Below are 72,089 nucleotides of genomic sequence, written 5' to 3' on the forward strand. Positions count from 1 at the left end.
TTCTATTAATATGAAGTTATATTAATATATTACCATTCTATTAATATGAAGTTATATTACTATATTACCATTCTATTAATATGAAGTACTATATTACTATATTACCATTCTATTAATATGAAGTTATATAACTATATTAACATTCTATTAATATGAAGTTATATTACTATATTACCATTCTATTAATATGAAGTTATATTACTATATTACCATTCTATTAATATGAAGTACTATATTACTATATTACCATTCTATTAATATGAAGTTATATTACTATATTACTATTCTATTAATATGAAGTTATATTACTATTCTATTAATTAGAGGTCGACCGATTATGATTTTTCAACGCCGATACCGATGCCGATTATTGGAGGACCAAAAAAGGCCGATGCCGATTAATCTGCCAAATTTTTTGCATTTATTTGTAATAATGACAATTACAACAATACTGAATGAAGACTTATTTTAACTTAATATAATACATCAATAAAATCAATTCAGCCTCAAATAAATAATGAAACATGTTCAATTTGGTTTAAATAATGCAAAAACAAAGCGTTGGAGAAGAAAGTGAAAGTGCAATATATGCCATGTAAGAAAGCTAACGTTTAAGTTCCTTGCTCAGAACATGAGAACATATAAAAGCTGGTGGTTCCTTTTAACATGAGTCTTCAATATTCCCATGTAAGAAGTTTTAGGTTGTAGTTATTATAGGAATTATAGGACTATTTCTCTCTATACGATTTGTATTTCAAATACTTTTGACTATTGGATGTTCTTATAGGCACTTTAGTATTGCCAGTGTAACAGTATGGCTTCCGTCCCTCTCCTCGCCCCTACCTGGGCTCGAACCAGGAACACATCGACAACAGCCACCCTCGAAGCAGCGTTACCCATGCAGAGCAAGGGGAACAACTACTCCAAGTCTCAGAGCGAGTGACGTTTGAAACGCTATTAGCGCGCACCCCGCTAACTAGCTAGCCATTTCACATCGATTACACCAGCCTAATCTTGGGAGTTGATAGGCTTGAAGTCATAAACAGCGCAATGCTTGAAGCATTCGAAGAGCTGCGGGCAAAACGCACGAAAGTGGTGTTTGAATGAGCCTACTGGTGCCTACCACCGCTCCGTCAGACTGCTCTATCAAATCATAGACTTAATTATAATATAATAAACACACAGAAATACGAGCCTTAGGTCATTAATATGGTCAAATCCGGAAACTATCATCTCGAAAACAAAAAGTTTTTTCTTTCAGTGAAATACGGAACCGTTCCATATTTTATCTAACGGGTGGCATCCCTAAGTCTAAATATTCCTGTTACATTGCACAACCTTCAATGTTATGTCATAATTATGTAAAATTCTGGCAAATTAGTTCGCAACGAGCCAGGCAGCCCAAACTGTTGCATATACTCTGACTCTGCGTGCAATGAACGCAAGAGAAGTGACACAATTTCACCTGGTTAATATTGCCTGCTAACCTGGATATCTTTTAACTAAATATTAAGGTTTAAAAATATATACTTCTGTGTATTGATTTTAAGAAAGGCATTGATGTTTATGGTTAGGTACAGTCGTGCAACGATTGTGCTTTTTTCGCAAATGTGCTTTTGTTAAATCATCCCCCGTTTGGCGAAGTTGGCTGTCTTTGTTAGGAAGAAATAGTCTAAACACAGTTCGCAACGAGCCAGGCGGCCCAAACTGCTGCATATACCCCGACTCTGTTGCAAGGGGTGACACATTTTCCCTAGTTAAAAGAAATTCATGTTAGCAGGCAATATTAACTAAATATGCAGGTTTAAAAATATATACTTGTGTATTGATTTTAAGAAAGACATTGATGTTTATGGTTAGGTACACGTTGGAGCAATGACAGTCCTTTTTCGCGAATGCGCACCACATCGATTATAAACAACGCAGGACAGGCTAGATAAACTAGTAATATCATCAACCATGTGTAGTTAACTAGTGATTATGATTGATTGATTGATTGTTTTTTATAAGATAAGTTAAATGCTAGCTAGCAACTTACCTTGGCTTCTTACTGCATTCGCGTAACAGGCAGGCTCCTCGTGGAGTGCAATGTAAGCAGGTGGTTAGAGCGTTGGACTAGTTAACCATAAGGTTGCAAGATTGAATCCCCGAGCTGACAAGGTAAAAATCTGTCGTTCTGCCCCTGAAGAAGGCAGTTAACCCACCGTTCCTAGGCGTCATTGAAAATAAGAATGTGTTCTTAACTGACTTGCCTAGTTAAATAAAGGTGTAAAAAAACATTTATTGCCAAATCGGTGTCCAAAAATACCGATTACCAATTGTTATGAAAACTTGAAATCGGCCCTAATTAATCGGCCATTCCGATTAATCGGTCGACCTCTACTATTAATATGAAGTTATATTACTATATTACCATTCTATTAATATGAAGATATATTACTATATTACTATTCTATTAATATGAAGTTATGTTACTATATTACCATTCTATTAATATGAAGATATATTACTATATTACTATTCTATTAATATGAAGTTATGTTACTATATTACCATTCTATTAATATGAAGATATATTACTATATTACTATTCTATTAATATGAAGTTATATTACTATATTACCATTCTATTAATATGAAGTTATATAACTATATTACCATTCTATTAATATGAAGTTATATTACTATATTACCATTCTATTAATATGAAGTTATATTACCATTCTATTAATATGAAGTTATATTACTATTCTATTAATATTAAGTTATATTACTATATTACTATTCTATTAATATGAAGTTATATTATGGCTTCAGTCCAACTGTAACAGCCACAAAGATTGCATATGATTATTATGTTTAATAATAATGGAGTTGAGTTAATTGATCTCTATCAGCTGAAGTCTTGTAGTGTGTTGCAGGACCCCTGTTGTTGCTGCTGATAACAATCAACAGTCATTTAGGATTGTATGTGCCAGTGTGTTTATTTATTTACCCTATAGAGTGTAAAAACATATCAAGTTTATCTTTCTCTCCCCTCTCTCTCCCCCTCTCTCACTCTCTCCCCTCTCTCTCTGTCTCCCCGCTCTCTACCTCTCACTCTCTGCTCCTCCTCCTCTCTCTCGCGAGGGAGAGGGAGAGACAGAGGTGTTGAGGTGTTGTAATGATGTTCAAGTAGTTCAAGTACAAAAGGGAAAATAAATAAACATAAATATGGGTTGTATTTAAAATGGTATTTGTTCTTCACTGGTTGTCAGAAATCTTGCTGCTGTGATGGCACACTGTGGTATTTCACCCAATAGATATGGGAGTTTATCAAAAGTTTACCAAATTAATTGTGTGTCTGTGTAATCTGAGGGAAATATGTGTCTCTAATATGGTCATACATTTGCCAGGTTAGGAAGTGCAGCTCAGTTTCCACCTCATAACACTGCACATAGCCTCTCTCTCTCTCTCTCTCTCTCTCTCTCTCTCTCTCTCTCTCTCTCTCTCTCCTCTCTCTCTCCCCTCTCTCTCTCTCTCTCTCCCCTCTCTCTCTCTCTCTCTCTCTCTCTCTCTCTCTCTCTCTCTCTCTCTTCATCTTCTTGGTGTTTTAATCTTGTCAGAGCTGATCATCCTTCTATCTAGGACATCTAATCCTCTGGGTTTGGCTGGGACTTTTGTTTGTTTGTGTGCGTGCTTGCGTTTGTTGGTGTGTTCGTGTGCCTGTGTGTGTGCTTGCGTTTGTTGGTGTGTGTGTGTCAGTATGTTAGGTTTGAATGCCTTCCCTGTCCCCCTAGTGGAGACTGCAGGCCGAGGCCGAGACCGAGGCAGAGGCAGAGGCAGAGGCAGAGGCAGAGACCGAGACCGAGACAGAGACAGAGACAGAGACAGAAACAGAGACAGAGACAGAGACAGAGACAGAAACAGAAACAGAAACAGAGACAGAGACAGAAATAGAGACAGAAACAGAGACAGAGAGAGACAGAGACAGAAACAGAGACAGAAACAGAGAGAGAGAGACAGAGACAGAAACAGAGACAGAGACAGAGACAGAGACAGAGACAGAGACAGAGACGGGATGAAGGGAGTTACAGGAGTTTACAACACTGGCCAACAAGGCTGCACAACAGGTAGACAAACACAACCACAACACAACACTGTTAGTGAATGCAACTCAACTCAACATAACACTGTTAGTGAATACAACTCAACTCAACACAACAGTTGCAATAGTGTGTTGTGTTGTTAATAGTGTTGTTAATAGTGTGTTGTGTTGTTAATAGTGTGTTGTTGATAGTGTGTTGTTAATAGTGTGTTGTTAACCTCTCTGGCGCATGTGGGACGAACTCGTCCCACCTACGTAACAGCCACTGAAATCCAGTGGCGCGATTTTTGAATCGTTAGAAATACTATTACTTCAATTTCTCAAACATATGACTATTTTACAGTTATTTAAAGACAAGAATCTTGTTAATCTAACCACACTGTCCGATTTCAAAAAGGCTTTACAACGAAAGCAAAACATTAGATTATGTCAGCAGAGTGCCCAGCCAGAAATAATCAGACACCCATTTTTCAAGCTAGCATATCATGTCACATAAACCCAAACCACAGCTAAATGCAGCACTAACCTTTTATGATCTTCATCAGATGACACACCTAGGACATTGTGTTATACAATACATGCATGTCTGTTCAATCAAGTTCATATTTATATCAAAAAACAGCTTTTTACATTAGCATGTGACGTTCAGAAAAAGCATAACCCCCGCAAACTTCCGGGGAATTTACTAACAGTTTGCTAAATTACTCACGATAAACGTTCACAAAAAGCATAACAATTATTTTAAGAATTATAGATACATTACTCCTCTATGCACTCGATATGTCCGATTTTAAAATAGCTTTTCGGATGAAGCACATTTTGCAATAATCTAAGTACATAGCCCGGCATCACAGGGCTAGCTATTTAGACACCCACCCAGGTCAGCCTCCACCAAAATCACATTTCCTATAAGAAAAATGTTCTTACCTTGCTTGTTCTTCGTCAGAATACACTGCCAGGACTTCTACTTCAATAACAAATGTTGGTTTGGTCCCAAATAATCCATCGTTATATCCAAACAGCGACGTTTTGTTCGTGAGTTCTAGACACTATCAGAATGCTACATCACGGTCTTGCGCATGGCGCATTGGCGTGACAAAAATGTCTAAATATTCCATTACCGTACTTCGAAGCATGTCAACCGCTGTTTAAAACCAATTTTTATGCCATTTATCTCGTAGAAAAGCGATAATATTCCGACCGGGAATATGCATTGAGCCTAAACAGCCTAATTAAATTTCTCCTCAGGAGCGAATCGTGCACGCGCCTCATTCAAAGGTCCTCTGATCCGCCACTTACCAAAGGCGATAATGTGTTTCAGCCTGAGGCTGCCTCGTCAACCTTCAGGTATTTCCCGGGTTCTGAAAGCCTATCGGAGCCCTGGGAATTGTCACGTTACAGCTAAGATCCTTACTTTTCAATAAACAGATGCAAGACGCACGACTCCTTGTCAGACAGGGTACTTCCTGCATGAAACCTTGTCAGGTTTTTGCCTGCCATAGGAGTTCTGTTATACTCACAGACACCATTCAAACAGTTTTAGAAAATTCAGAGTGTTTTCTATCCAAACCTGAACAATAATATGCATATTCTAGCTTCTGAGTTGGTGTAGGAGGCAGTTAAGAATGGGCACATATTTTTTCCAAAATTCTCAATACTGCCCCCTAGCCCAAAAAGGTTTGTGTTGTTAATAGTGTGTTGTTGATAGTGTGTTGTTAATAGTGTGTTAATAGCGTGTTGTGTTGTTAATAGTGTGTTGTGTTGTTAAATGTGTGTTGTTAATAGCGTGTTGTTAATAGTGTGTTAATAGCGTGTTGTTAATAGCGTGTTGTTAATAGTGTGTTGTGTTGTTAATAGTGTGTTGTGTTGTTAATAGCGTGTTGTGTTGTTAATAGCATGTTGTTAATAGTGTGTTGTGTTGTTAAAAGTGTGTTGTGCTGTTAATAGTGTGTTGTTAACAGTGTGTTGTTAATAGTGTGTTGTTAATAGCGTGTTGTTAATAGTTTGTTGTTAATTGTGTGTTGTTAATAGTGTGTTGTGTTGTTAATAGCGTGTTGTGTTGTTAATAGCGTGTTGTTAATAGTGTGTTGTTAATAGTGTGTTGTTAATAGTGTGTTGTGTTGTTAATAGCGTGTTGTTAATAGTGTGTTGTTAATAGCTTGTGTTTATAGTTCTGGTAACAATTCTGGTTACTTTCCCCCAATTCTCAGGTTTTCCGGAAATCCCGGTTAGATACTCTTGGAATCGAGGGGCATTAAGAAGAAAATCCAGAATCCTCCAACCAGGATTTCTGGAAAATCTGAGAATTTTGAAGCCCTACTCCTAGCCTATATATAATTTACATAAATTGAAACACTGTATGCAGCTTTGTGTAACACTGTGCATTTTCTCTGTCATTATGGATTTGATTATTCACATTCTAATTATGAGATGTTGTGTTGACCTATACTAACATGATGTAAAACTGAAGGTAAATAAAAAGGTAATTTATGTTACTGCTTTGTTTTTTCATGCTTCTACAGGGTTTAGGCATCATTCAGGACACCTGTTTGTATAATTTATCACCACCTAACCTACTTGAAGAGTAGTGATATATGTAATGGCTGTAGTAGCTCCGTTCAACCACAAGATGGAACTATCGACTCGTATTAAAAACAGCTTGTAATGAAGTTGCTTTGCGATCTGCCAATACAGTTTGTCAATACAGTTTGGCGATCTGCCAATACTGCTAAAAATAGTATTCAAGACAGTTCACGGATTATCTGAGCAGAAAGATAACAATAGCGAGGCTATATACAGGGAGTACCGGTACAGAGTCAATGTGCGGGGACACCAGTGTCCAGGTAATTATGTACATGTAGGTAGAGTTATTAGAGTGGCTATGCATAGATAATAAGAGAGCAGCAGTGGGGGGGATGCCTATAGTCTGGGTAACCATTTGATCAGGTTCTACTCTCTGCTGTCAGACGCTCAGCTGGATGAGAGGATCAAAGAGCTGATAGGGCAGGATGAAGAACTTGGTGCAGAGTCTGAGAGCTCGCTTAAGAGAAGGTGTTGGAGAGTGTCAGACAGTCTGCTCCGTGTCGACCCCCAACACACAATACCCCATAATGTCAAAGTGGAGCTATGTTTTTAGATTTTATTTTACAAATCTCATTTAAAAATGAAACTTAAATGTTTTGAGTCAATAAGTATTCAACCCCTTTGTTATGGCAAGCCTAAATAAGTTCAGGAGTAAACATGTGTCACGATAAGTGCCATGGACTCACTCTGTGTGCAGTAAGTGTTTAAAATGATTTTTAAATGACTACCTCATCTCAAGGCGCTGTAATAATGTATCAATAATAAAAACACAATGGGGTCACTATAAGAGAAAACAACGTTTTTGTAAAACAAATATCTTGTTTTTTTTTAGGTGGAGGATTAATACGGTGATGTGAATGGTTACAGCAGACTGTTGTGTTTCTGAAGGACTCTGACAACAGGACTGCCACAGTCATGGAGTCATTCAAAGCAGCAATCACCAGCTACGGAGTACCATCCCGGGTGAGATGTGACCTGGGTGGTGAAAACAACCGTATCTGTGGCTTCATGGAGCAGGTGAGGGGTGGTGACAGGGGGAAGTACCCTCAGGGGAAGGAGCTCTCACAACCAAAGAGGATAGAGCGGCTGTCAGGGGGGACGTCTGGCATGGAGTCTCCAACGTTTACCATGACTTGTTCACCTTCTTGGAGACCAACAGAGATCGTTTCCAGTGGGTGATTGTGTTGTAAATCCAGTTCACCATCAGCAACACACAGATGGAACTGTTGCGGACAATAAATCCATTGGAAGGCCCCAGAGGCAGCCTGGGAGTTGACATTCTACAATTGCCCTAAATGCTCCACACTCACCCCGTGACGGGGCTGAGGGATTGGACTCTTATCTTCAGCGCCACTCAAAATCAAATCACATTTTATTGGTCACATACACATGTTCAGCAGATGTCATTGCGGGTGTAGCAAAATGCTTGTGTTTCTAGATCCAACAGTGCAGTAATATCTAACAATACACACAATCTAAAGTAAAGGAATGGAATTAAGAATATATAAATATTTGGACGAACAATCGTTCCTTTGAATCAGTTCATTTTTATAACAGCAATAATAACACCACCAATTAGGACACCACCATCAGTGAACTCTTCTTCTACCAATAATAACACCACCAATTAGGCCACCACCATCAGTGAACTCTTCTTCTACCAATAATAACACCACCAATTAGGCCACCACCATCAGTGAACTCTTCTTCTACCAATAGTAACACCACCAATTAGGACACCACCATCAGTGAACTCTTCTTCTACCAATAATAACATCACCAATTAGGACACCACCATCAGTGAACTCTTCTTCTACCAGAGCTTTGGAAGCCCCCTCCTCCTTGCACAGAAACTGTTCCTGTGGTAACTATTCCCGTGGTAACCCTCCACCTCTTTCACCCACTGTATGATTTGGGCTCTAGAAAAGGTCCTACAGACATGTTCAACCCTTAACAAAGAGTTTCAAGGTGTATGGCCCCTCGGTAGGTTCAGAGATATATCTACCTGGGGAGGCAGGTAGCCTAGTGGTTAGAGCGTTGGGCCAGTAACTGAAAGGTTGCTAGATCGAATCCTTGAGCTGACAAGGTAAAAATCTGTTGTTCTGCTCCTGAACAAGGCAGTTAACCCACTGTTCCTAGGCTGTCATTGTAAATAAGAATTTGTTCTTAACTGACTTGCCTGGATAAATAAATAAAAATGTGTTAGAGTGTCTCAGAGAGATATTAAGGTGTCTCAGAGAGATATCTACAATTGAAGTTTACATACACCTTAGCCAAATACACTTAAACTCAGTTTTTCACAATTCCTGACATTTAATCCTAGGAAAAATTTCCTGTCTTAGCTCAGTTAGGATCACCACTTTATTTTAAGAATGTGAAATGTCAGAATAATAGTAGAGAGAATGATTTATTTCAGCTTTTATTTCTTTCATCACATTCCCAGTGGGTCAGAAGTTTACATACACTCAATTAGTATTTGGTAGCATTGCCTTTAAATTGTTTAACTTGGGTTAAACGTTTCAGGTAGCCTTCCACAAGCTTGGGTGAATTTTGGCCCATTCCTCTTGACAGAGCTGGTGTAACTGAGCCAGGTTTGTAGGCCTCCTTGCTCGCACAGGCTTTTTGAGTTCTGCCCACAAATTTTCTATAGGATTGAGGTCAGGGCTTTGTGATGGCCACTCCAATACCTTTACTTTGTTGTCCTTAAGCCATTTTGCCACAACTTTGGAAGTATGCTTGGGGTCATTGTCCATTTGGAAGACCCATTTGCGACCAAGCTTTACCTTCCTGACTGATGTCTTCAGATGTTTCTTCAATATATCCACATCATTTTCCTTCCTCATGATGTCATCTATTTTGTGAAGTGCACCAGTCCCTCCTGCAGCAAAGCACCCCCACAACATGATGCTGCCACCCCCGTGCTTCATGGTTGGGATGATGTTCTTTGGCTTGCAAGCCTCCCCCTTTTCCTCCAAACATAACGATGATCATTATGGCCATACAGTTCTATTTTTGTTTCATCATTAGAGGACATTTCTCCAAAAAGTACTATCTTTGTCCCCATGTGCAGTTGCAAACCGTAGTCTGGCTTTTTTATGGTGGTTTTGGAGCAGTGGCTTCTTCCTTGCCGAGCGGCTTTTCAGGTTATGCCGATATAGGACTTGTTTTACTGTGGATATAGATACTTTTGTACCTGTTTGCTCCAGCATCTTCACAAGGTCCTTTGCTGTTGTTCTGGGATTGATTTGTACTTTTCGCACCAAAGTACATTCATCTCTAGGAGACGGAACATGTCTCTTTCCTGAGCGGTATGACGGCGTACTATTGTTTGTACAGATGAACGTGGTACTTTCAGGCATTTGGAAATTGCTCCCAAGGATGAACCAGACTTGTGGAGGTCTACAATTTTTTTTTGAGGTCTTGGCTGATTTTTGATTTTCCCATGATGTCAAGCAAAGAGGCACTGAGTTTGAAGGTAGGCCTTGAAATACATCCACAGGTACACCTCCAATTGACTCAAATTATGTCAATTAGCCTATCAGAAGCTTCTAAAGCCATGTCATCATTTTCTGGAATTTTCCAAGCTGTTTAAAGGCACAGTCAACTTAGTGTATGTAAACTTCTGACCCACTGGAATTGTGATACAGAGAATTATAAGTGAAATAATCTTTCTGTAAATAATTGTTGGAAAATTGATTTGTGTCATACATAAAGTAGATGTCCTGACCGACTTGCCAAAACTATAATTTGTTAAAACAAGAAATTTGTGGAGTGGTTGAAAAATGAGTTTTAATGACTCCAACCTAAGTGTATGTAAACTTCCGACTTCAACTGTACATAGTTCACTGCAGTTAGATGTGCTGGTGCCACTGAGGCAGTTTAAATTATTGATTGAGGACCTCTGTGTAGTTGTGATTGCTTTTATGAAATGTTTATGTTTAGTTTATTGTGCTGAATTATTGTTTTATACAGATGTGTGTGTATGTTTTATTTTGTTTTTATTGTAATGTGTACAGGGCTCTCTTGTAAAAGAAATTTTAATCTCAATGTGACTCCCTGTTTAAAGGTTAAATAATAAATATGGTCTGTATATTGAATTTAATTTAAGATGACTGGTCATTACGTGAACATTAACAGCCAATACGGATATACAGTACATTTGGGAAAGTATTCAGACCCCTTGACTTTTTCCACATTTTGTAACGTTACAACCTTATTCTAAAATGGAGTAAATAAATACAAATCCTCATCAATCTACACACAATACCCCATAATGACATCACAAAACCCCATGATGACAAAGCAAAAAACAGGTTTAGACATTTTTGAAAATGTATTAAAAATAAAAAACAGATACCTTATTTACATAAGTATTCAGACCCTTTGCTATGAGACTCGAAATTGAGCTCAGGTGCATCCTGTGTCCATTGATCATCCTTGAGATGTTTCTACAACTTGATTGGAGTCCACCTGTGGTAAATGCAATTGATTGGACATGATTTTGAAAGGCACACACCTGTCTATATAAGGTCCCACAGTTGACAGTGCATGTCAGAGCAAAAACCAAGACATGAGGTCGAAGGAATTGTCAGTGGAGCTCCGAGACAGGATTGTTTCGAGGCACAGATCTGGGGAAGGGTACCAAAGAATTGCTGCAGCATTGAAGGTCCCCAAGACCACAGTGGCCTCCATCATTCTTAAATGGAAGAAGATTGGAACCACGAAGACTCTTCCTCGAGCTGGCCGCCCGGCCAAACAGCCAGTGAACGCGGTAAGCTATACCAATCGCCCCCGGCAGGAACACAGAACCTCACAGGCAGTGGTGGAAAAAGTACCCAATTGTACAAATACTAGAGTTAAAGTATAGATACCTTTTTAATAGAAAGTTATTCAAATGAAAGTCACCTAGTAAAAAGCAAAGCATTTGGTCCTAAATATACTTAAGTAGTAAAAGTATAAATCATTTCAAATTCCTTATATTAAGCAAAACAGCTGGCACCATTTTCTTGTTTTTAAAATGTATCGATAGCCAGGGGTACACTCCAACACTCAGACATCATTTACAAAATGTGCATTTGTGTTTGGTGAGTCTGCCAGATCAGAGGCAGTAGGGATGACCAGGGATGTTCTCTGTTTAGTGAGTCTGCCAGATCAGAGGCAGTAGGGATGACCAGGGATGTTCTCTGTTTAGTGAGTCTGCCAGATCAGAGGCAGTAGGGATGACCAGGGATGTTCTCTGTTTAGTGAGTCTGCCAGATCAGAGGCAGTAGGGATGACCAGGGATGTTCTCTTGATAAGTGCATACATTGGACCATTTTCCTGACCTGCTAAGCATTCATAATGTAACAAGTACTCTTTAGGTGTCAGGGAAAATGTATGGAGTAAAAAGTACATCATTTTCTTTAGGAATGTAGCGAAGTAAATGTTTTCAAAAATGTAAAGTACAGAACCCAAAAAAACGACTTAAGTAGTAACTCTAAAGTATTTTTCCTTAAGTACTTTACACCGCTGCTAACAGGCGGAGGCTGGGGTGGTGGTGGGAGCTACAAGCCAGAGCACAGCAGCAGGATCTCTACTGGTAAATGTGTGCTTTCATATTGTTTTCTTTGGCAACTGTGGTATCAGCAGGATAAACTCCTCTGTTCTGTACTTTACCTTGGAAAAATGAACTCCGCAAAGGGACTCCTCACCGTCTCGTCCCGCTGCGTCATCCATTATTTCCAAGGTAATGTACAGGACGTCTGCGTTTAGCCCTTACATAATACACAGATGATATGAACTTGGTGAAATCCCTGACCTTCCTCCGCCTGCTCTCTATCTCCTCAAAACCACAACGTTTCATCTCCCGTGGCTAAAATAAGAATGAATCTGTTCTGTATATGAAAAACATAAGTGTTTCCTGTTGGAATGCCGATGTGTGATCTGAACAGATTTACTCAGCCATATTATATACTTTCTCCTGGTCTGCAGCCAGAGAGAGAGACGGTAGGCCTCGTCTTGGAGACGCCGGATCTCCCACATTTCCTCTAGAGACTGAAAATCAATACAGGGACGGTAACAAAAACAAAGCCATTCGGATTGTTAAGTTACAAGAAGAATCCTATAACTTATATTATACTTAATAAATTGATGATCAAAGTGGACGAGGTCATTTTAACGTTCCAAACCTCTAGTGTCACTGAAGCTTGCGTTGGCGCAACAGGCAGGTCCATCGCCATAGGCAGAGTCTCTGGCTCCTTTAACATAAAAATACAACAAATCACCAGTGTCTCATACTTTATTACTTTTGTATACAGTTTAAAAATTCAGTTTATTTAAAAAAATCTAATTAATTACCTCTGGTATTTATCAGGTGACCTCCCCCTTCCAAACACACCAGCTATCAAATACCTTCAATCATAAGTACAGGGCAGACCTCCCTAGCCCAGCTGATTTGATTGCAGCTGGACACATGCTGTCCAGCTGCAGGGGAACCAGCCTCCTCCTCCTGTCTGTCTTAATGGCTGCTACATTTGGATTCATCTGGGGGAATGTTTCCCCCAAAAAACCTGGAAGAAGCTGCTCTCCTCCTGACCACAGGGCACCTTGCTCTGCCTCATAGGATAGTCTAAAGATCATGGACTGTTTCCCTGTGTATATTGGGATACTTTTAATTAGATGAAATAATGGCTTCCATATCTCGGTACCTTTTTAATCAGTAAAATAGCCGTCAATAAGTCTGTTTTTAATCACAAGATAGATTCACACCTAGCTTACTTACAAAGCAAGCACTATGTCCACTGCACTGTATGTGCGTCCTCGTGTACTGTAAGGATGTAGGGCCAACGTACCGGTCCTGTTCAGCAGCTGGATAGTATGGTTAGCGATCAGTCAAAACCTCATATTTATCAGCCTGCTTCTCCCTGTTTGCTGCCTTTGGACTCCAGCATTAGTGCGTCTTCTGAATGATTTGAAATCTGACCGGTGTAAAAACGTTATAAAAGTTACAATAATGACACTCCGCATAATCAACGGCGCCCATCCTCGCGCAGCCCACGGTAACTGCTGCTGTCGTTAGCTAGCTAGTTAGTCCAGTCACGCTTCATGTTTAAGCGATATTTGAAGAAAAAGTCAACTAAATCATTCACAACATGTAGCTATAAACACAACATAACAGCAATAGGGGGTGTCCATGGGGCTGGGGATGAGAAATGTCCGGTGAGAGAGAGGCAGGTTGAGGTTACCAGGGTTAGAGTAGTGCAGAAGTTGTCATATGCTGAGGCAGTGAAGGAAGTAGAGGAAGATGGGTCAAGGGGGAGGGATCCTGAGAGGGGTGTGAGTAATAGATCTGTACCAGTCCAGAGGGATAGGCCGAGGAGTGATATATGTTTCAGTAAGATTGGATTTTTAGCATTTATAGCAATGGTTATAAACTGTACTGCAGGGATGGAACGTAAGTCACAGAAAATAGAGGTTGTGGTGGCAGCTGCAGAGGTATTTGGGTGTGTGAGACTTGACATCAGAAGTTACAGGGTGTGTTAAGTGGTGGTGTCCCATCCTTTCAGGTTGTTGACCTGAGGTAGGACCCCTTACGGAAACAAATGCAGTATAACTGCAGTATTCTGCAAATACTGCGTCCAAAATATATATATATTTTTTTTACTGCAGTAACTTTGAATTGCAACTGCTGTTATAGTGGCGTATAACTGCAGTTCAACTTGAGTGTAGGGTACTTTGGCGATTATTATAATTTAAGCGAAGTATAAGGGAGTTTTACTCCAGTCGAGTAGGTGGCAGTAATGCAACATTTATTGGATACCGAACGCCGTTAAACCTCATCGAAGAAGAGTGGCTAGCAAGTATCGGTAGCAACTTCTCAAAGTCAAATTCCAAGGTAAGATTAAGCTTTATTTGGAAGTTAAATCAGGGGTGAAAGTAAGGCGGAACGGTCCCGTACGGCGTCCCGGTAAAATATATAGTAGGGGTACGAGGCGCGCGTGGACAACAGTAGATGCAGCAATTCAGGCTACATGTGTAGGCCTTGTGACAATCGCAGAATTGCAATACACCACACGTAGTTTTGAATCTCTTTCCAGTCATTAAATTGGGGTTTGGATGCTGAAATTATTGTGACTGAACGAATGTCCGCGGGTAGCCTATAGGAGCGCCTTTGTTAAGTGATTTGTTTGACAATCAGATAACCTCATAACTGCTTGTGTTTATGCCACATTAAAAAGGCATAGGCGGCGTGTCAATAAGGCTAGGGGAAGCTAAGCTTCCCTAAAGGAAATGGGAAATTATATCCTAACTAGCTTACTGTCTATACAGAAGTAATTCAAAATAGGCTACTACACTAGAAAGCATAATATGGCCACAGAGGATAATTAGCTTCGTAATTGTTATTTTTTTTAAACCTGTGGATTGTTTTAAATCGGTCTACAGTCGGAAGGGCACGCGATTTGGGCAGCGCACAGCTTCAAATACCAACATAGATCATTGTTAACTTGTTATGGATAGGGGGCAGTATTTTCACGTTCGGATAAAAAACGTACCCGATTTAATCTGATTATTACTCCTGCCCAGAAACTAGAATATGCATATAATTATTAGCTTTGGATAGAAAACACTCCAAAGTTTCTAAAACTGTTTGAATGGTGTCTGTGCGTATAACAGAACTCATTTGGCAGGCCAAAACCTGAGAAGATTCTAAACAGGAAGTGCCCTCTCTGACCATTTCTTGGCCTTCTACACTCTCTTTATTGAAAACTGAGGATCTCTGCTGTAACGTGACACTTCCTACGGCTCCCATAGGCTCTCAGAAGGCGGCAGAATGTTGAATGATGACTTTGCAGGCCATGGCTGAAAAACAGTAGCGCATTTGGATAGTGGTTGATCAGAGAACAATGAGACTGGGGGCGTGTGCACGAGAAGACTCCATGTTTTTATTTTCAGTCTTTGAACGAAAACCAGGACTCCCGGTCGGAATATTATCGCTTTTTTACGAGAAAAATCGCATAGAAATTGATTTAAAACAGCGTTTGACATGCTTCGAAGTACGGTAATGGAATATTTTGAAATTTTTTGTCACCCTTCGTCACCCTTCGCATAGTGTCTTGAACGCACAACAAAACGGCGCTATTTGGATATAACTATGGATTATTTGGAACCAAACCAACATTTGTTATTGAAGTAGAAGTCCTGGGAGTGCATTCTGACGAAGAACAGCAAAGGTAATCCAATTTTTCTTATAGTAAATCTGAGTTTGGTGAGGGCCAAACTTGGTGGGTGTCAAAATAGCTAGCCTGTGATGGCGAGCTATCTACTCAGAATATTGCAAAATGTGCTTTCACCGAAAAGCTATTTTAAAATCGGACATAGCGATTGCATAAAGGAGTTCTGTATCTATAATTCTTAAAATAATTGTTATGTTTTTTGTGAACGTTTATCGTGAGTAATTTAGTAAATTCACCGGAAGTGTTCGGTGGGTATGCTAGTTCTGAACGTCACATGCTAAATGTAAAAAGCTGTTTTTTGATATAAATATGAACTTGATTGAACAAAACATGCATGTATTGTATAACATAATGTCCTAGGAGTGTCATCTGATGAAGATCAAAGGTTAGTGCTGCATTTAGCTGTGGTTTTGTTTTTTGTGACATTATATGCTAGCTTGAAAAATGGGTGTCTGATTATTTCTGGCTGGGTACTCTGCTGACATAATCTAATGTTTTGCTTTCTCTGTAAAGCCTTTTTGAAATCGGACGGTGTGGTTAGATAAAGGAGTCTTGTCTTTAAAATGGTGTAAAATAGTCATATGTTTGAAAAATAGAAGTTTTCGGATTTTCGAGGACTTCGTATTTCGCGCCACGCCCATCATTGGATATTGGAGCAGGTGTTCCGCTAGCGGAACGTCTAGATGTAAGATTAAGTTGAGACTGCTTTTCACTGACAGAGACCCAGCCGAGCATATCGCAATATTTAAAAATACAATCGCGGAGAAACAGTTTGAAAAGCAAATGGCTATTGCTGTAAAGGGAAGACAATGAAAAGACTCCAATCCGTCTTTTAGATATCAAAATTCTTATCTTAATTGAGCGAACAGTATCTTATTGGCACCAGCGGAGAACATCGGTCATATGACAAAAATGTACCATGGTACTTTGACTTATACCATGGTATATTCTGAATCATGGAAATGCACCATGGTTTTAGCCTTGAAGTATGATGGTACTGCCATACACCTAAATAATGCCAATGCATCATTTATACCATGTGGATCATGGAAATACCATGGTTTTAAACTACACTATACGTTAAACCATGGTATTGCACAATTATGATAAATGGTACCATTTGATCAGTTTTGGTACCATCTTTATTAATTGCGTGTTACCATAGTACAAAGACAGTATAATACATGAAATAAACCCCCTAAGGTCAAGAAGTTGGCTGGTATTATATTGATGAATTTATATACCTGCATGGGTAACTGTCTGATAGCCAGCGGCAGGCTACCATTGTTGGACCTACTTTGATGTTACAGACAAATAAAAAGGGACATAGTTGCCGTGAAAAAAAAGAGGTACTACTTAATGTATTAATAGAACCGTTGTTTTGCTGCTGTTTGGGTGTCCTGTGTTGCCAACCTGACATGTTTACAGTATTTATAGTCACGGGCCTGTTTTGGCTCACAGAGGGAGCCGCTCTCTCTCTCTACAGTGGCTCTCTCGCTAGCCTGTCCGAGTCCGTTGCCAAGCCAACTGTAAACCGAGGAGAAGCGCCAGATAAACGACATATTTTAAAAGTTATCATAACAGTGCGCACCAATACCACGGTATTTTCCTGTTATGGTACTGCACAAAAAAAAATACATGGTACCATGGTATTATTTTCATTGTACTACCATGTTACATTTGTGTAAGGGGAGTGTGCCACTTTTGTTTTTTGTTTTTTTACAAAAATGTCCTCCTCCAGGTTAGATGGATGTCATATTGTATTTGTCTCATTTCGTAGGCCGATTATATGGATCAGACAACATAGTTTTTATTGATCAGTTTGTCAATATCGGCAGACTAGTCTACCCTGTAATTGTTGTAGTATTTAATTTAAAAAAAATGTATGTACCCGCACTTGGGTGTCTTCTACCCGTAAGAATTCAATCTCCTTTCACCCATTAACAGCATTAAATCATTGACGATGATTTGAGTGTGTAGAATAGATTTGTAGTTGTAAACACATTCTCAGACATGTAACTGAGTTGTGAATAAAAAACACTTGTCGTTGTAATCGCGTTCGAAAACTTGTAAGTAATAATTGCATCTGTATGAAATGGACCTGCGCATGTCAATTTCGCTCGCTCAGACTTTTGGCAGTGCTTTAGCGCCATCCCGTGACAACAATGTTTGTAGATATGCAAACTGTGATTTGCAAGGACAGAGATGACAGGATCTCTGGTGGTTGGGACCTGTTGCTTCTAACCAATCAGATGAGGTTTTCATCTAAATCAAATTGTATTTGTCACATGCGCCGAATACAACAGGAACCTTTTGGACCCAGATGTGGGCTCTGGTAACGCTTGCCACGTGGTAGCAGAGGGCACAGTCTATGACTTGGGTGACAGGAGTCTGACAATTTTTGGGGCCTTCCTCTGACACCACCTAGTGTGTATATAGGTCCTGGATGGCAGGAAGCTTGGCCCCAGTGATGTATTTGGCCATACGCACTACCCTCTGTAGTGCCTTACGGTCAGATGCCGAGCAGTTGCCATACCAGGCGGTGATGCAACCCGTCAGGATGCTCTGGATGGTGCAGCTGTAGAACTTTGAGGATCTGGGGACCCATGCCAAATCTTTTCAGTCTCCTAACAGGAAAAGGTGTTGTCATGCCCTCTTCACGACTGTCTTGGTGTGTTTGGACCATGATAGTTTGTTGGTGATGTGGACACCAAAGACCTCGATGCTCTCGACCCGCTCCACTACAGCCCCGTCGATGTTAATGGGGGCCTGTTCGGCTCTCCTTTTCCTGTAGTCCCCGATCAGCTCCGTTGTCTTGCTCACATTGAGGGAGAGGTTGCTGTCCTGGCACCACACTGCCAGGTCTCTGACCTCGTCCCTATAGGCTGTCTCATTGGTGTCGGTGATCAGGCCTACCACTTGTGTTGTCAGCAAACTTAATGATGGTGTTGGAGTCGTGCTTGGCCACGCAGTCGTGGGTGAACGGAGTACAGGAGGGGACTAAGCACACACCCCTGAGGGGCACCGGTGTTGAGGATCAGCGTGGCAGACGTGTTGTTGCTTACCCTTACCACCTGGGGGCGGCCCGTCAGGCAGTCCAGGATCCAGTTGCAGAGGGAGGTGTTTAGTCCCAGGGTCCTTAGCTTCATGGGCACTATGGTGTTGAACGCTGAGCTGTAGTCAATGAACAGCATTCTCACATAGGTGTTCCTTTTGTCCAGGTAGGAAAGGGCAGCGTGGAGTGCAATTGAGATTGCGTCGTCTGTGGATCTGTTGGGGCGGTATGCGAATTGGAGTGTGTCTAGGGTTTCCGGGATGATGGTGTTGATGTAAGCCATGACCAGAATTTCAAAGCACATCATAGCTACCGACATGAGTGCTACGGGGTGGTAATCATTTAGCCAGGTTACCTTTGCATTCTTGGGCACAGGGACTATGGTGGTCTGCTTGAAACATGTTGGTATTACAGACTAGGACAGGGAGAGGTTGAAAATGTCAGTGAAGACACTTGCTAGTTGGTCCGCGCATGCTTTTAGTACACGCCCTGGTAATCCATCTGGCCCCCCGGCCTTGTGAATGTTAACCTGTTTAAAGGTCTTGCTCACATCGGCTATGGAGAGCGTGATCACACAGTCGTCCGGAACAGCTGGTGCTCTCATGCATGCGTCAGTGTTGCTTGCCTCGAAGTGAGCATAAAAGGCATTAAGCTTGTCTGGTAGGCTCGCGTCACTGGGCAGCTCGTGGCTGAGTTTCCCTTTGTAGTCAGTAATAGTTTGCAAGCCCTGCCACATCCCATGAGCATCGGAGCCAGTGTAGTACGATTCGATCTTAGTCCTGTATCGACGCTTTGCCTGTTTGATGGGTTGTCTGAGGGCATAGCGGGATTTCTTATAAGCACCCGGAATAGTGTCCGCTCCTTGAAAGCGGTAGCCCTAGCCTTTAGCTTGGTGCGGCTGTCGCCTGTAATCCATGGCTTCTGGTTGGGATATGTACATACGGTCACTGTGGGGACGACATCGTCAATGCAGTTAGTCACTGGCTTCATCAATGAGGTGGTATAATGCCATTGGATGAATTGCGGAACATATTCCAGTCTGTGCTAGCAAAACAGTCCTGTCGCGTTGCATCTGCCTCATCAGACCACATTGGTTATTGAGCAAGTCACTGGTACTTCCTGCTTTCAGTTTTTGCTTGTAAGCAGGAATCAGGAGGATGGAATTATGGTCAGATTTGCCAAATGGAGGGCGAGGGAGAGCTTTGTATGCATCTCTGTGTGGAGTAAATGTGGTCCAGAGTTGTTATTATTTAATTTTTTACCCCCTCTGGTTGCACATGTGACATCCTGGTAGAAATGAGGTACAATGGATTTTAGTTTGTCTGCATTAAAGTCCCCGACCACTAGGAGCACCACTTCTGGATGAGCATTTTCTTGTTTGAATATGTCCTTATACAGCTCGTTGAGTGAGGTTTTAGTGCCAGCATCGGTCTGTGGTAGTAAATAGACGGCTACGAATAATATAGATGAGAACTCTTTTGGTAGATAGTGTGGTCTACAACTTATCATGAGGTATTCTACCATAGGCGAGCAATACCTTGGACTTCTTTAACATTAAACATATAGCACCAGCAGTTATTGACAAATAGACACACACCCCCACCCCTCGTCTTACCAGACGTAGCTGCTCTGTCCTGCCGAAACACAAAGAAGCCAGCCAGCTCTATTTTATCCATGTCGACATTCAGCCACGACTCAGTAAAACACAAGATATTACAGTTAATGTCCCGTTGGTAGGATAGTCTCGATCGTAGATCATCGAGTTTGTTTTCCAGTGATTGCACTATTGGCCACGTTAGGCGCACCAATTGGTTTCACCTCGTTAGTCAGTATGTGTTACACCTGTGCTAGCTTGTCATCTCATTAGTCAGAAGGTGTTTCACCTGTGCTGGCCCAGGTGATATTTAAGAGTGGCTGGCCAAGTACTCCAGTTGCCTTGAGCGATGTGGAGGGTTAACACCTTTTAGTTTACTTGATTAAAATATATATATATTTTATTTTCCCTGTTTTCATTTTGCTCCACATCTTTCAGTTCTTTCAGGGTTTTACTTTGTTTACCTCTTCTTGGGCAGATTTAGTGGGTGTCTTTTTGGTCCCAGTTGTTGTTGCTAGTCAACTTTCAGTGGACACCCCCATGAGTGTCTTTCAGAAACCCTCCTGTTTCATTTTGGTTGTTGTCAGTGACTCTTTGTTAGTTTCCCCTCCTGTTTGAGTGTTAATTTTTGGTTTCTTGCTGGGAAACGTAACACTATCCATAAAAGAAAGACCTATATACTTACCCGCCATCACAGCTAACAGGTGGACATTGTGCAATCAGTCTTAGTGATAACCTGGTAACGCAAGTCGTGATTGACAGGTGGTTGCGCCAGACAACATGGCCCATGTGAGCTGTCACCAACCATTGTAGAGTATGCTGGTCTATGAAACTTCATCTGATTGGTTAAAAGAAACCTGTCCCACCTCCCAGAATTCCTTCTCTTGCTCTCCTTGCTTGCAAATCGCTGTTTGCACATCTACAAATCTTTTTGTCACGTTTGGGCGCTAAAGTATTGCCAAAAGTCTGAGCATGCGAAATTAACATGCGCAGGTTTACAGATGCAAACATTAAGTTACAAGTTTGCAAATGCAATTACAGATTATTCTTTCATGTTCACAACTCATCAGTTACACTTACAAATTGTGTTTACAACTACACATCTATTCTACACACTCAAATCATTATGTAGATTATTTAACTTCATAATTTAAATCATTCTATGTACTTATAACATTTTTTAGTAGTCTGATTATTTGTTGACGTACATCCAATCAACATGTCTCGACAAAAAGCTAGGCCACAGGTCTAACCAAGTTAGCTAGCTAGGTGCTAACTAGGTTACTACTAGGTTGTCATCTTCAACCTCTATGCTAACGCTAATTGTGAATGATCACATTATTTGTTATCAAGTCAACAATGTCAAATATGTGATGTGTGAATTGTTCATCTCTATCAGGAAACACTGCTCACTAGCTAACCTTAGTAAGTTAGCATGGCTAGCTAGCTAGGCCGCGTGTTAGCTAGCTAGCCAACCTTAGTTACCTAACTTCAATTTTAGTAATCATTTACTTAGCCATTTGTCCAGTGTGATTACAAAACAAATTCAATTTTGGTTCAGCTTTAAACTAACTTTGTGCTTGTAATCTAGCTAGATCACATCCCACCCTAGTGAGAAAAGTGATAGTAAAATTAATCAGTAAGCTGCAGTTAACCCAATAAAGCTAAAAAATTGTTAACATTAGCTAGCTATCGTTGCCATCGCCACATCAATGTTAGCTAGCTACATTTCTTAGCAGAATCCTAGAAGATGAAATATTTTGCATGCATGGTCTATCTATCCTTTTTATTAGCAAAGCTGTTCTAGTGAAACTCACCCTGTTTGTGAAACTCACCTTTCACTTCTTCTTTTTGTGCCTCTTTTGAATCCATCTGTAGCCTTCCATGTCTGAACCCAAGTCCACAGAGTCCCCAGGTTCTGGGTGTGGTGTTCCAGCCCAGAGAACCTCAAAGCAGAGTCCGGATATGGTCTCAGTGAAGCTGGAGGACTGCAGTCAACCACTGGAAGTCAATGTGATTGTTAAAGAGGAGGCGGAGGAGAGAGCAGTCAAAGAGGAAGAAGAGGAGGAGAAAGCCATCACAGAGGCGATGGAGGAAAGACCACTCAAAGAGGAGCTGAAGGAGAGCGGAGTCAAAGAGAAGGAGAGTCCAATCAAAGAAGAGAACAGATGTGTCTGCTCCAGATCTAGAGGAAGTAGATGGTATCACTGATCCAGGTAAGCAGGGGATTCCAAAACTATTATTGACAGCTCACTTCCCACAACTATTATTGGAAAAGTGAGCTCAGCTTCTAGACAGGGATTGTGGTAGCAGTATACCACTAACCCACTGTGCAACTTATTTACCGACCTGTGTCTGTATCTTTAAATATTGTGGTGTCAGGATCCTGTTATGGGTATGCTTGTCACTGGCAGAGACAGGATAGTTTGTCAGGATCAAAATAAATATTAAAGGAGCGAAGCTCAGGCAAAAGTTAGAGGAAAACCGTCAATGGATACATGTTGCCCTAAGAGATGTGCAAAGTTAGTCTTAGTTTTAAGGCAGCAAAATGTGTAGACTATGCAAGAGGTATGTAGACTTTAACTAGCTACTGTATGTTCATATTCCCACAGGAGAAATCTCCAACCCAGGTTCAGACAGTGAGCCCAGTTCCACAGCATCAGGAAACCATAAACAACACACACAGAGGAACTCAAGACAGAAACATCACCGCTGCATGGACTGCTTCACTAGTTTCTATGAGCCAGAGGAGTTGAGAAGACACACTTGTAGACCCCACCCCTGTTCAGATTGCAGAGGCAGTTTTATTTGCCCAACTCACCTCAAATCACACCAACAGACTCACAGAATAAAGAAGACTTACGCGTGTGATCAATGTGGGAAGAGCTTTCCGACACCAAGCAAACTAATGACGCACCAGAAAACTCACACAGGAGAGAAGCCTTACCACTGCTCTCAATGTGGGACGAGCGTCAGTAATTTAGCACATCTAAAGCGACACCAGAGGATAATACACCTGGGAGAGAAGCCTTACCACTGCTCTCAGTGTGATACACGCTTCAGTCAGGCAGGACACCTGAAGACACACCAGCGAACTCACACAGGAGAGAAGCCTTACCACTGCTTTCAGTGTGATACACGCTTCAGTCAGGCAGGACACTTGAAGACACACCAGCGAACTCACACAGGAGAGAAGCCTTACCACTGCTCTCAGTGTGGGAAGAGCTTTGGTCGGGCAGGATCTCTGAAGACACACCAGATTACTCACACAGAAGAGAAGCCTTATCACTGCTCTCAATGTGGGGATAACTTCACCAGTTTATATTTCCTAAAGAAACACCAGATAACTCACACAGGAGAGCAGCCTTACCACTGTTCTCAGTGTGGGAAGAGCTTCAGTCAGGCAGGAGACCTGAAGCAACACCAGCGAACTCACTCAGGAGAGAAGCCATACCACTGCTCTCAGTGTGGGAAGCGGTTTGGATGGGAACGAGCTCTAAAGACACACCAGCTAACTCACACAGAGGAGAAGCCTTACCACTGCTCTCAGTGTGGGAGGAGCTTCAGTCAGACAGCACACCTGAAGAAACACCAGCTAACTCACACAGAAGAGACCCTTTACAACTGCTCTCAATGTGGGAAGGGTTTCAGTCGACAAGCACACCTAACGAGACACCAGCGAACTCACACCGGAGAGAAGCCTTACCACTGCTCTGTGTGATACACGCTTCAGTCAGGCAGGACACCTGAAGACACACCAGCGAACTCACACAGGAGAGAAGCCTTACCACTGCTCTCAGTGTGGGAAGAGCTTTGGTCGGGCAGGATCTCTGAAGACACACCAGATTACTCACACAGAAGAGAAGCCTTATCACTGCTCTCAATGTGGGGATAACTTCACCAGTTTATATTTCCTAAAGAAACACCAGATAACTCACACAGGAGAGAAGCTTTACAACTGCTCTCAATGTGGGAAGGGTTTCAGTCGACCAGCAGACCTAAAGAGACACCAGCTAACACACAGCAGAGAGAAGCCTTACCACTGCTCTGTGTGGGAAGAGTTTCAGGCATTTAACAACTCTGAAGATGCACCAGATGTGAAGCTTTTTTTAAATGCCTAAAAGAACATCAGAAGATGTTGCCCCAAAACTGACCTTTTATAATGGTGTTGCCAAGTTCGGCATCTAACAATATTGATTGAGTTTATTTATTAATTTTTTTATATATATTTTTTTCCAACCTGATGTACATTGTCATATAAAAAATGTACCAACGCGTATGAAATATGACATGAGGGTCACATTTAAATTAAAGTGTCTATTTCTCCAGAAATGTATTCAGTTTCTATCTCCATAAATCAATTCTTTCTTCACCACACTTCTATTATCGAAAGTCAACCTCTCTCCTCTTGGGAACGTTTTATTTGCTTATTGATGTTATTTCACCAGTGTTGGGGAAACACATTAGTAGCACAGGGGGTTACAGTAATACTATTACATTACTCAGTAACAAGGTAACAACAAAGTTGAAATCTATATTTAAATAATAACTAGTTAGCAAAGTGTTACTTCGTAATATACACTGCTCAAAAAAATAAAGGGAACACTAAAATAACACATCCTAGATCTGAATGAATGAAATAATCTCATTAAATACTTTTTTCTTGACGTAGTTGAATGTGCTGACAACAAAATCACACAAAAATAATCAATGGAAATACAATTTATCAACCCATGGAGGTCTGGATTTGGAGTCACACTCAAAATTAAAGTGGAAAACCACACTACAGGCTGATCCAACTTTGCTGTAATGTCCTTAAAACAAGTCAAAATGAGGCTCAGTAGTGTGTGTGTGGCCTCCACGTGCCTGTATGACCTCCCTACAACGCCTGGGCATGCTCCTGATGAGGTGGCGGATGGTCTCCTGAGGGATCTCCTCCCAGACCTGGACTAAAGCATCCGCCAACTCCTGGACAGTCTGTGGTGCAACGTGGCATTGGTGGATGGAGCGAGACATGATGTCCCAGATGTGCTCAATTGGATTCAGGTCTGGGGAACGGGCGGCCAGTCCATAGCATCAATGCCTTCCTCTTGCAGGAACTGCTGACACACTCCAGCCACATGACGTCTAGCATTGTCTTGCATCAGGAGGAACCCAGGGCCAACCGCACCAGCATATGGTCTCACAAGGGGTCTGAGGATCTCATCTCGGTACCTAATGGCAGTCAGGCTACCTCTGGCAAGCACATGGAGGGCTGTGCGGCCCCCCAAAGAAATGCCACCCCACACCATGACTGACCCACCGCCAAACCGGTCATGCTGGAGGATGTTGCAGGCAGCAGAACGTTCTCCACGGCGTCTCCAGACTCTGTCACGTCTGTCACGTCTGTCAGTGTGAACCTGCTTTCATCTGTGAAGAGCACAGGGCGCCAGTGGCGAATTTGCCAATCTTGGTGTTCTCTGGCAAATGCCAAACGTCCTGCACGGTGTTGGGCTGTAAGCACAACCCCCACCTGTGGACGTCGGGCCCTCATACCACCCTCATGGAGTCTGTTTCTGACCGTTTGAGCAGACACATGCACATTTGTGGCCTGCTGGAGGTCATTTTGCAGGGCTCTGGCAGTGCTTCTCCTGCTCCTCCTTGCACAAAGGCGGAGGTAGCGGTCCTGCTGCTGGGTTGTTGCCCTCCTACGGCCTCCTCCACGTCTCCTGATGTACTGGCCTGTCTCCTGGTAGCGCCTCCATGCTCTGGACACTACGCTGACAGACACAGCAAACCTTGCCACAGCTCGCATTGATGTGCCATCCTGGATGAGCTGCACTACCTGAGCCACTTGTGTGGAGTGTAGACTCCATCTCATGCTACCACTAGAGTGAAAGCACCGCCAGCATTCAAAAGTGACCAAAACATCAGCCAGGAAGCATAGGAACTGAGAAGTGGTCTGTGGTCACCACCTGCAGAACCACTCCTTTATTGGGGGTGTCTTGCTAATTGCCTATAATTTCCACCTGTTGTCTATTCCATTTGCACAACAGCATGTGAAATTTATTGTCAATCAGTGTTGCTTCCTAAGTGGACAGTTTGATTTCACAGAAGTGTGATTGACTTGGAGTTACATTGTGTTTAAGTGTTCCCTTTTATTTTTTTGAGCAGTGTAGTTGCAGTGTCATGCTGTGTGGTGTGTCCATGATCTGAAGGGATTTCACCTGTCAGGAGAGGCAGAACCTGGTTTACAGTTAAATACATGAGAAGCCTTACTCACCTGACCGCTCACATTATATAAAAACATCAAGAAAGTTCAGGACAAACACACATTAACAACACCTGCTCTTTCCATGACAGACTGACCTGGTGAATCCAGGTGAAAGATATGATCCCTTATCGATGTCACTTGTTAAATCCACTTCAATCACTGTAGATGAAGGGAAGGTCAAAGATGGATTTTGAAGCCTTGAAACGTGTGTGTGTGTGTGCCATTCAGAGGGTGAATGGCCAAGACAAAAGATTTAAGACACCGGGTTGTGTCAAGAACTGCAACGCTGCTAGGTTTTTCACGCTCAACAGTTTCCTGTGTATCAAGAATGGTCCACCACCCAAAGGGCATTCAGCCAACTTGACATAACTGTGGGAAGCATTGGAGTCAACATGGGCCAGCAGTACTGTGGAACGCTTTCGACACCTTGTAGAATCCATGCCCCGACGAACTGAGGCTGTTCTGAGTCAATAACTCCATATTAGGAAGGTGTTCCTAATGTTTGGTATACTCAGTGTATACCTTCTATAAATGACAGCCTGCCCTGAAATTATATACATTAACTTTACTATGTACACACACAGGTTCACTCCAGCCCCAGATCCTTCTACCCCCCCAGGCTACCCTTCTCTCCCAGACCCCCCTCCACCGCCAGTCCTCCACCCCCAGCCATGGAGCTCCAAGGACCTCTGGGGTCTTCTTCCCATGGTGGTCACATCAATCTCTCCTTTATCAAATCCAGTGTCCCAAGGTCTCATAAATATGGAAAGGGTCAACACACATCAGCAGACTATCACAGACTCCCAGCTAGTGTTGTACAATTCAACTAACTTTCCCCAGGTTTGCTGGAAATCCTGGTTAGAAAATCCTGGAATCGTGGGGCAATAAGAAGAACATCCGGAATCCTCCAACCAGGATTTCTGGAAAACCTGGGACTTTTTTTTTTATTTAAAATTATTTTTAAACCCTACTCCAAGTGTGTGTGTGTGTGTGTGTGTGTGTATGTGTATATAATTTACATAAGTTGAAACACTGTATGCAGCTTTGTGTACACTGCATTTTCTGTCATTATGGATTTGATTATTCACTGTCATTAAGTTGTGTTGACCTATACTAACAGGATGTAAAACTGAAGGTAAATAAAAAAGTAATTTACATTACTGCTTTGTTTTTTTTATGTTTCTTAGTACAGGGTTCAGGCATCATTCAGGATACTGGTTTGTATAAAATTTCACCACCTAACCTACTTGAAGAGATCTCAGTGAAGTTGAATGCAGTGGGTGTAGTAGCTTCATTGAACCAGAAGGTGGTGACCTGTAATTTAAACAGTTTGAGTAAAGAAGTTGCTTTCCTGCCATGACTGGCCTCACACTCCAGTACTGTAGGTGGCACTGCATGCACCTTTCCGCCAATACATATTAAAAAAGAAGTTGCTTTCTTCCAATAGCGGAACCTTGATCAAGGTGCTTCACGTATTATCTGAGCTGACCGTTGTTTCCAAACAAAAATGTATGAAGATATAAGATCATATTCTTAAAATGGCAATCAGCAGTAGAAAACATAACAAAGCGTTTCTGTAAATTGCTGCGTGTAACCCCTCTCAAATTCCTAGACAGCTATGGATGCAGGACTGAACATGCATCCATGATAGTTTTGAAGCTATGTAGTGTTGTTTTACATTTACTTTATTTATCAACACTGGAGTAAAACAAGCTTTGTTTAATATTTTGGGTTCTGATGGGGTAAGAGTTTATCTAAGCTTGTGAGGAATTTACAAGTTATATTCTTCAAGAATCAATGGGTACATGAATGTAGGCAGCAAAATAATGATTTAGTGCAGTTGCGCAATGTATGCATCTATCGCAGCCTTGACTGTCTTGAGTACGTAGATGGGTATTCTCACGATGACAGTGAAGTGAAGGCGTAAGAATGGCAAAAAGATCAGACCTTTGTCTCCCATTTACCACCTTTGTCTCAAGTACATACTTACATCTCCTGAATACAAACCAAGTAAACGTATGTGTAGCTCTTCATGCTCTCTTGAGAACTTTGAGGATCTTGAAATGGCGTTAGTTGGCTATGCTGATTGTTCTGATGTTGAGCCAGACCAGGACGAAGTGTGCCAACCAGCAGCGACAGGAGTAGTGGAGATTTTTGGAAAGAGTGGATTTCTGCTTTTTGGCCGACCCCCTTAATGTGTAGGGCTGGGTAAAGGACAAACTGGGAATGGTTACATCTGTGAACGTTTCGAGAATTGTTGAGATTTTTTTGCGTGCATCCTCCGCTCAGAGGAAGCGGACGCTTCATTTCACGTGTCGTGATTTGCTCTACGGAGTAGGGCGCCACACAGAGGTGATCAGTGGGGTAGTGTAGAGGTGGATCAAATTAAACATATTCCTGGTGTTTGTTAAACCCGCCGTTTGGTAAGACACAGACCCGGTGGCAATGGCGAGACTGAGAATACCCTGTATGTCTTGCTGAGCTTTGACACAGAGTTTCTACCTGATAAGGTCAGGTTAGGTTATATTTTCTATTCTGTGAGGGCCTTTGTTCCGAACCCGCTACGGTGTTTGAGGTGTCAAGGATTTGGACGTGTTGCAACCAGTGTGTAGAAGGGAGATCCCACGCTGTGAGAAATGTGCAGGGGGGCATAGTCAGAGGGAGTGTATAGTTGGGATAGAGAAAGCACTGTGTCAACTGTGGGGGTGGCCATGCAGCTGGGGATCCGAAGTGCCGTATGAGAGAGAGATACCGGTTGAGATTGACAGAGTTTGAGTGGGGCAAAAACAGTTTTGTATGCTGAGGCAGTGAGGAAAGTAGAGGATGATGGGCAAAGAGTGAAGGATCATGACAAAATACTAGTAGTAGGCCACTACTGAGTGACCCAAACAGTTTGTGTTTAGTACGGTTGGTTTGTTGATGTTCATTGCTATGGTAATTAACTGTACTGCACGGATGGAAAGGAAGTCACAGAAGATAAAAGTAGTAGCAGCAGAAAAGTTATTTGGAGTGAAAGATTTTTTCGGCCAAAGAGTTTTACCCGACACGTTGCAGGGGGTGTTGAAAGAAAGAGTACCGTCCTCCCAGGAGTAGTAAGATAAGGTGTTTCATGACTTTTGGTTTTAGTGTTTAGGGTTAGTCGGTGATGCAAATAGTATTTCCCGTTTCCCTTTTTGTTTTGATAAATGCAAAACTAAGCCAAAAAAGCGACTAGTCTGCCGGAAATTCTAGTCTGCCGGAATAACATCACAGACCTCGTTCTGGTTGAGTGGAGAAGAGGTTGGGGACTGTTGAGTCATTGAAAGTAACTCGAAGTGGACTGTTGGTGATTTCTTGCATTTCTTCCATCCAGAGGGATCAGGCACTCCAAACCACGTTTCTAGGGACAAGAGCTGTGAATTTCTTTGCTCTCCGGAGCAGGGCGCCATTGAAAAGAGTGATATCTGGGGTGGCATTAAGTGTTGAGGAGGAGCAATTGAAATAGAAGATTCCCAGTGTATGCCATGCCTGCCCTTTGGTGCGACGCAGACCCGGTGGACAGAATGGTGAAACAGAAGATACTGTCTGTCCTGTTGAGTTTTGATGCCGTTTTTACCCGACAAAGTCAAGTTAGGAGGTGTCAGTTATCCCGTGAGAGCTTTTGTCCCGAATCCATTACGGTGTTTTAGGTGTCAAGCTTATGGTCATGTAGCTGAAGTGTGTAGAAGGGAGATTCCTAGATGTGAGAAGTGTGCTGGAGAGCATGAGACAAAGGAGCGTGTAGTATCGGTGGGAAAAAGTTGTATGCGCGTTAACTGCAAGGGGTACCCATGGTGGTGGAGTTCAGAGGTGTACGGTGAGAAAAAGACAGTTTGAGGTTGCCAGGAAAATAGATGTTTTGGTGCCAGCTGCAGACAAGTACTTGGGTGTATGAGATTTTACTGCAGGAAAGTTACAAGGTGTTTTGAATGATAGTGTCCCGTCCTCCCAGGCTGCTGTCCTGGTGTAGGATCAGATATGGTCAAAGTAGTAGGATAGTGGTGAAGTTTTAATGGGTGTAGGGTTAGTTGGTAGGGCAAATTACTTATAAAATGTGTTATTAATTCATAATAGAGAACAGTAGGTTGATACACAGCCAACTCAGTAGGTGGCGGCATGCACCTATAACGTATGTTTGCGGACCGCCGTAATACCATAGAAGAAGATTTCGTCAAAGATTTTGTTATAACTAACTCAAGATTGACCACAGCCTGTCCTTTAAAGTGGGAACAAATTCGTGTTTTTTTTTTACTTTGGCAAAGGGTAAAATCTACAAAAATGTGTCTTAACAGATGCTAGTTTTGGGAACAAAAAACTGTATTGAGATCAAATGTTGCAATGATGTGAAAGTTTGCATGATGTAGTACAAAATCTATCTTCTCCCACTGCCGGCCACTGGGCATCCTCTCATCACCATATTTGGTAGTGAGAAGAAACGCCAACCGGAGGCTTCACACTTCTATATCCGGTGAAATATCGTCGTTCTGGGAAAGGAGGTAGTTCGGAGTTACGCTAGCTAGCTAGTTAGTTGTTGTTAGTATCGTCGGTAGTCAACATTTCAAAGTCCCGTTCCAAAGTAAGATCAAACTTTAAAACATTCTTTAACGATTCTATGTACATAACAGCTAGTCTTCAGGACATTAGAGACGGTCTAGCCATGTTATCTAGCTAACGTTAGCTATGGTAGGTTGAAGTTGCCTAGGGTAGCTAGCTAGCTATCATTGTTAGCAAGCACGTTTGTTTAGCTAGCTATCTTCAAGACGCTGTGTTGTGACTGATCACATTATTCGTCATCAAGACAATGTCAAATATGTGATTTGTGAATCGTTCATTTCAACCAGGCAGCCTGCTCACTAGATAGTAAGTGGGCAGGGCCGGCGCCAGAACGGATCAGTTGGACAGGCATTTGATTGACTATTGTAGCTGTCGGTGAGGGACAGATGAGGGAGGACCATTGGCGATTTTAGCATGTACATCTTGGTGAAAAAAAACTACAACACATGTGGCATGCGAGCAAAGCCACTCCTCTACACAACACTAAACAATACATCCATTGCATTATAACGGTGACAAACGGTGCCCACAAACTGTTAGGACCTACATAAAGCTGTCCCAACATCTTACCACTGCTACTCTTGGCTATCAGCGGAACCTTGTCTGGCAGCGAAACAGTTCATTCAGCCTCATTTACTGCCTTTAAAAAAAACAACATAGCTGATATGGCTGACTTGCTTAAACAGATGACGTTTCTACTGACTATTGAGATGTACAAACTATGGCATAAGGGGACGACATGCAGATAAGAGGCAGTCCGTAGTTTAAATTAAGACAATGACTGAGCTAGGACGGAAGCAACATTAGTCAATAACTATTTGTTTAGCACTATTGAAATGTACAGCGACAGAATTCAGAACATGGGCTGTTCTTACAGTGTACTCCCTGTACACCAAGTTAGAACCGTAGGATAAATAAAGGGGGCTAATAAGCAGACAATGAAAGGTCTTACAATATTCGATGATTACATTTCTCTAAAACAGGTTATAGGCTACAGTCAGAACAGTAGGCAAAATTAAGAGGTATAAATAGACCAAATTATTAGGGTGAGGCACATGTGCTACTAACAGCTTACTACACAACATACACTTAGTATTACTTTCTTAGCTACAGTATACATATCTCCCTGGCATATTACATCATTTATGCAGCAGTGTGTGTTGGTAATGTCATGACTGTAAACATGATCTTTAACAATGTAACATTTGATAAACCACACCAGCCACTGCAGTCTTGATAAGGCGCCAAAATGAAATCAACCATTTGGTATCATTTTGATTATGGAAGATTGAAAAAGTGTGGTTCAAGTTGTTTTCTTGGAAACGATTTGAAGCCGTCGTCTCTATCTGAGCATGACAGCATCCAACTCAGTTTCCCTCCCAGAAAACACACGAAACCGTATAGTGTTGTGTATTTGCAAATTCATGAGGAAACTGAAGAGAGGATGGCTTTACCGAGTTTTGGATCACTTGACCGCAGTGTTTATTAGCTAGCTAGCTAACCGTAGCTGCCTTACTTCAGTTTTAGTAATCATTTACTTAATCATTCAGCCAGCGTGATATCAAATGTCATTTTGGTTCGCCTTTGCTTTAAACTAGCAAACTTCTTGCTTGTAATTGTATCTAGCTAGATATCATCCCACCCTATTGAGAAAGGTGACGGTAAAATGTATCTATCACTTTATTAGCAGAATCCTAGCAGATGGAATATGTTTTATACATGGTGTATCACTTTATTAGCAAAGCTGTTCTAGTGAAACTCACCTTTCATTTTTTTGTGCCTCTTTTGAATCCATCTGTAGCCTTCCATGTCTGAACCCAAGTCTCAGGGGTCTGGCTGTGGTGTTCCAGTCCAGAGAACCTCAAAGCAGGGTCCAGAGATGGTCTCAGTGAAGCTGGAGGATTGCAGTCAAACACTGGAACTCAATGTGATAGTCAAAGAGGAGCCAGAAGTTCTAGAGGAAGAGATGACAGTCAAAGAGGAGGAGGACAGAGCAGTCAAAGAGGAGGACGACAGAGCAGTCAAAGAGGAGGAGGAGAGCGCAGTCAAAGAGGAGGAGGAGAGCGCAGTCAAAGAGGAGGTGGAGGCGGAGGAGAGAGCAGTCAAAGAGGAGGTGGAGGAGGAGGAGAGAGCAGTCAAAGAGGAGGTGGAGGAGGAGAGAGCAGTCAAAGAGGAGGCGGAGGAGAGAGCAATCAAAGAAGAAGAGGAGGTGGAGGAGGAGAGAGCAGTCAAAGAGGAGGAGGAGGCGGAGGAGGAGAGAGCAGTCAAAGAGGAGGAGGAGGCGGAGGAGGAGAGAGCAGTCAAAGAGGAGGAGGCAGAGAACAGAGATGTGTCTGCTCCAGATCTAGAGGAAGAGGAGGAAGAAGTAGATAGTATCACTGACCCAGGTAAGTTCAGGTGTGGAGTACGGAGAGAGGTTGGTGCCTCGGCGGCCTCAGGGGATTCTAAAATTATTATTGCTATTATTTACAGCTCACTTCCCACAGATATTGTTAAAGTTATCCCAGCTTTTAGACAGAGATGATATACTATTGTTAAAGTTAGCCCAGCTTTTAGACATAGATGATATACTATTGTTAACCTCTCTTGGGGAGGTGGGACGCTAGCGTTCGGTTCACACTATTCAACAGCCAGTGAAAAATCAGAGCGCCAAATTCATAACCACAAAATGTCATAATTCAAAGTTCTCAAACATAAGACTATTTTACACCATTTTAAAGATGCACGTCTCCTTAATGTAACCACATTGTCCGATTTCAAAAAGGCTTTACGGCGAAAGCATAAAGTTGGATTATGTTAAGACAGTTCCAACACAAGAAAAACCACACAGCCATTTTCCTAGCAAAGACAGGCGTCACAAAAACCAGAAAAACAGCTAAAATTATGCACTAACCTTTGACGATCTTCATCAGATGACACTCTTAGGACATCATGTTACACAATACATGAATTTTTTGTTCGATCAAGTTCATATTTATATTCAAAAACAGCATTTTACATTGCCGCGTGATGTTCAGAAAATATTTTGCCTCCAATACTGCCGGTGAATCAGCACAACAATTTACAAAAATACTCATCATAAATGTTGATAAAATATTAAACTGTTCTTCAAAGAATTATAGATAAACATCTCCTTTATGCAACCGCTGTGACAGATTTCAAAAAAGCTTCACGGGGAAAGCACACTTTGCAATAATCTGAGTACTGCGCTCAGAAAAAGACATCAAGCAATACAGATACCCGCCATTTTGGAGTCATCTAAAATCATAAATAGCATTAGAAATATTCACTTACCTTTGATGATCTTCATCAGAAGGCACTTCCAGGAATTCCAGGTCCACAATAAATGTTGTTTTGTTTGATAAAGTCCATAATTTATGTCCAAATATCTCCTTGTTGTTTGCGCGTTCAGTAAGCTACTCCAAATGTAGGAAGCGCGGCCAAAATGTCACGACGAAAAGTTTAAAAAGTTATATTTACGTTCGTTGAAACATGTCAAACGTTGTATAGCATCAATCTTTAGGGCCTTTTTAACATAACACTTCAATAATATTCCAACCGGACGATTCCAATGTCTTGAAAAACGTTTTGGAACACAGCTACCTCCTCACGTGCCAATGAACTCATGTCCTTCCCTGAGTCACCAACACCCGGCCTTCTTGTTCGCTCTCTGTTCACTGCAAAAGCCTGAAACAAGGTTCTAAAGACTGTTGACATCTAGTGGAAGCCTTAGGAAGTGCAAAATGAACCCAAAGTCACTGTGTGTTAGATAGGCAAAGACTTGAATAGACTACCAGCATCAGATTTCCCACTTCCCGGTAGGATTTTTCTCAGGTTTTTGCCTGCCATATGAGTTCTGTTATACTCACAGACATCATTCAAACAGTTTTAGAAACTTCAGTGTTTTCTATCCAAATCTACTAATAATATGCATATGCTAGTTCCTGGGCCTGAGTAGTAGGCTGTTTAATTTGGGTACGTTTTTCATCCGGCCGTGAAAATACTGCCCCCTACCCAAGAGAGGTTATTAAAGTTAGTCCAGCTTTTAGACAGAGATGACATACTATTGTTAAAGTTAGCCCAGCTTTTAGACAGAGATGACATACTATTGTTAAAGTTAGCCCAGCTTTTAGACAGAGATGACATACTATTGTTAAAGTTAGCCCAGCTTTTAGACAGAGATGACATACTATTGTTAAAGTTAGCCCAGCTTTCAGACAGAGATGACATACTATTGTTAAAGTTAGCCCAGCTTTCAGACAGAGATGATATACTCTGTTTAGCAGTATACCACTAACCCACAGTTTATCAACCTGTGTCTCTGACTGTTTGGCAACTCTTTCCTCAAGTCGGAGTGTATATCTGTGGATGGTAGATGGTTCTAATTAGAAAGTCGTTGTTTTCATTGCTCGTGCGGTGCCCAGTAAATTATGAAATCTGCTCTTAATCAACTGTTAATTAATGAAACAATGAATAAAGAGCTGTAAGCTTGGGCTAGTGCCATCACCTGCTGTTGTGCCCTTGACTAAGACTCTTAACCCCCACAGCAACTGGTCCACGTGCCCCCATAGTACGCCAGCCCTCTGCTCCAACCTGTATGCTTATGTTGGTTTTAAACAGGAAGTCACAATTCCATTTGACCTTGTTTTCTAATTGGACAAATAAAGTGATCTTAATAGTTTTTAAACAAGTCTAAAGCCAATGCTTCTGTTCCTGATTCTAACCCCATATCTGTTCTTATTCCCACAGGAGAGAGCTCCAACCCAGGTTCAGACAGTGAGCCCAGTTCCACAGCATCAGGAAACCATAAACAACACAGACAGAGGAACATAAGACAGAAACATCATCACTGCATGGACTGCTTCACTAGTTTCTATGAGCCAGAGGAGTTGAGAAGGCACACTTGTAGGCCCCACCCCTGCTCAGATTGCAGAGGCAGTTTTGTGTGTCCAACTCACCTCATACCACACAAAAAGACCCTCAAAAGGAAGAAAACGTACCCGTGTGGTCAATGTGGGAAGAGATTTCAGACACCAAGCAGCTTGAAGACGCACCAGCTTACTCACACAGGAAAGAAGTTGTACCACTGCTCCCAATGTAGGAAGACTTTCAGCTGTTCGTTCAATTTGAAGAGGCATCAGAGAATACATACAGGAGAGAAGCCTTTCCACTGCTTCCAATGTGGGAAGAGCTTCCGTATGGAAGGACAGCTAAACGAACACAAGAGAATACACACAGGAGAGAAGCCGTACCACTGCTTTCAGTGTGGGAAGAGCTTTGGTCGGGCAGGAGCTCTAAAGGCACACCAGCTAATTCACACAGGAGAGAAGCCGTACCACTGCTCTCAGTGTGGTAAGCGCTTCAGTCAGGCAGGACACCTGAAGACACACCATCGAACTCACTCGGGAGAGAAGCCGTACCACTGCTCTGTTTGTGGGATGAGTTTTCCTCTTTTACAGACCTTAAATAGACACCAGCTTACTCACACAAGAAAGATGCCTTATCACTGCTCCCAGTGTGAGAAGAGCTTCAGTCAAACAGGAAGCCTGAGGGCACACCAGTTAACTCACACAGTAGAAAAGCCTTACCACTGCCTTCAATGTGGAAAGAGTTTCAGTCATTCATCAAATGTGACAGCCCACCAGTTAACTCACACAGGAGAGAAAAATTACCACTGCACTCAGTGTGGGAAGAGCTTCAGTCTGGCAAGATACCTGAAGAAACATTGTCAAACTCACACAGGAGAGAAGCCTTACCACTGCCCTCAATGTGGGAAGAGTTTCCGTCAGTCATCACATCTGAGGGCACACAAGTTAACTCACACAGGAGCGAAGCCCTGTACCACTTCTCTCAGTGTGGGAAGACCTTCAGGCAGACAGCAGACTTAAAGAGACACCAGCGTTTATAGCCCGATCTACAGGCTCCCGATCAGACTCTACAGGCTGTGGGGGCTGCCGCGGTAGGTTTCTCCACTCTACAGGCTGTGTGGCTGCCGCGGTAGCTTTCTCCACTCTACAGGCTGTGGGGGCTGCCGTGGTAGCTTTTTCCACTCTACAGGCTGTGGGGGCTGCCGTGGTAGCTTTTTCCACTCTACAGGCTGTGGGGGCTGCCGTGGTAGCTTTTTCCACTCTACAGGCTGTGGGGGCTGCCGTGGTAGCTTTCTCCACTCTACAGGCTGTGGGGGCTGCCGCGGTAGCTTTCTCCACTCTACAGGCTGTGGGGGCTGCCACGGTAGCTTTCTCCACTCTACAGGCTGTGGGGGCTGCCGCGGTAGCTTTCTCCACTCTACAGGCTGTGGGGACTGCCGCGGCAGCTTTCTCCACTCTACAGGCTCTTACAACATCACAATAATTTAATATGTTGAATGTATTGGGCCTCAAGTCAGCCGTCATCGCTGAGTGTGAGCAGTGCTCAGAGCACTTATGAGGCACGTCCCACCGTCAGCCAATCAGCTCTCAGAACTATAAAGGTTCTCTACCACACAAGTTCATAACAATGGCACCAAAAAAAGGAAACAAGGCAGGATGTCCTCTGTTCCTATGGTAACTCGGTAGCTAGCTCATGCTCTTCAAGGACTTTGTGACTGTGTTATCTAATGGGAAGCCGTTATGTTGTGTTCTAACTGGACTCCGGTAGTTGGGCTCTAGCATACTGACCATAACTGTGCTTGTTGGCTAGGCTAATAGCTAATGTTATTTGGCTAATAGCTAATGTTATTTGGCTAATAGCTAAAGTTATTTGGCTAAATAGCTAACGTTAGCTGGCTGACTCGCTTACTGGCTAGGATAACTGCATATAGCTAACATTTTCTGATAATTGGTTAGATGGAAGGGCTGTGCGGTATACCGTATTTTACTATATACTGATATTGATGCACGGACCTGTTTGGGTTTTTACTTTACCTTCTATGTCGGCCGTCATTGTAAATAAGAATTTGTTTTTAATGGACTTGCCTAGTTAAAAAATAAAATAAAAATTAACAAATGTTAAAATATAACGGTATTTTAACGTTTGGTTTGTTAAATGTGATATGCCGTGTGCAACATCCATTTTGATCATTTACTCTGCTACTTGAGTCATCTCTCTCTCTCTGCTCTCCCTCTCTCTCTGCTCTCCCTCTCTCTCTCTGCTCTCCCTCTCTCTCTCTCTGCTCTCCCTCTCTCTCTCTCTGCTCTCCCTCTCTCTCTCTCTGCTCTCCCTCTCTCTCTCTCTGCTCTCCCTCTCTCTCTCTCTGCTCTCCCTCTCTCTCTCTGCTCTCCCTCTCTCTCTCTGCTCTCCCTCTCTCTCTCTGCTCTCCCTCTCTCTCTGCTCTCCCTCTCTCTCTATGCCGCTTTCCACACAGACCTTGCCCCGCCCCCTGTCACTCAAGGAGCCCATATGTTGTTTCTGGACCTCCAGACACGTGTGTTCAGTCTGCATGGTCAATGCAGCACATGCAACAATATCAATACACTAGCCTTCTAGAATTTACCCTTCTGTTTCTTACATCTTCAAACAGCTAGTTTGTCTTTTCTTAGCGAGTTGTTCTGTATCGTGTTAGCCGCTAGCTAGATAATAGATGTACTGAGTCAGAGCAAACGTAGCTAGTTAATACAGCCTGATACCAGTGATGGTGGAGGCCTAAATCAGCATGTTGTTTGTGAAACAGTATCTTCTAAACCAATAAGATCAGGAGAAGCATGAATATGTTAGCTACATGAGGTAGCTCCTCCCTGGCATTTTCATTTGTTGTCATGCCAACCAACACTGTGTTCAAAATCCCACTTATTTATATTCTGACTATAGAATTCAAATAATTATTCTATTTCCATAATTTCAACGGTAGCTAGTTGATACAGTGTTTTGATCTAAATTAGAAGTCAAAAAGAAGGTCTTGATTTTTTTGGGTGGCCAATATCGTGCAGCCCTGCGTGGCAGTGTGAAAATGATCGCAAATGAGTGCAGGAAATGAAGAAATTGATGGAAATGTAGGAAATTGTATTTGGTTAAAGTTGAATTGTACAAAATAAAACAATAAGAATGGAGAAAGAATTTTGTATTATTCATCAACCTAAACTCCCGTCAAATACCGTCCTACCGGGATATTATATGTTTGGGCCATATCGCCCAGCCCTATTAGATGGTGTTATGTATTAGCAAAACGTTGGTTTACTTTAATGTAGCTGTAAGCTGGGTCTTGATAGCAACTGGCTGACTTATTAGTGCTAACGTAACAGCAGAGGGGTCCTTCTCCTCTTTTGCTCATCTCACACCTCTAGTCTACATCAAAGCTCCTCCCATCACAAAGCCCCTCCCATCACAAAGCTCCTCCCATCAGCTCAAAGGCGGGAAGTTTAACCCAGTGGTCCACAGACGGCCTGCTGGAGACATGGACACAGCAGAGTTCTGACGAAGAGTGACGATGACTACAACACAGCCACGCAAAAGTGCCTCAAACGCTCATATTTCCTCAAGCAAATCTCGTAAACAGACTGAAAATGACCTGGTTAAAAGTGTTTGTGTGTAATAAGATAACATTTTAGAATGTGTGTGATTTCTGCTTTTCTGACAGTGAACAGGTATTACCCTCAGGTGTCCATGGGAAAGTGTACTGTTTGGTATCTGTGAGATCTTAGTCTTCACACCGGCGGTGACAGTGAACAGGTATTACCCTCAGGTGTCCATGGGAAAGTGTACTGTTTGGTATCTGTGAGATCTTAGTCTTCACACCGGCGGTGACGGTGAACAGGTATTACCCTCAGGTGTCCATGGGAAAGCGTACTGTTTGGTATCTGTGAGATCTTAGTCTTCACACCGGCGGTGACGGTGAACAGGTATTACCCTCAGGTGTCCATGGGAAAGTGTACTGTTTGGTATCTGTGAGATCTTAGTCTTCACACCGGCGGTTACAGTGAACAGGTATTACCCTCAGGTGTCCATGGGAAAGTGTACTGTTTGGTATCTGTGAGATCTTAGTCTTCACACCGGCGGTGGCAGACGTTATGAGAGTACAAAGTACCCTCCATTAATGTGGACAGTTGATTAACTCGTGCCTTGCCATGAGTCAAAGGTCAATGCAGGTGATGAATGCTATTCCCTCACCTGAGCCAATCACAGCTCTCCTGACGGAAGGCTTCACCTCATCCTGTCCAGAACTATAAACTGAATGTGTGAATACCACTCATTGTGTTCCCACGGTGACCAGGACTATAAACTGATTGTGTGAATACCACTCATTGTGTTCCCACGGTGACCAGGACTATAAACTGAATGTGTGAATAACACTCATTGTGTTCCCACGGTGACCAGGACTATAAACTGATTGTGTGAATACCACTCATTGTGTTCCCACGGTGACCAGGACTATAAACTGAATGTGTGAATACCACTCATTGTGTTCCCACGGTGACCAGGACTGTGAGCGTTTTATTGTGAGCGTGTAACCTGTAGGCTATGATACTTATCTTATTACTATCTATATTTCTATATCTATATTATAATCCCTGCCTTGTTTCATTCTGAAGTATCAACAGTAACTGGTTGAAGTGGATTGTGTGTGTGTGCTGCACAGTCCCTAAGTTCTAGACCTCTAGATCTGGTAATGAATGGTGTGGCTGTTGAACAAGTTGAGGAGACTAAATTACTTGGTGATGCCTCAGATTGTAAACTGTCATGGTCAAAACATATAGATTCAATGGTTGTAAAGATGGGGAGAGGTCTGTCTGTAATAAAGAGATGTTTTGACTCCACAAGGCAAGTCCTGCAGGCTCTAGTTTTATCTTGATTATTGTCCAGTCATATGTTTAAATCCTACAAAGAAAGACCTAGTTAAGCTGCAGCTGGCCCAGAACAGAGTGGCACATCTTGTTCTTCATTGTAATCAGAGGGCACACAGTCTCTCTTGGCTGAGAGTTGAGGAAGGACTGACTGCGTCACTTCCTGTTTTTATAAGAATGTGTTGTAAATTCCAAATAGTTTCCATAGTCACCGTATACACAGCTCTGACACACACTCTTACCCCACCAGACATGCCACCAGGGGTCTTTTCACAGTCCCCAGGTCCAGAACATATTCAAGGAAACATACAGTATTATACAGAGCCATGAGTGCATGCTACTCCCATCTATCTTATACAGCGCTAGTGAACCTCAGACCTGGTTTGGAAACAACCAATAAGGCAATAGCTCACGACACAACGCCTCTTCCCCATGTGACCTACTTGTTGTGTGTATGTACTGACATGTGTAACTGCTAGATACACACACACTACATATTCATGTTTTTAAATGTATGTAAACTGTGAAGTATTTAGTCTGTAATGTATTTTTCGTTATGTGTTGGATCCCAGTAAGACTAGCTGTCTCCGTTGCCGTCGGCTACTGGGTATCCTAATAAGTCACATGTTAGGACCTCTAATCCCCGTTCCCTGTGTGTGACTGGGATTCTGTGGCCATTCACATCAGTACAGCATTTTACCATCACAATCTCCATTCATTCAGCATGTACATTCATTGCTTTAGCCTGGTTATTTCTAAGCATTTCCTATGTGTTTTTGTATTTTATTTAACCTTTATTTAACTAGGCAAGTCAGCTAAGAACAAATTCTTATTTACAATGATGGCCTACCCCGGCCAAACCCGAACCCGGATGACACTGGGCCAATTGTGGGCCGCCCTATGGGACTCCCAATCACGGCTGGTTGTGATACAGCCTGGACTCGAACCTATAGACATATAGGTCCTGGTTGTCAGGAAGCTTGGCCCCCGTGATGTACTAGGCTGAACGCACTACCCTCTGTAGCGCCTTGCGGTCGGATGCCCAGCAGTTTCCATAACAAGCGGTGATGCAGCCAGTCAAGATGCTCTCAGTGGTGCAGCTGTAGAACTTTTGGAGGATCTGAGGACCATGCCAAATCTTTTCAGTCTCCTGGGGGGGAAAAAGTGTTGTCGTGCCCTCTTCAGGACTGTGTTAGTGTGTGTGGACCATGATGGATCCTTGGTGATGTGAACACCACTCCACTACAGCCCCGTTGAAGTGATGGCGGTGTGCTTGGCCCTCTGTTTCCTGTGTTGTCCATGATCAACTCTTTTTGTCTTGCTGATGTTGAGGGAGAGGTTGTTGTCCTGGCACCGTACTGCCAGGTCTCTGACCTCCTACCTATTAGTTGTCTCATCGTCGTCTGTGATCAGGCCTTCCACCGCCGTGTCATCACGAAACAAGATGGTGTTGGAGTCGTGTGAGGCCACGCAGTTGTGGGTGAAGGTACTATAGGAGGGACTAAGCTTGCACCAGTGATGGGCCCCCGTGTTGAGGGTCAGTATGTGTTGTTCCCTACCCTCAGCACCTGGGGGCGGCTCGTCAGGAAGTCCAGGATCCAGTTGTAGAGGGAGGTGTTGTTCCCTACCCTCACCACCTGGGGGTGGCCCGTCAGGAAGTCCAGGATCCAGTTGCAGAGGGAGGTGTTCAGTCCCAGGATCCTTAGCTAAGTGATGAACTTGGAGGGCACTATGGTGTTGAACGCTGAGCTTTAGTCAATGAACAGCATTCTCACATAGGTGTTCCTTTTGTCCAGGTGGGAGAGGGCAGTGTGGAGTGCAATAGATATTGCGTCATCTATGGATCTGTTGGGGTGCTATGCAAAATGGAGTGGTTCCAGAGTGTCTGGGATGATGGTGTTGATGTGAGCCATGACCAGCCTCTCAAACCAGTGTCTACATACAGTTCAGTCAACAGTTTGGACACAGCTACACAATAAAGAAAAGGACACAGGGTTTTTCTTTATTTTTACTATTTTCTACATTGTAGAATAATAGTGAAGACATCAATACTATGAAATAACACATGTAGTAACCAAAAAAGTGTTAAACAAATCAAAATATATTTTATATTTGAGATTCTTCAAAGTAGCCACCCTTTGCCTTGATGACAGCTTTACACACTCTTGGCATTCTCTCAACCAGCTTCATGAGGTGGAATGCATTTCACCTGGAATGCATTTCAATTAACAGGTGTGCCTTGTTAAAAGTTAATTTGTGGAATTTCTTTCCTTAATACGTTTGAGACAATCAGTTGTGTTGTGACCAGGTAGGGGTGGTATACAGAAGATAGAACTATTTGGTAAAAGACCAAGTCCATATTACGGCAAGAACAGCTCAAATAAGCAAAGAGAAACAACAGCCCATCATTACTTTAAGACATGAAGGTTATTTAATACGGAAAATTTCAAATGCAGTCACTAAAACCATCAAGTGCTACGATGAAACTGGCTCTCATGAGGACCGCCACAGGAAAGGAAGACCCAGAGATACATCTACTGCAGAGGATAAGTTCATTAGAGTTACCAGCCTCAGAAACTGCAGCCCAAATAAATGCTTCACAGAGTTCAGGTAACATTGTTAGGGCTCCCGAGTGGTGCAGCGGTCTGATGCACTGCATCTTAGTGCAAGAGGCATCATTACAGTCCCTGGTTTGAATCCAGGCTGTATCACATCCGGCCGTGATTGGGAGTCCCATAGGGCGGTGCTCAGTTGGCCCAGCGTTGGCCGGTGTAGGCCGTCATTGTAAATAAGAATTTGTTGTTAACTGACTTGCCTAGTTAAATAAAGGTTCAATAAAAACATTGTAATAAAAGCAGACACATCTCAACATCAACTGTTCAGAGGAGACTGTGTGAATCAGACCGTCATGGTCGAATTGCTGCAAAGAAACCACTACTAAAGGACACCAATAAAAAGAAGAGACTTGATTGGGCCAAGAAACATGAGCAATGTTGAAAATAGTAAAAATAAAGAAAAACCCTTGAATGAGTAGGTGTCCAAACTTTTGACTGATACTGTGTGTGAAAATGCCACGTTTCTATGATTTGTCCTAGAAAATGCTTCTCTGTGACATCACAGGGTAGGATTAAAAGTAAGAAAAACAGTGATTTTCAAAACCTGCAACATGTTTCTAGTTGGGGAGGAAGGATATTTTCTTGCTCTCCAGATCACTGTGAATCTCACAGTGTTTGAAAAATAACTTTTTAACTTTTGACGTCATAGGGTAGAACTTTTTTTAAACATAATTTGTTTCTAGATAAATGTAGAAAATACGCCGTTTTCACCTATGTAGACAATGGTTTGGTGCTGGAGATAATGGTTTGGTGCTGGAGATAATGGTTTGGTGCTGGAGATAATGAGGTTGAAAAATGCCCTTTTATTAATAAAAACAGCTTGATTAAAGAAGTTGATTTGTTGTCACTTGGAGGACGTTTGTGAGAGATGGCGGACGTGGACGCTGAGGTCAAATCAAGCAGCGCGTCGAGTTGGTGAAGATTAATGTCCTGAATGGACAATAGCAGTGTTGGAAAATGCAACAACAAAAACATGTATTGTCTTGAATTGGAGTCGAGGATACGTGTATGAACGATAATGAATTGTTTCTTGTCAGGATGTAGGAGACCCGTTTGAGGTGTTGAAAATAGTGAATTATGCACTGGGAAAAGTGGAGTCTGTCAGAGCGACCAGGAGTGATCTTATTTTGATTCGTTATATTTCTGAAGAACAGAGGAAGTTTGCAGTGGGCTTCAAGAGAATCCAGAACAACAGAAGTATCGTGCTTTGAATTTAGGAGTAGAACACCTGTCAGAGGAGTCATCTGGGGTGAAGACGGATGTTCAAGTTGAATACATGAAGAGAATTCCTGGTATGGTTGGTGAATGGAGAAACAGAAGAAAGTCTGTCGGTCCTGTTGTTTTATGATGAAGAGCATCTACCTATACATGTGAAGCTTGGTTATGTCAGATACACTGTAAGAGCTTTCATTCCCAAACCACTGCAGAGGAAGCACTGTAAAGGATTTGTCCATGTTTCAAGTGTGTGCAGACTGGCGGAGTATAATGAAGAACGGTGTGTAGAAGGACGAAGGTGTTGCACTTGTGGTGGGATCACGATCCTGAGTTCCTGGAGTGTCCTGTAAGGATGAAGGAGATTGAGGTGGAAAAAATGTAGAGCGATCAATCGAATCTCTTATGCGGAGGCGATTAAAATAATTAACAAAACAATAAGCGATGCTAGTAAAGATATGGTAGGGGATGGACCCACAGCCTGTAGTAAATGTTTGCTATGAGTCAAAAGATACCCGGTGTTTTAAAAAGGTGGATTTTGTGGTGTTCATTTCCAAAGTAATAAACTGTACGGCTCAAATCTCAAAGAAACTGGATATTATTGTGGCTGCGGCAGAAAAGTTTTGGGGACTTTACATCTGAAGGACTTGTAAGGGGTGCTAGGGCCAGAAGAAGGCCCTCCCAGGCTCCTCTTGAGACTTGTGTGTAGGGATCAGATCGTTTTTATTTTCTAACATGAAAGTTGTTTGATTTAGTTTTGTAAAAAAAAGTATACATTTTTGTTGTTGTTTTTTGGTATCAGAAGAGCCGAATCTATTTATAAAATATAAAAAAATTAAGATATGAATAATCAAAAGATTTAAATGAATAGAATTAACTAATTCAAAGAACGAAAAAAGAAATAAAATAATATAGGCCTAAATGCTCAAGCGCACACATTCGTTCTGACTGTCTGCTCAGACTAACAGCCTCACCTGTTGTTCCTGTCAATCAGACACGCAGTGTCAACCAATGAACCAAAGGTGCGTGAGGGAGGGCCGAGCCAACTCACAGTCACACACTTAGCAGCCGAGGAGAGAGAGGAAGGAAAGCTGTGAAAACAACAGCTGGAAAATGAGTCAGAAGCACAGTAGCATTTGGATGCATTTTAATAATGTAGACAATGTTAGAGCACAGTGTAGAATTTGCCTAAACAAAATCTCATATAAAGCCGGTTCTCCGCACAACCTACACCGGCATATGCGAACTGTGCACCCAACTGTGAAGCTAGCTGTAGCGGATCTTCGAGAAACTAGCGGGCCGGCTAGTGATAATGGTGGAGCCAGTGATGTATCCGCTCAGTCAAGTAGGCCTACTCCGCGACCCACAGCGACAAAGTCTTCTTTGGACCAGTTTATGCCAAAGTCTATGTCTGTAGAAAAACAAGGCCAAATTGATATTGCATTGGCTAAAATGATTGCCACCGATTTCCAACCATTTTCGATTGTGGAGGACAGAGGTTTTAGAAACTATATCAATAGTCTAAATCCAATGTACACAATTCCAAGCAGGAAAACCCTTTCAAAATCACTTATTCCACAACTGTACGAGAGCACACAGGCTTCAGTGCGGGAAAGAGTCCAAAAAGCTACTGCAGTTTGCCTTACCACTGACTGCTGGACATCAAGGGTAACCACTTCTTACATGTCGGTTACATGTCACTTCATTGAAGATTTTTCAATGTCTAGCTGTCTTCTGGACTGCTTTGAGTTCAGCGACAGACACACCTCAGAGAACTTGGCAGAGGAACTGTTGAGAGTGGCCAGAGAATGGCAAGTAGATGGAAAAAGTGGTCTGTTGTGTTAGCGACAACGCAGCTAACATAACCAAAGCCATGAAACATTTTAAAATGGACCCACCATGTCTTGCCCACACAATCAACCTGATTGTAAGAGATGCTCTGAAGGTGATGAAGCCCACTGTGGACAAAGTGAAAGCAGCTGTGGAATACCTCCACAGGAGCACAGTAGGTGCTGAGAAACATAAGTCTACACAACGCCAGATGGGGATGCCTGAGTTGAGGCCTGAACAAGACTGCACTACAAGGTGGAATTCAACATTTTATATGTTGAGGCGGTTTCTTGAGTCAAAGGATGCCATCATCTCTACCCTGGCCATTGTCAATGCACCTGTTGATGCTCTGACCCAAGAGGAATGGGAGGTGGTGGAGGAGGTGTGCAGAGTCCTGGAACCCTTTGAGCAGGTCACTGTGGAGATCAGTGGAGAGAGGTACAGTAAGCAGTTATTACTACATCATTATTTAATCCAGTATTATATATGTATATGAGCAGTAGATGAGAATTTAGTATCAGTAGACAAAATATGAACCTGAACTAATAAGTTACTGTTCTCTCTTTTCAGCTATGTGACAGCCTCAAAAATGATACTCCTGTGTAAGGGTCTGCAGAGAGAAGCAAATGTAACCACAGGACATGTGACAGAGTTGATGGACACCCTATGTTCATCAACGGACAGAAAGTTCCACAGAATGGAATATCATTTATATACACTTTGTTTATATACATTAAAAAGTTATACTTTAAATGCAAATGTTTAATAGCATTCTTTTTCATAACAAACCAATGCATTTTTAAATACATTGTGGTTAAGGTAGAGTATGATTTCATTTAATAATTTAATTAGAATTGTTTTAACACCAATCATAGTCAAACTATCGCAAACTGTTTGACTTGAAAACATACAAAATATATATTTTTTAAAGAGAGCTGAGCCGAACGAGCCGGATCACTGAAAAGAGCCGGAATGCCCATCAGTACATAGAAGATCCGCCAACTCAATTCCAAAGAAGAAGACAAGAATACCATAGAATACGTTTCTTTCTTCAAACAGTGGAACCCTGCTAAACTGCAAAAAAAAGGTATTAAAGTCGCTTCACGGATTAGTTTACATAAACATCACCATTACTTCCAAAACAAATGGTATAAAGATATAAGATGATCTTACGCGGAAGTATTTAGTGAATTGCTCAATATGCGCAGCCTTGACTATCTTTACAACGCAGCAGGTATTCTCGCGATAACAACACAGATCTTGTTCTAGGAAAGGAGGGAGTTCAAAGTTATGCTAGCTAACGTTAGCTGTTGTTAGTATCTATAACTACCTAACTAGTCAGCTTTTTAAAAGTCAAGTTCTAAGGTAAGATCTGATCAAGCTGTATAATACATTCTATAAAGTGTCCATATTATTTAAAAGTCGGATTATTTGCCGACGTCTATCCGATCAACGTGTCGACAATTTGTCGTTTGAGCTTGCTAGCTAACGTTAGCTAACTAGGGGATTCGAAACGTCTAAATAACCAACGTTAACTATCTTAGAGAAGTTGTTGTGATCACATTATTTATGTTCATCAACACTATTGTCAACTACGACGTGTGAATCGTCCATTTTTAAAATGACCGAGTAATCCATAGTTATTAGGCAACCCTGGTTGCAGGTTAGCATGGCTAGTTGGTTACTAGTTCACGTTAGTAGCTCTGGTCCATGGTGTCACATGCGGCTTGACCCTCAATCTTTCCAATTGTGCAATGTTAGTGACTTTGCTAAAGTATTGACCAGCTTTTCTTTGTATGCTCATTTCAAACATCATGTCGCGACTTTCGGACACTTTTCATTTAACCCCAAACTAGCTTTGCTCCAGGCGCATGCGTCGGATCAGCAGTACGAGCTGTGCATGCGAATGGACTAGTTTATAGGTAGATTTTTATTTCTTTAACCTTTATTTAACTTAACCCTAACCCGGACGACGCTGGGCCAATTGTGCGCTGCCCTATGGGACTCCCAGTCACGGCCGGGTTGTGATACAGCCTGGAATTGAACCAGGGTCTGTAGTGACGCCTGTAGCACTGAGATGCATTGCCTTGGACTGCTGTGCTACTCTGGAGCTAGCTAACATGCATCTTCTTGCCCACCAGGGAGAGAGGCCCCAGAATGCTCGTTGACCATGGACATAGCCTCCTATGTCACATAGGAATATGAAGCTACTGAAATGTTGCCAGCTAGTTACCCTCTATGTTCTAGTGCAGCAAGCTTGTAAATAAACACTTGACCATGGACATCATAGCTCCTGTAAATGTTGTTCTCTCTCATAGAAGCTACAGCAACCTTGTAAACAGTTGACCACCATGGACATTGAGGATGACACGACGGTGTTCGCCACTCTTAAGTCGTTTAAGAGTTTCATCTCTCTCCCGGACACGTCTCGGAACCAGGGAGAACCAGCCCCGGTGCAGAGCGACGTCCTGCAGAAACAGTACCTGCAGAGATTACAGGTGGGTGGAGTAGGACAGAGCCACGTCCTACACCAACAGTACCTGCAGAGATTACAGGTGGGTGGAGTAGGACAGAGCCACGTCCTACACCAACAGTACCTACAGAGATTACAGGTGGGTGGAGTAGGACAGAGCCACGTCCTACACCAACAGTACCTACAGAGATTACAGGTGGGTGGAGTAGGACAGAGCCACGTCCTGCACCAACAGTACCTGCAGAGATTACAGGTGGGTGACCATGGACATCATAGCTCCTGTAAATGTTGTTCTCTCTCATAGAAGCTACAGCAACCTTGTAAACAGTTGACCACCAGTTGACCACCACCAACAGTACCTGCAGAGATTACAGGTGGGTGGAGTAGGACAGAGCCACGTCCTACACCAACAGTACCTGCAGAGATTACAGGTGGGTGGAGTAGGACAGAGCCACGTCCTACACCAACAGTACCTGCAGAGATTACAGGTGGGTGGAGTAGGACAGAGCCACGTCCTACACCAACAGTACCTGCAGAGATTACAGGTGGGTGGAGTAGGACAGAGCCACGTCCTACACCAACAGTACCTGCAGAGATTACAGGTGGGTGGAGTAGGACAGAGCCACGTCCTACACCAACAGTACCTGCAGAGATTACAGGTGGGTGGAGTAGGACAGAGCCACGTCCTACACCAACAGTACCTGCAGAGATTACAGGTGGGTGGAGTAGGACAGAGCCACGTCCTGCACCAACAGTACCTGCAGAGATTACAGGTGGGTGGAGTAGGACAGAGCCACGTCCTACACCAACAGTACCTGCAGAGATTACAGGTGGGTGGAGTAGGACAGAGCCACGTCCTACACCAACAGTACCTGCAGAGATTACAGGTGGGTGGAGTAGGACAGACATGTAAGGAGAGACACACACCTGCCCTGGTGCAGCACCACGTCCTACACCAACAGTATTTAGAGGGCAGAGGTGGTGGGACTGAGACAGACACATTGTATTGTTGTGAAGGTACAGTCTGAAACCTGTGTATGTAAGCCACAGAAAGTGACTGTGTCTCTGTAGTTGCTGGAGGCAGCAGAGAAGGTACAGTCTGAAACCTGTGTATGTAAGCCACAGAAAGTGACTGTGTCTCTGTAGTTGCTGGAGGCAGCAGAGAAGGTACAGTCTGAAACCTGTGTATGTAAGCCACAGAAAGTGACTGTGTCTCTGTGTGTAGTTGCTGGAGGCAGCAGAGAAGGTTCAGTCTAAGACCCAGCTGATCCAGATGGACCAGGAGAAGAGACAGATGGAGATCAGTCACAAGAGAGCACGCATCGAACTGGAGAAGAACGCTACGCTGAGCGCTAGGGACTTTGAGGTACGTAACACACACACCTGGAGGTAACACACACACACACACACCTGGAGGTAACACACACACACCTGGATGTAGTGGTTCTGTAGATGGTAGAGGACCACGGGGATGTGGAAGGTGGAGGACCACGGGGATGTGGAAGGTGGAGGACCACGGGGATGTGGAAGGTGGAGGACCACGGGGATGTGGAAGGTGGAGGACCACGGGGATGTAGAAGGTGGAGGACCACGGGGATGTAGAAGGTGGAGGACCACGGGGATGTGGAAGGTGGAGGACCACGGGGATGTAGAAGGTGGAGGACCACGGGGATGTAGAAGGTGGAGGACCACGGGGATGTAGAAGGTGGAGGACCACGGGGATGTAGAAGGTGGAGGACCACGGGGATGTAGAAGGTGGAGGACCACGGGGATGTAGAAGGTGGAGGACCACGGGGATGTAGAAGGTGGAGGACCACGGGGATGTAGAGGACCACGGGGATGTAGTGGTTCTGTAGAAGACAGATGAAAGGTCATGAATATACTAAACATGGGATATCAGGAGAGCTGTGATAAAGGACCATCTCTGAACGTGGGATATCAGGAGAGCTGTGATGAAGGACCATCTCTGAACGTGGGATATCAGGAGAGCTGTGATAAAGGACCATCTCTGAACATGGGATATCAGGAGAGCTGTGATTAAAGGACTGTATAAAGGACCATCTCTGAACGTGGGATATCAGGAGAGCTGTAATAAAGGACCATCTCTGAACATGGGATATCAGGAGAGCTGTGATAAAGGACTCTATAAAGGACCATCTCTGAACATGGGATATCAGGAGAGCTGTGATTAAAGGACTGTATAAAGGACCATCTCTGAACATGGGATATCAGGAGAGCTGTGATAAAGGACCATCTCTGAACCTGTTTAACGGTTACAAGCTACACTGAGGCAGCATAGATAATGCAACAATAACAACGAATGACTAAGAACACAGCTCACGTTGTGCCTGCACACCATCCCACCAGTCCAGAGATATGAGGGAGTCCTGGTGGTGTTGTGAAGGATGGAGAGGAGCTTGCTGCGTTCTCTGTGACTGAGGGCGAGGCAGGAGTTGGGGATCTGGGACCTAGTATGACTGCTTGTGATTGGCTGACCTCGCACAGGCCCCTGGCAACCATGACCCCGTGGCAACCAATGGGTTTGGCTAGGGCCAGTCGATGACTCCAGTGGGTGAGCCTGCTGCAGGTGTTAGACAGTAACGGAGTATCTGAGAAAGGGCTGTGAGGAGGAGATGGTGTGCTGAGAGGCAGGGAATTCATACACCAGTTTGTTTGATGTTCTTTGTTTCCTGGCCCACGTTCTAATTGTTCCAGCGTGAGGTGGACCGTAACCAGGACCTGCTGGGACGAATCAGACGCCTGGAAGAGAGGGAGGCGGAGTCTAGCCAGAGCCTATCGGAAAAGGCAGAGGCAAACCGTGCTCTCCGTCGGACCGTGGAGTCTCTCAACAGAAGGGTGGAGGAGAGGGACGGATGGCTCAACACCTCTAACCAGGTACACCTGTAACAGAGCTCAGATTATACCGTAAAATCACTCCTCTAACCAGGTACACCTGTAACAGAGCTCAGATTATACCGTAAAATCACTCCTCTAACCAGGTACACCTGTAACAGAGCTCAGATTATACCGTAAAATCACTCCTCTAACCAGGTACACCTGTAACAGAGTTCAGATTATACCGTAAAATCACTCCTCTAACCAGGTACACCTGTAACAGAGCTCAGATTATACCATAAAATCACTCCTCTAACCAGGTACACCTGTAACAGAGTTCAGATTATACCGTAAAATCACTCCTCTAACCAGGTACACCTGTAACAGAGTTCAGATTATACCGTAAAATCACTCCTCTAACCAGGTACACCTGTAACAGAGCTCAGATTATACCATGAGATCACTCCACTAACCAGGTACACCTGTAACAGAGCTCAGATTATACCATGAGATCACTCCACTACTTGATATGTCTCCACTATAGGTTCACCGATTTCTGATTTTTCAACGCTGATACCGATTATTGGAAGACCAAAAAAAGCCGATACCAATTAATCGGCCTATTTATTTTTTGAATAATATTTTTTTGAATAATATTTTTTTTGTGTGTGTGTGTGTGTGTGTGTGTGTGTGTGTGTGTGTGTGTGTGTGTGTGTGTGTAATATGACAATTACAACAATACTGAATGAACAATGAATACTTTTTTATTTTAACTTAATATAATACATAAATAAAATCTATTTAGTCTCAAATAAATAATGAAACATGATCAATTTGTTTTAAATAATGCAAAAACACAGTGTTGGAGAAGAAAGTAAAAGTGCAATATGTTGCATGTAAAAAAACATTGGAACATATGAAAACTGGTGGTTCCTTTTAACATGAGTCTTCAATATTCCCAGGTAAGAAGTTTTAGGTTGTAGTTATTATAGGAATTATGACGCATCGACTATTTCTCTCTATACCATTTGTATTTCATATACCTTTGACTATTGGATGTTCTTATAGGCACTTTAGTATTGCCAGCCTAATCTCGGGAGTTGATAGGTTTGAAGTCATAAACAGCGCTGTGCTTCAAGCATTGCTAAGAGCTGCTGGCAAACACAGTAAAGTTTGAATGAATGCTTACGAGCCTGCTGCTTCCTACCGCCGCTCTGTCAGACTGCTCTATCAAATCATAGACTTAATTATAATATAATAAACACAGAAATACGAGCCTTAGGTCATTAATATGGTCAAATCCGGAAACTATCATTTGATAACAAAACGTTTATTCTTTCAGTGAAATACGGAATCGTTCCGTATTTTATCGAAAGGGTGGCATCCATAAGTCTAAATATTGCTGTTACATTGCACAACCTTCAATGTTATGTCATAATTATGTAAAATTCTGGCAAATTAGTTCGCAACGAGCCAGGCTGCCCAAACTGTTGCATATACCCTGACTCTGCGTGCAATGAACGCAAGAGAAGTGACACAATTTCCCTAGTTTAATATTGCCTGCTAACATGAATTTCTTTTAACTAAATATGCAGGTTTAAAAAAAATATACTTCTGTGTATTGATTTTAATAAAGGCATTGATGTTTATGGTTAGGTACATTGGTGCAATGATTGTGCTTTTGTTAAATCATCACCCGTTTGGCGTAGTAGGCTGTGATTCGATGAGAAATTAACAGGCACCACATTGACTATATGCAACGCAGGACACGCTAGTTAACCTAGTAATATCATCAACCATGTGTAGTTAACTAGTGATTATGTGAAGATTGATTTTTTTTTTTTTTTTATAAGATAAGTTTAATGCTAGCTAGCAACTTACCTTGGCTCTTTGCTGCCCTCGCGTAACAGGTGGTCAGCCTGCCACACAGTCGTCTCGTGGAATGCAATGTAATGGGCCATAATCGGCATCCAAAAATTCCCGATTACCGATTTTGTTATGAAAAGTTGAAATCCGCTCTAATTAACCGGTCGACCTCTAGTCTCCACTCACATCGTCAAATTGCTACTTTTCTGTGGAGTAACTCATTATTTGTCATATATATATATATATATATATATAAAATTTCAATCCCAGCCCGCGTCCCCGCAGCAGGCAGCGGTAGTGCCACACACAGCTGATGGCTACAGTATGTGTTATTTGTCCCTGTAGATGGTGAGTGGTTTAAAGGATGAGATCCGTGACCTGAAGCAGCAGATTCAGACTCGGGACAACACCATCTCTAAGCAGACACTGGAGAACCAGGGACTACAGGAACAAGTGGAGCTACAACACAGGTAACACACACTCCTTCCTTTCTTCTGATTGGTATTTCCTGGTTTCCCTTCCCTCTGATTGGTCCTGCCTGTATTTCATTCCCTTTGATTGGTCCTGCCTGTATTTCATTCCCTCTGATTGGTCCTGCCTGGATTTCATCCCCCCATGACTGGTCCTCTTTACAGGAAGTACCAGGAAGTGTCTCAGCGGTGCCAGGCCCTCCAGTCAGCATCGTCCACCTGCTCCGACCACGAACTCAAGATTAAGGTGAGGCTAAGATTATTGTTGTTCAAAGTAGGACTAAAATGAATGTCTAGATTAAGATTGGTATTAATACAGTTCAGATTGGGACTAGGTTTAGAAAACTAGGAGGTTAGGACTAGGGTTGACTGATGTATGAAGATTGAGACTGATTGTACCTGAATTCAAATTAGGACTGGGATGAGATTGGGACGAGAGTTGGAGCTAGGTTAGGATTAGGACTGGGATGAGATAGGGACGAGAGTTGGGGAGCTAGGTTAGGATTAGGACTGGGGTTGAGGATTGGGACTCGAGTTGGGAGCTAGGTTAGGATTAGGACTAGGGTTGAGATAGGGACTAGAGTTGGGGAGCTAGGTTAGGATTAGGACTGGGGTTGAGATTGGGACTAGAGTTGGGGAGCTAGGAAAAGGACTGAAGTATCAGTCTGTCTATTCTGTGGTGCTTTATTTGCCTGTAGAGGTTTTGAGCTGTTGTACCTGCATTTGCTCTGTTCATTTTTTTGCTTCTGCTTATTTTGGCATCCATGTGTGTTCTCTCCAAAGTGTCATTTGGGAAGTAAAGTGGTAATTTTTTAAAAGCAGCCAGTGAGAGGCCTCTGTCCCCTGTAGGCTTTATAAACTCTCAATGTAATCACCATGTATTTTTACTGGGTTTAAATGACCTGCCATCAAATGAAGAGATGCTATTAACTCTTCAGTTTAACACAAACTCAAACTCCACATGATGTTCACCTTTCAGATGGTCATTAAGTCTCTTTAATGAGCAGAGAATACAACTCAAAGGTGTGTGTGTCTCCTCTCTTCCCCCCCCCCCCCCCCCCAGGAGTTGGAGAGGAAGTTGGCTCTGCAGGAACAGGATGTTGTCATAGTGAAGAACATGAGGTCAGAGGTTGCTAGGGTCCCGGATATGGACAAGGAGCTCCGACAGCTAAGAGAGGAGAATGTTTACCTCAGGTAACACTACTAGAACACATGGAGCAGGACAGCTAAGAGAGGAGAATGTTTACCTCAGGTAACACTACTAGAACACATGGAGCAGGACAGCTACGAGAGGAGAATGTTTACCTCAGGTAACACTACTAGAACACATGGAGCAGGACAGCTAAGAGAGGATAATGTTTACCTCAGGTAACACTACTAGAACACATGGAGCAGGACAGCTACGAGAGGAGAATGTTTACCTCAGGTAACACTACTAGAACACATGGAGCAGGACAGCTAAGAGAGGAGAATGTTTACCTCAGGTAACACTACTAGAACACATGGAGCAGGACAGCTAAGAGAGGAGAATGTTTACCTCAGGTAACACTACTAGAACACATGGAGCAGGACAGCTAAGAGAGGAGAATGTTTACCTCAGGTAACACTACTAGAACACATGGAGCAGGACAGCTACGAGAGGAGAATGTTTACCTCAGGTAACACTACTAGAACACATGGAGCAGGACAGCTACGAGAGGAGAATGTTTACCTCAGGTAACACTACTAGAACACATGGAGCAGGACAGCTACGAGAGGAGAATGTTTACCTCAGGTAACACTACTAGAACACATGGAGCAGGACAGCTAAGAGAGGAGAATGTTTACCTCAGGTAACACTACTAGAACACATGGAGCAGGACAGCTAAGAGAGGAGAATGTTTACCTCAGGTAACACTACTAGAACACATGGAGCAGGACAGCTACGAGAGGAGAATGTTTACCTCAGGTAACACTACTAGAACACATGGAGCAGGACAGCTAAGAGAGGAGAATGTTTACCTCAGGTAACACTACTAGAACACGTGGAGCAGGACAGCTAAGAGAGGTTATTTGTAGGTTTAAAAGAAGACAACTATCATTAATGTCTCTTAAACCTCTCTCCCTCTCTCTTTCTCTCTCTTATCTCTCACTGTCTCCCCTCATTCTGTATCCCAGGGAGACGAGGGAGAACGTGATCCTGCTGAAGGAGGAAACGGAGGGATTGAGACGTAAGGTAGAACGGATGGAGAAGATGAAAGAGGAGATGGTGAACGTGGAGCTGGAGAAGGAGGTGTGTGACCTGTTAGCGTGGAATGACCTGTTGGTGTTTTAAATGTGAAACAGGGCTGGAGGAAAAACATTTGCAGTATGCTGTCTGTTCTAATTAATGGTTGTTCTAAAACACAGCTGAAAAGGAAACGTAACTTTTCTTTTTTAATTAGCGAAAAATAAACATCTCAGGGTTGGAAACAATCTGCATAATAGTTTAATTTGTAAATGTGGAGCCTTGAATCCCTCTACCCTGGTGTGTAATCTTGTTCCTTCCACTCCTCCTTCAGAAACTGTCTCAGAAACTGCAGGCCTGGGAGAACCTGGGACAGTCTACTGGACTCAACATACGGTCAGCTGGAATGTCTCTGTCTGTAGTATAATATTTCACCACTGGGCGGAGCTCTTGAGTCATGACAAATACTGGTGCCTCATTCTCTCTGTGAAGAGAGAGTGACGTTTTATGATTTGTTTGCTTTATGCCTGCTGTGTGTGTGTGTGTGTGTGTGTGTGTGTGTGTGTGTGTGTGTGTGTGTGTGTGTTCTGGGCTGAAAGCCCATAATGACAGAATGATTGCATGTTTCCATATGAGCAGCGAAGCACATCAGACACATTCCAAACACTGCACTGCATCTAACACACACACACACACACACTATATTTTTCTCTCATGACTACCCCAGTGTTTGATGTACACTGAGTGGCCAGATTATTAGGTACATCACTTTGTTCACCAAAATAGATGGCTCCTACAGAGAGTGAGTCACGTGGCTCTCTATAGAAAGCAGGCAGACAGGCATCGAGGCATTCAGTTACTGTTTGATTGAACGTTAGGATGGGAAAACGAGTGACCTGAGAGACTGAGCGTGGTATGGTCGTCACTGCCAGGTGCTTCAGATCCAGTGTCTCAGAAACATGGCTGTACCTAATAAACTGTGTAAATTGAATGTTAAATGGTGCACGTTTTCTCGTTCTCTCTCCCACACGATACTCTCAAATGGCATCACTCACCTTGACATTGCGCTTGATGTTCTTAGGCTTGTGTGCGGCTGCTCGTTTCACGTGTTTCAGCACTCGGTGGTCCCGTTCTGTGAGCTTGTGTGGCCTACCACTTCGCAGCTGAGCCGTTGTTGCTATTAGACGTTTACTCTTCACAATAACAGCACTTACGGTTGCCCGGGGCAACTCTAGCAGGGCAAAAATATGAACTGACTTGTTGGAACGGTGGCATCCTATGACGGTGCCACGTTGAAAGTCACTGAGCTCTTCAGTAAGGCCATTCTACTGCCGATGAGTGTCTATGGAGATTGCATGGCTGTGTGCTTGATTTTAGACACCTGTCAGCAACGGGTATGGCTGAAATAGCCGAATCCACTAATTTGAAGGGATGTCCACATACTTTTGTATGTGTATGTATATATAAATAACAGTCAAAAGTTTGGACACACCTACTCATTACTATTTTCTACATTGTATAATAGTGAAGACATCAAAACTATGAAATCACACATATGGAATCATGTAATAACCAAAACAGTGTCAAAATATATTTTAGGTTCTTCAAAGTAGCCACCCTTTGCCTTGATGACAGCTTTGCACACTCTTGGCATTCTCTCAACCAGCTTCATGAGGAATGCTTTTTCAACAGTCTTGAAGGAGTTCCCACATATGCTGAGCGCTTGTTGGGTGCTTTTCCTTCACACTGTGGTACAACTCATCCCAAACCATCTCAATTGGGTTGAGGTCGAGTGATTGTGGAGGCCAGGTCATCTGATGCAGCACTCCATTACTCTCCTTGGTCAAATAGCCCTTACACAGCCTGGAGGTATGTTTAGGGTGATTGTCCTGTTGAAAAAGAAATGATAGTCCCACTAAGCGCAAACCAGATGGGATGGCGTATCACTGCAGAATGCTGTGGTAGCCATGATGGTTAAGTGTGTCTTGAATTCTAAATAAATGATGTCACTGTCACCAGCAAAGCACCATCACACCTCCTCCATGCTTCACGGTGGGAACCACACATACAGAGATCATCCATTCATCTACTCTGCGCCTCACAAAGACATGGCGGTTGGAACCAAAAATTGCAAATTTGGACTCATCAGACCAAAAATACAGCTTTTCATTGGTCTAATGTCCATTGCTCGTCTTTCTTGGCCCAAGCAAGTCTCTTCTTCTTATTGGTGTCCTTTAGTAGTGGTTTCTTTGCAGCAACTCGACCATGAAGGCCTGATTCACGCAGTCTCCTCTGAACAGTTGATGTTGAGACGTGTCTGTTACGTGAACTCTGTGAAGCATTTATTTGGGCTGCAATTTCTGAGGCTGGTAACTCTAATGAACGTATCCTCTGTAGCAGAGGTAACTCTGGATCTTCCTTTCCTGTGGCGGTCCTCATGATTGGCTCAAACGCATTAATAAGGAAAGAAATTCCACAAATGAACTTTCAACAAGGCACACCTGTTAATTGATGTGCGTTGGTTGAGAGAATGCCAAGAGTGTGCAAAGCTGTCATCACGGCAAAGGGTAGCTACTTTGAAGACTCTCAAATATCAAATGTATTTTAACACTTTTTTTTGGTTACTACATGATTCCATATGTGTTATAGTGTTGATGTCTTCACTATTATTCTACAAAGTGGAAAATAGTAAAAATTAAGAAAAACCCTTAAATGGATGTGTCCAATCTTTTGACTGGTACTGTATATATATATATATATATATACATACATACATACATACATACATACATACATACATACATACATACATACATACATACATACATACACAAACAAACAATCCAAGGTGGTAGAATATTCAGATGGATACTGTTAGATTTACATTTTACTGTGACTAGTTGTCCGTCTTCTCGCTTTCTCTCTGTGGTTGTCACTCTGTCTCTCTATTTTCTGTTTTAACATTTTGGAAGATAGACCAGTGATTCCCAACCGGTGGGCCTTGAGCAGCTCTCGGGTGGGCCTTGAGCAGCTCTCGGGTGGGCCTTGAGCAGCTCTCGGGTGGGCCTTGAGCAGCTCTCGGGTGGGCCTTGAGCAGCTCTCGGGTGGGCCTTGAGCAGCTCTCCGGTGGGCCTTGAGCAGCTCTCGGGTGGGCCACAAAACATTTCCTAATCTTGATACATAAAAAAAAAAAAACACATGATCTCTTTAATGTGACCTATGGGATGTTGACTTGGGCGCACCAGTGGCAGTCAGATAATACACTGAATGTCACATGGTTCAATCTGTCTGGTTGATCCAAGTCCAGTGTTCTCATGCTGTTACATTTAGTATCATTTGAGTGGGTGCATCACAAGCAAAGTCATTTGTATTGTTTTACTTGGTCTGTGAACCATTAGCACAGGAGATCCAGCTTAGCCAGAGTCAGTTATTTCTTAACATACTGTGTGTCTCTGGGCGTAGCTGTACCACAGCCTCTGCTACAGAAACAACTGGTGCGTGGCTTCGTGTCCACCGTTTTTATCTGAGATATATTCAGGGTTTTTCTAGCCCAGATTTGCGGGATGCTCTTAAAGGGGTACACACAAATTAACCATCATGAATTAGGTTAATAAACCTTATTTAAGGTTTGTCACAGAAAATAGTTTTTTTGCAGTTTGGATCAGATGAGATGGAGGTCATTACCAGTAAATATACTGAATATAAACACAACATGCAATCATTTTATTAATTTTTGAGTTACAGTTCATATGAGGAAATCAGTCAATTAAAATAAATGAATTAGGCCGTAATCTATGGATTTCACACGACTTGGAATACAGATATGCACCTGTTGGTCACAGATGCCTCACAATAGGCATCACCATCTCGATAGGGTATTTTCGTGCATTCAAATTGCAATTGTTTTCATTGTCCGTAGCTTATGCCTGCCTATACCATACCGCCAGCATGGGGCACTCTGTTCACAACGTTGACATCAGCAAACCGCTCGCCCACACAACGTCATACATACGGTCTGCGGTTGAGGCAGGTTGGATGTTCTGCCAAATTCTCTAAAATGATGTTGGAGGCGGTTTATGGTAGAGAAATGAACATTCAATTCTCTGGCAGCAGCTCTAGTGGACATTCCTGAAGTCAACATGCTAATTGCACGCTCCCTCAGCTTGAGACGTCTGTGGCAGTGTGTTTGATACGACTGCACATTTTAGTGGCCGTTTATTGTCCCCCAGCACAAGGTGCATCTGTGTAATGACCATGCTGTTTAATCAGCTTCTTGATATGCCACACCTGTCAGGTGGATGGATTATAATACAATTTGAGAGAAATAAGCTTTTTTTTTTGTGCATATGGAACATTTCCTGTGATCTTTTTAGTCCAGCTCCTGAATCATGGGAGCAACACTTTACATGTTGCGTTTATATATTTCTGTTCAGGTTAATAAACTGTAGGTTAATAAACTGTCACGGTGTATAAGGTTAGTAACCACTGCTCTAGACTGTAATATGAGGAGAAGGGAAGCTGGTGGAACTCATTTAATAGTTAGTCTTTAAGGACTTGAAAGAATAGAAGCTTCCAGAGAGTTTAGATTCAGCATGCATTCCAAATGGCACCCGATTCCCTATGGGCCCTGGGTCCTGGTCAAAAGTACTGCACTATATAGGGAATAGGGTGCTACTTGGGATACCGACAGTGTTGGTTAATTGAGCTACTGTAGCGTCTAGGTCCATCAGTTAAGCTTTAGGACTGGAGACAAGCACTTTGAGAAGCTGTGTGATCTCTTTAGAACCTACCCATCTGTCTGTTCCCTCACACTAATTAGTCCTCATCTTCTCTCTATTGCTCTCTTCCCTCTCTGCTCCACCCCTGCTCGCTCTTCCCACTGTCCTCCTCTCTCCTCCTCCCCTGCTCTCTCTTCCCACTGTCCTCCTCTCTCCTCCTCCCCTGCTCTCTCTTCCCACTGTCCTCCTCTCTGCTCCACCCCTGCTCTCTCTTCCCTCTCTCCTCCTCCCCTGCTCTCTCTTCCCTCTCTCCTCCTCCCCTGCTCTCTCTTCCCTCTCTCCTCCACCCCTGCTCTCTCTTCCCTCTCTCCTCCTCCCCTGCTCTCTCTTCCCTCTCTCCTCCTCCCCTGCTCTCTCTTCCCACTGTCCTCCTCTCTCCTCCACCCCTGCTCTCTCTTCCCTCTCTCCTCCTCCCCTGCTCTCTCTTCCCTCTCTCCTCCTCCCCTGCTCTCTCTTCCCTCTCTCCTCCTCCCCTGCTCTCTCTCCCTCTCTCCTCCACCCCTGCTCTCTCTTCCCTCTCTCCTCCTCCCCTGCTCTCTCTTCCCTCTCTCCTCCTCCCCTGCTCTCTCTTCCCTCTCTCCTCCTCCCCTGCTCTCTCTTCCCTCTCTCCTCCACCCCTGCTCTCTCTTCCCTCTCTCCTCCACCCCTGCTCTCTCTTCCCTCTCTCCTCCTCCCCTGCTCTCTCTTCCCTCTCTCCTTCACCCCTGCTCTCTCTTCCCTCTCTCCTCCTCCCCTGCTCTCTCTTCCCTCTCTCCTCCTCCCCTGCTCTCTCTTCCCTCTCTCCTCCTCCCCTGCTCTCTCTCCCTCTCTCCTCCACCCCTGCTCTCTCTTCCCTCTCTCCTCCTCCCCTGCTCTCTCTTCCCTCTCTCCTCCTCCCCTGCTCTCTCTTCCCACTGTCCTCCTCTCTGCTCCACCCCTGCTCTCTCTTCCCTCTCTCCTCCTCCCCTGCTCTCTCTCCCTCTCTCCTCCACCCCTGCTCTCTCTTCCCTCTCTCCTCCTCCACCCCTGCTCTCTCTTCCCTCTCTCCTCCTCCCCTGCTCTCTCTCCCTCTCTCCTCCACCCCTGCTCTCTCTTCCCTCTCTCCTCCTCCACCTCTGCTCTCTCTTCCCACTGTCCTCTCTCCTCCTCCCCTGCTCTCTCTTCCCACTGTCCTCTCTCCTCCTCCCCTGCTCTCTTCCCACTGTCCTCCTCTCTCCTCCACCCCTGCTCTCTCTGTCCTCCTCTCTCCTCCACCCCTGCTCTCTCTCTCCTCCTCTCTCCTCCACCCCTGCTCTCTGTCTCAGCAGGGTAGGAGGTTGACATGTGGTTTATCAGAATGTCTAATACATGAGGTCTGTCTCTCTGAGCTCTCTGGATAAACATGCAGTGTGTTAACCCTGTGTTGTGTCCCCTACAGGACACCAGAGGATCTGTCCAGAGAGGTGATTCAGATCCAACAGCGAGAGATCACTGTCAAACAACACAACTACACTCTCACCAGCAGGTAACACACACATCAATGATGTTTAATCAGCTTCTTGATATGCCACGCCTGTCAGGTGGATGGATTGATTATCTTGGCAAAGGACAAATGCTCACTAACAGGGATGTAATATTTGAATAGAAAATGAGAGAAATAAGGATAATTTCTGGGATCATTTATTTCAGCTCATGAGACATGGGACCATCACTTTACATGTTATATTTTTGTTTAGTGTAGTTAGCGTGCTATAGAACTATAGGTATCAGATGCTCTGTTTAGTTAGCGTGCTATAGAACTATAGGTATCAGATGCTCTGTTTAGTTAGCGTGCCATAGAACTATAGGTATCAGATGCTCTGTTTAGTTAGCGTGCCATAGAACTATAGGTATCAGATGCTCTGTTTAGTTAGCGTGCCATAGAACTATAGGTATCAGATGCTCTGTTTAGTTAGCGTGCCATAGAACTATAGGTATCAGATGCTCTGTTTAGTTAGCGTGCCATAGAACTATAGGTATCAGATGCTCTGTTTAGTTAGCATGCCATAGAACTATAGGTATCAGATGCTCTGTTTAGTTAGCGTGCCATAGAACTATAGGTATCATATGCTCTGTTTAGTTAGCGTGCCATAGAACTATAGGTATCATATGCTCTGTTTAGTTAGCGTGCCATAGAACTATAGGTATCAGATGCTCTGTTTAGTTAGCGTGCCATAGAACTATAGGTATCGGATGCTCTGTTTAGTTAGTGTGCTATAGAACTATAGGTATCAGATGCTCTGTTTAGTTAGCGTGCTATAGAACTATAGGTATCAGATTAGAGGTCGACCGATTATGAATTTTCAACGCCGATGCCGATTATTGGAGGAACAAAAAAAGCGATACCGATTAATCGGCCGATTTAAATAAAAAATCTTATTTAAAAAATGTTTTTTTATTTTTTTTATTTTTTAAAATGTATTTATTTATTTGTAATCATGACAATTAAAACAATACTTAATGAACACTTATTTTAACTTAATATAATATATCAATCAAATAAATTTAGCCTCAAATAAATAATGAAACATGTTCAATTTGGTTTAAATAATGCAAAAACAAAGTGTTGGAGAAGAAAGTAAAAGTGCAATATGTGCCATGTAAAAAAGCTAACGTTTAAGTTCCTTGCTCAGAACATGAGAACATATGAAAGCTGGTGGTTCCTTTTAACATGAGTCTTCAATATTCCCAGGTAAGAAGTTTTAGGTTGTAGTTATTATAGGAATTATAGGACTATTTCTCTCTATACGATTTGTATTTCATATACCTTTTGACTATTGGATGTTCTTATAGGCACTTTAGTATTGCCAGTGTAACAGTATAGCTTCCGTCCCTCTCCTCGCTCAAACCAGGAACACATCGACAACAGCCACCCTCGAAGCAGCGTTACCCATGTAGAGCAAGGGGAAACAACTACTCCAAGTCTCAGAGCGAGTGACGTTTGAAACGCTATTAGCGCGCACCCGCTAACTAGCTCGGTTACACCAGCCTAATCTTGGGAGTTGATAGGCTTGAAGTCATAAACAGCGCAATGCATTGCGAAGGGCTGCTGGCAAAACGCACGAAAGTGCTATTTTGAATGAATACTTACGAGCCTGGTGCTGCCTACCACCGCTCAGTCAGACTGCTCTATCAAATCATAGACTTACTTATAACATAACACACAGAAACAGGAGCCTTAGGTCATTAATATGGTCGAATCCGGAAACTATCACGTTTATTCTTTCAGTGAAATACGGAACTGTTCCGTATTTTACCTAACGGGTGGCATTCATAAGTCTAAATGTTCCTGTTACATTGTACAACCTTCAATGTTATGTCATAATTACGTACAATTTTGGTAAATTAGTTCGCAACAAGCCAGGCGGCCCAAACTGTTGCATATACCCTGACTCTGCGTGCAATGAACGCAAGAGAAGTGACACAATTTCACCTGGTTAATATTGCCTGCTAACCTAGATTTCTTTTAGCTAAATATGCAGGTTTAAAAATATATACTTCTCTGTGTATTGATTTTAAGAAAGGCATTGATGTTTATGGTTAGGTACAGTCGTGCAATGATTGTGCTTTTTTTCGCAAATGCGCTTTTGTTAAATCATCCCGTTTGGCGAAGTCGGCTGTCTTTGTTAGGAAGAAATAGTCTTCACAGTTTGCAACGAGCCAGGCGGCCCAAACTGCTGCATATACCCTGACTCTGTTTGCAAGAGAAGTGACACATTTTCCCTAGTTAAAAGAAATTCATGTCAGCAGGCAATATTAACTAAATATGCAGGTTTAAAAAATATATACTTGTGTATTGATTTTAAGAAAGGCATTGATGTTTATGGTTAGGTACAGTCGGAGCAAAGACAGTCCTTTTTTTGCGAATGCGCACCACATCGATTATATACAACGCAGGACAGGCTAGATAACTACACATGGTTGATGATATTACTAGTTTAACTAGTGATTATGATTGATTGATTGTTATTATAAGATAAGTTTAATGCTAGCTAGCAACTTACCTTGGCTTCTTACTGCATTCGCGTAACAGGCAGGCTCCTTGTGGAGTGCAATGTAAAGCAGGTGGTTAGAGCGTTGGACTAGTTAACCATAAGGTTGCATCCCCAAGCTGACAAGGTAGAAATATGTCATTCTGCCCCTGAACAAGGCAGTTAACCCACCGTTCCTAGGCCATCATTGAAAATAAGAATGTGTTCTTACCTGACTTGCCTAGTTAAATAAAGGTAAAAAAATATATATTTTTTAAAAAATCGGCAAATCGGTGGCCAAAAATACTGATTGTTATGAAAACTTGAAATCGGACCTAATTAATCGGCCATTCCGATTAATCGGTCGACCTCTATATCAGATGCTCTGTTTAGTTAGCGTGCTATAGAACTATCTCTACTGGGATCGCCTGTCCCCTCTTCCCAGCTCCCCCCTCTATCATGTCTACCTCTCCCCTCCTTCCCCCTCCCCACCCCTCATGTGTCCAATAGAGTATCTCCCCACCTCTCTCTCTCCCCCAGTAGTGTAGGTTTGATCTAAATTGTCAGACAGCTAATTAGACTCATCTTGACTTCGTTAGTACCGCTACACTAACCCCCAGTATTGAGCTGTGTGTTTCTGTGTGTGTGTGTGTGTGTGTGTTTGTGCTAGTCGTTAGCTAACGAGCTACCCTCTCTTGATCCATATGGAGCTAATTATGAAATATAACACTGTTTAGAAGCACTAGATAATGAGGAGAGATGGAGTGCAGGGGGAGGGTTGAGAGGGAGAAATAGGAGGAGGAAGCCGAAATGAGAAGGACTGAGGAAAGTAGAGAGAACAGGGAGGATATCTCTCCTTCATCTGGACCCCTACAAATCAGCCGGGCTAGACAATCTGGACCCTTTCTTTCTAAAATGATCTGCCGAAATTGTTGCAACCCCTATTACTAGCCTGTTCAACCTCTCTTTCATGTCGTCTGAGATTCCCAAAGATTGGAAAGCAGCTGCGGTCATCCCCCTCTTCAAAGGAGGGGAAACTCTTGACCCAAACTGCTACAGACCTATATTTATCCTACCCTGCCTTTCTAAGGTCTTCGAAAGCCAAGTCAACAAACAGATTACCGACCGTTTCCAATCCCACCGTACCTTCTCCGCTATGCAATCTGGTTTCAGAGCTGGTCATGGGTGCACCTCAGCCACGCTCAAGGTCCTAAACGATATCTTAACCGCCATCGATAAGAAACAATACTGTGCTGCCGTATTCATTGACCTGGCCAAGGCTTTCGACTCTGTCAATCACCACACCCTCATCGGCAGACTCAATAGCCTTGGCTTCTCAAATGACTGCCTCGCCTGGTTCACCAACTACTTCTCAGACAGAGTTCAGTGTGTCAAATCGGAGGGCCTGTTGTCCGGACCTCTGGCAGTCTCTATCGGGGTTCCACAGGGTTCAATTCTCGGGCCGACTCTTTTCTCTGTATACATCAATGATGTCGCTCTTGCTGCTGGTGAGTCTCTGATCCACCCGTACGCAGACGACAACATTCTGTATACTTCTGGCCCTTCTTTGGACACTGTGTTAACTACCCTCCAGACGAGCTTCAATGCCATACAACTCTCCTTCCGTGGCATCCAACTGCTCTTAAATGCAAGTAAAACTAAATGCATGCTCTTCAACCGATCGCTGCCCGCACCTGCCCACCCGTCCAGCATCACTACTCTGGACGGTTCTTACTTAGAATATGTGGACAACTACAAATACCTACGTGTCTGGTTAGACTGTAAACTCTCCTTCCAGACTCACATCAAACATCTCCAATCCAAAGTTAAATCTAGAATTGGCTTCCTGTATCGCAGCAAAGCATCTTTCAGTCATGCTGCCAAACATACCCTCGTAAAACTAACCATCCTACCGATCCTCGACTTCGGCCATGTCATTTACAAAATAGCCTCCAACACCCTACTCAATAAATTGGATGCAGTCTATCACAGTGCCATCCGTTTTGTCACCAAAGCCCCACATACTACCCACCACTGCGACCTGTACGCTCTTGTTGGCTGGCCCTCGCTTCATACTCGTCGCCAAACCCACTGGCTCCAGGTCATCTACAAGACCCTGCTAGGTAAAGTCCCCCTTATCTCCGCTCACTGGTCACCATAGCAGCACCCACCTGTAGCACGCGCTCCAGCAGGTATATCTCTCTGGTCACCCCCAAAGCCAATTCCTCCTTCGGCCGCCTCTCATTCCAGTTCTCTGCTGCCAATGACTGGAACGAACTACAAAAATCTCTAAAACTGGAAACACATCTCCCTCACTAGCTTTAAGCACCCGCTGTCAGAGCAGCTCACAGATTACTGCACCTGTACATAGCCCATCTATAATTTAGCCCAAACAACTACCTCTTCCCCTACTGTATTTATTTATTTATTTATTTTGCTCCTTTGCACCCCATTATTTGTATTTCTACTTTGCACTTTCTTCCACTGCAAATCTACCATTCCAGTGTTTTACTTGCTATATTATATTTACTTCACCACCATGGCCTTTTTTGCCTTTACCTCCCTTATCTCACCTCATTAGCTCACATTGTTAATAGACTTATTTTTCTACTATATTATTGACTGTATGTTTGTTTTACTCCATGTGTAACTCTTGTTGTATGTGTCGAACTGCTTTGCTTTATCTTGGCCAGGTCGCAGTTGTAAATGAGAACTTGTTCTCAACTTGCCTACATGGCTAAATAAAGGTGAAATAAATAAAATCTGCGTTCACTTCCCTTCACTGATTTGAAAGGAAACGAGGTTTAAGAACCATGCTGGAAGCTTCCTCTTGTTCATTCCTCCCAATCCAATGCTGTAAGATTTGTGGGAAGCAGTGAACAAGTGCACATTTACGGACAATTTATTATCGGGATGCACCCATTAAGAGGGACAAAAGAGAAGGAGAGGGGGGATTTAGACTCCCTCTCGCCCCCACCTCCCCCCCAGCTGTAGGTCAGTGGAGCGGTCTAAGGCTGACCTCCAGGGGGAGCTGTTCTCTACATTCTAAAGCTCTCTCCTCTCCTCCCCCCCAGCTGTAGGTCAGTGGAACGGTCTAAGGCTGACCTCCAGGGGGAGCTGTTCTCTACATTCTAAAGCTCTCTCCTCTCCTCCCCCCCAGCTGTAGGTCAGTGGAACGGTCTAAGGCTGACCTCCAGGGGGAGCTGTTCTCTACATTCTAAAGCTCTCTCCTCTCCCCCCAGCTGTAGGTCAGTGGAACGGTCTAAGGCTGACCTCCAGGGGGAGCTGTTCTCTACATTCTAAAGCTCTCTCCTCTCCACCTCCCCCCCAGCTGTAGGTCAGTGGAGCGGTCTAAGGCTGACCTCCAGGGGGAGCTGTTCTCTACATTCTAAAGCTCTCTCCTCTCCTCTCCCCCCAGCTGTAGGTCAGTGGAACGGTCTAAGGCTGACCTCCAGGGGGAGCTGTTCTCTACATTCTAAAGCTCTCTCCTCTCCTCCCCCCCAGCTGTAGGTCAGTGGAACGGTCTAAGGCTGACCTCCAGGGGGAGCTGTTCTCTACATTCTAAAGCTCTCTCCTCTCCTCCCCCCCAGCTGTAGGTCAGTGGAGCGGTCTAAGGCTGACCTCCAGGGGGAGCTGTTCTCTACATTCTAAAGCTCTCTCCTCTCCCCCCAGCTGTAGGTCAGTGGAGCGGTCTAAGGCTGACCTCCAGGGGGAGCTGTTCTCTACATTCTAAAGCTCTCTCCTCTCCTCTCCCCCCAGCTGTAGGTCAGTGGAACGGTCTAAGGCTGACCTCCAGGGGGAGCTGTTCTCTACATTCTAAAGCTCTCTCCTCTCCTCCCCCCCAGCTGTAGGTCAGTGGAGCGGTCTAAGGCTTACCTCCAGGGGGAGCTGTTCTCTACATTCTAAAGCTCTCTCCTCTCCTCTCCCCCCAGCTGTAGGTCAGTGGAACGGTCTAAGGCTGACCTCCAGGGGGAGCTGTTCTCTACATTCTAAAGCTCTCTCCTCTCCTCCCCCCCAGCTGTAGGTCAGTGGAACGGTCTAAGGCTGACCTCCAGGGGGAGCTGTTCTCTACATTCTAAAGCTCTCTCCTCTCCTCCCCCCAGCTGTAGGTCAGTGGAACGGTCTAAGGCTGACCTCCAGGGGGAGCTGTTCTCTACATTCTAAAGCTCTCTCCTCTCCCCCCAGCTGTAGGTCAGTGGAGCGGTCTAAGGCTGACCTCCAGGGGGAGCTGTTCTCTACATTCTAAAGCTCTCTCCTCTCCACCTCCCCCCCCAGCTGTAGGTCAGTGGAACGGTCTAAGGCTGACCTCCAGGGGGAGCTGTTCTCTACATTCTAAAGCTCTCTCCTCTCCTCCCCCCCCAGCTGTAGGTCAGTGGAACGGTCTAAGGCTGACCTCCAGGGGGAGCTCTTGTCGCTACGTTCTAAAGCTCTAGAAGAACAGAAGAAGAGAGAGACCCAGGAATCACTGGTCAGACGACTACAGAAGAGAGTGTTGCTGCTCACCAAGGTAGTGTGTGTGTTTGTCAGATGAACTGGTGGACACCATTGTTATGTTTCTGTGTCCATTCTGAAGTAAGTTTAGCGGGCTGACGCTAACTACACTAGACTTTATCATTGCGTTAACGCTAGTTAGCAACTTCCTTCAAACTGCCTGCGGAGACGTATATAAATGGTATCCAGGAGTTCATGTGACTCTGGGGAAGTAGATAAAGCCCCCTACCAGTAACCTGAAGTCCCCCTTTAAGGATGCTTAGACGGCCTACGTTAAACTGAAGGCTCTTTGATACAGCGACTGGTGGAGGTCTTGGATAAGAGACACACCTGCTTTAGGCTGGACAATGTTTCTCATCATAGTCTCTTTCATATTAACCAACACATTCTTTAATCCGGTTACACAGAGGTGTGTGTGTGTTACACAGAGATGTGTGTGTGTGTGTTAGACAGAGATGACTGTGTGTGTGTGTGTGTGTGTGTGTGTTACACAGAGATGACTGTGTGTGTGTTGACCTGGTAGAATCCTATTATCACAACAGATAAGTTGACCAAAACCAATTTTGTTTTTATAAATAAATAAAACGTATATGAAAAGAATAAAATGCTAAATGGGACTGTTATCTGTGCGTGTGTGTCTGGTGTGTTATCTGTTGTGTGTGTGTGTCTGGTGTGTTGTCTGTTGTGTGTGTGTGTCTGGTGTGTTGTCTGTTGTGTGTGTGTGTGTGTCTGGTGTGTTGTCTGTTGTGTGTGTGTGTTGTGTGGTGTGTTTTATCAGTTGACCTGTGTGGTTTGTTATTAAGATAGTACATTTCATTAAGTCTTAATAGACAGTCAGTAGCCAGCGGGGCAGAGACTTAGTTTAGTGTGGGGGGGGGGGGTCACAGTAAGCATCCTGGTGGGGGTGGGGGGGGGTCACAGTAAGCATCCTGGTGGGGGGTCACAGTAAGCATCCTGGTGGGGGGGGGGGTCACAGTAAGCATCCTGGTGGGGGGGGGGTCACAGTAAGCATCCTGGGGGGGGGGGGTCACAGTAAGCATCCTGGTGGGGGGGGGGTCACAGTAAGCATCCTGGGGGGGGGGGGGGTCACAGTAAGCATCCTGGGGGGGGGGGGGTCACAGTAAGCATCCTGGTGGGGGGGGGGGTCACAGTAAGCATCCTGGTGGGGGGGGGGGGTCACAGTAAGCATCCTGGTGGGGGGGGGGGTCACAGTAAGCATCCTGGTGGGGGGGGGGGGGGGGTCACAGTAAGCATCCTGGTGGGGGGGGGGGGGTCACAGTAAGCATCCTGGGGGGGGGGGGGGGCACAGTAAGCATCCTGGGGGGGGGGGGGGGGGGTCACAGTAAGCATCCTGGTGGGGGGGGGGGTCACAGTAAGCATCCTGGTGGGGGGGGGGGGTCACAGTAAGCATCCTGGTGGGGGGGGGGGTCACAGTAAGCATCCTGGTGGGGGGGGGGGGGTCACAGTAAGCATCCTGGTGGGGGGGGGGGTCACAGTAAACATCCTGAGTAGGACATCGTGTGTGTGTGGGGGGGGGGTGTCACAGTAAGCATCCTGAGTAGGACATCGTGTGTGTGTGGGGGGGGGTCACAGTAAGCATCCTGAGTAGGACATCGTGTGTGGGGGGGTCACAGTAAGCATCCTGAGTAGGACGTGTGTGTGTGTGTGTGTGGGGGGGTCACAGTAAGCATCCTGAGTAGGACATCGTGTGTGTGGGGGGGGGGGGTCACAGTAAGCCTCCTGAGTAGGACATCGTGTGTGTGTGGGGAGGTCACAGTAAGCATCCTGAGTAGGACATCGTGTGTGTGTGTGTGTGTGGGGGGGGGGGGGGTCACAGTAAGCCTCCTGAGTAGGACATCGTGTGTGTGTGTGTGTGTGGGGGGGGGGGGGGGTCACAGTAAGCCTCCTGAGTAGGACATCGTGTGTGTGTGTGTGTGTGTGTGTGGGGGGGGGGGGGGGGGTCACAGTAAGCCTCCTGAGTAGGACATCGTGTGTGGGGGGGTCACAGTAAGCCTCCTGTGTAGGACATTGTGTGTGTGTGTGGGGAGGTCACAGTAAGCCTCCTGAGTAGGACATCGTGTGTGTGTGTGGGGAGGTCACAGTAAGCATCCTGAGTAGGACATCGTGTGTGTGTGTGGGGAGGTCACAGTAAGCCTCCTGAGTAGGACATCGTGTGTGTGTGTGTGGGGAGGTCACAGTAAGCCTCCTGAGTAGGACAGTGTGTGTGTGTGTGG

General features: G+C 43.7%; 3 protein-coding genes and 1 long non-coding RNA gene across 4 annotated transcripts in view; all 4 read left to right on the forward strand.

Moving 5' to 3' along the window:
• Nucleotides 1-14,461: 14,461 nt before the first annotated feature.
• LOC115178482 (zinc finger protein 239-like) lies at nucleotides 14,462-25,125 on the forward strand. Its single transcript, XM_029739693.1, has 3 exons — nucleotides 14,462-14,543; nucleotides 22,410-22,747; nucleotides 23,144-25,125. The coding sequence occupies exon 3, from the start codon at nucleotides 23,248-23,250 to the stop codon at nucleotides 24,250-24,252; it is 1,005 nt and encodes a 334-aa protein (XP_029595553.1). The 5' UTR covers nucleotides 14,462-14,543; nucleotides 22,410-22,747; nucleotides 23,144-23,247; the 3' UTR covers nucleotides 24,253-25,125.
• Nucleotides 25,126-31,275: 6,150 nt separating this feature from the next.
• Nucleotides 31,276-33,334, forward strand: LOC115178499 (uncharacterized). Its single transcript, XR_003872640.1, has 2 exons — nucleotides 31,276-31,378; nucleotides 33,158-33,334. It is a non-coding gene; the product is annotated as an uncharacterized LOC115178499 (long non-coding RNA).
• Nucleotides 33,335-33,656: 322 nt separating this feature from the next.
• Nucleotides 33,657-37,866, forward strand: LOC115178496 (zinc finger protein 239). The gene is made up of 2 exons (XM_029739709.1): nucleotides 33,657-33,743; nucleotides 36,106-37,866. The coding sequence occupies exon 2, from the start codon at nucleotides 36,210-36,212 to the stop codon at nucleotides 37,242-37,244; it is 1,035 nt and encodes a 344-aa protein (XP_029595569.1). The 5' UTR covers nucleotides 33,657-33,743; nucleotides 36,106-36,209; the 3' UTR covers nucleotides 37,245-37,866.
• An 11,406-nt stretch (nucleotides 37,867-49,272) lies between these two features.
• LOC115178485 (mitotic spindle assembly checkpoint protein MAD1) overlaps nucleotides 49,273-72,089 on the forward strand; it is a 32,710-nt gene continuing 9,893 nt past the window's right edge. The window contains exons 1-11 of the mRNA XM_029739698.1: nucleotides 49,273-49,494; nucleotides 49,616-50,128; nucleotides 50,467-50,607; nucleotides 51,957-52,136; nucleotides 54,288-54,412; nucleotides 54,578-54,659; nucleotides 55,476-55,606; nucleotides 56,570-56,684; nucleotides 56,953-57,014; nucleotides 62,793-62,879; nucleotides 69,727-69,871. Of these exons, the coding sequence (XP_029595558.1) occupies nucleotides 50,515-50,607; nucleotides 51,957-52,136; nucleotides 54,288-54,412; nucleotides 54,578-54,659; nucleotides 55,476-55,606; nucleotides 56,570-56,684; nucleotides 56,953-57,014; nucleotides 62,793-62,879; nucleotides 69,727-69,871 (1,020 nt within the window). The 5' untranslated portion in view covers nucleotides 49,273-49,494; nucleotides 49,616-50,128; nucleotides 50,467-50,514. The remainder of the gene's footprint in view (nucleotides 49,495-49,615; nucleotides 50,129-50,466; nucleotides 50,608-51,956; nucleotides 52,137-54,287; nucleotides 54,413-54,577; nucleotides 54,660-55,475; nucleotides 55,607-56,569; nucleotides 56,685-56,952; nucleotides 57,015-62,792; nucleotides 62,880-69,726; nucleotides 69,872-72,089) is intronic.

The sequence above is a fragment of the Salmo trutta genome, chromosome 38, assembly GCF_901001165.1.
Source record: "Salmo trutta chromosome 38, fSalTru1.1, whole genome shotgun sequence".
NCBI lineage: Eukaryota > Metazoa > Chordata > Actinopteri > Salmoniformes > Salmonidae > Salmo > Salmo trutta.

Excerpts from the sequence above, each read along its gene's own strand:
- LOC115178482 (XM_029739693.1), top strand. The coding sequence starts at position 23,248 with ATGGACTGCTTCACTAGTTTCTATGAGCCAGAGGAGTTGAGAAGACAC.
- LOC115178496 (XM_029739709.1), top strand. The coding sequence starts at position 36,210 with ATGGACTGCTTCACTAGTTTCTATGAGCCAGAGGAGTTGAGAAGGCAC.